Raw genomic sequence first — 51073 nt, 5'->3', positions numbered from 1 at the left:
CTCGCCGCTAAATCACCTGAAAATCGTTCAGTCTCCTCCGAATCGAAGCCGGAAATCAAGCCGAAGAAGAAGAAGAGATTCGGTTTTTTCTTCAATCGCCGTGACTCGGGGATTTCGCCCGACGACTCGGTTCAGCGCGAGGAACTCGAATCGGAATCAGTGAGTTCGGAAGCGGACTCAGTGGAGAAATCGAACTCGTTTGTCGGCACGGAGGAGTACGTGGCGCCGGAGATCATTCTGGGCGACGGCCACGATTTCTCCGTCGACTGGTGGTGCTTGGGCGTCATGCTGTACGAGATGCTCTACGGAACGACGCCGTTCCGGGGAGTCAACCGGAAGGAGACTTTCTACCGGATTATTACGAAAGCCCCGAATCTGACGGGGGGATTGACGCCGTTAAGGGACTTGATTGGAAAGTTACTCGAGAAAGATCCGGTGAAGAGGATTTCCGTTCGTGAAATCAAGGGCCACGACTTTTTTAGCGGCGTTGACTGGGAAAGAATTACGGAAATGCCCAGGCCGCCGTTTATTCCAGAACTGACGGACGTTGAGGGCATGGAGGTAAATAAGGAAATTGACGTGGAGAAATATGTCCAGAAGGTGTTCAATGTTGGGGAAGAAGATGCCAAAGATAATGAAGATAATAGAAATAAAGACGCGTGGGTGAATAATCATCCCACACAAGTAATCCAAAATGACAATTTTTTTATTTTTTAATTTAATCATATACTTGTAACTAAATGATATAATTATTAAAGTAACTGCATAAATAAATAAAATGATAAATTTATTAATTTATTTATCATTTTTTAATTTATTTGTTCAAGTTAAATATATAAGTTAGCTATTTTGTGGCAGCATTTGCATGATTATGTTTGGCATTGACATGTGAACGACCTAAAATTTTGAATGTGATGTATATTAAATAGTGACGTCGACCCACTGAATTATAATAAATACTATATTTCAAAAAAAACTTATTCCCAATTGTAATTTTTGTAATTGAATTAAAAAAAATCAGAAATTTCGTTTCTTTCTTTGAGAAACAAAACAAATTTTATCATATAAATTAAGCATCTATAAATTAATAGAGAATTCTATTAGTTTAACGAAATATTAAATTATCGAACTAGTAAATTTATCGAGATTATATTATACAACTTTTCCTTGTCCCGCATTAAATTAGCAAAAGACAACACCATATGCTTTTCCTACAAATTACAGTTGGAAGATCGTGATCGGTGGGTATATTATATACATATACATATACATACACACACAAACACACACGCATCAAACCTTAAAATCTTCATCTAATTCAATTTTTTTTCTTTTTCCTTTTTGTAATTACTCAATTTAATTTTCTTTTCAATAAACTAAAAATTATACTCCATCATTGAACCTTCACAATCACAGTTACATACAGAAAGGCTCCTGATATATATATAAATATATATATATACATATACACGTATATATATATTGTATGTGTGTGTGTGTCACTGTGTGGAAACCAGCTAATACAATGGAAAAGCTGTGGCCACAGAGTTTCTAAGGTTGTAACAATTCAATGCACTCATAAATACTACAGCAATCAACATCCAACGCACCATATATATATATATATAATATTTAATTTCTTATTTAATTCTAGTATTTACTATTTAGGCTTCTTCCTGTAAATCACTTTTACTTAAATTTGGACGCAGTCACAATATATACATACTTGAGTGGATACATTCTGAATTTACTAAATCAAACTCATTAAATGTGAATATTGGGGGAAATTTGGAGGAGTTTTTAAATAAATTGTGTTCGTTAAAATTGGTGTGCAGGTTGAATAATTCATGTGATATCTTCCGACTAAGTAAATTACAGTCACCTCCGAGGTAATGTTAAATTATGAAAAAAATCATTATGTTTGAGTAATTACGACTATTACTCAATCATGTATTTTATTACGAAAAACCCATCATTAGAAGGTAAATTCAACATTGTAAGAGTGAACGTGCAAGACAATACACATGCTAAAGGGTGGTTGTAAATACTCAAACAAAAAAGTTTTTTGTTAATTTGACATTGCCGTAAGGGGGGACCGTAATTTGCGCATAAGATTAAGACAAAAATAAGAACGTCGTGGAGATTCATAGAATCGTAAGGACGATAAATAAGTCTAAAATCAGTAACGAATTTATTTCGAAGATTATAGATTCATAATATATTGATGAAAAGATCTCTTAAAAGACCGAATAATATTGTTACTTCATTATTGGTCCAAGACTTGTAAATTAAACTTGAACTCAATTAGTTAACACCAATTCAGCCTAAACAAACTCAACTACACTACATTTATTGTTTAATTAGTCGAATTGTTATATATACAATTATCCCATTTTATTCATTTTTTATTATTCAAACCTAGAGAAATTATCCGGTTCTTGATGAATTAAAAAGTTAGAAGAAGTCGTTAAGAAGAAAAGTCAAAATAAAAAATAATTTTAGAACAAATCTTTGACTTATTGTCGACAAATTTCTTGGGGAATGGTGCAAAGTGTAATACTAATACGCACAACTTTTAAGGTCCTAAGTAGACTTTATTATCATTATTTTATTTATTTATAGTGTAATGAAATGTTAGACACTTGTTGTTAGCGCAATTGTTGACCAAAATTGCTGCGTAATTGTTTTGAACTAACATACTTCGTGGGAATAAAAGAGGAATTTGAAAATATATTATATGTATGGTTTGCCTTGATTCAAGGTTATGTTAATCGTTTGATTTGGTCTTTTGTGATTTTGTCAAATGATGTAATCAATAATAGTGTCTCCAAAATATGATGAAAGGTTGAAGAATAATTATTCATGTTTAGAAAAAAATTCAAGAAAGCCTGCATTTTGCCGGCAATAATATTATTTTTTTAATTCTACATTGTTAATAGACTTTATCAAACTAAAAATTGTTCTTTTTTTTTTCAAATGTTTTTCTTAGTATCGACCAATTTTGTTTACTAGCGGAGTTAGACTTTTAAATCAGAGAAAACCTAATTGCATTAAACAAATTATGAGGTAAAAATTGGTAGGGGGGCCATGCCCCCCTCTAATCTATGCTGGCTTTGCCACACATTGTAGCGGTAGGAGAAATAGACTCTACTATTAAATTTGAATTTTATTAACTTTAATTTTGGAATATTATCTACGATAAAATAAATAAAATATATATTGAGTAATATTGTTGTTGTTATGTTTTCTATTATTCTTATTATTACTAGTTACTACTATTGTTGAGTGAGAGAGGGTGAGAAAATAATTTTTGGCGAGATTAGACGGAAATAGGGAGAGGGAGGGGAAACTTCCGAGAAAGACCGTTCCATTCGATTGGAGAAGCTTTTAGGCGATGTTAGTAATTTATTTTGAAAAATTGTGTTAGACATAACAAATCATTTATTTTAAATTACTTGTGCAGTAAATACCTTTTTTTTTTTACCTTACTAAAATTCCACACCAAACTCTAATAGATTGTGAAAATATCGAATTCAAATTTCAACATAATATAAAGTTCAAAGATATTCAATCAGATCACAGTTGAAGATAATTAGGTCAGAAAATTTCATGCATCGTATAGTAGTTCTTTTCAACTAAGTAAATCTATTTGAATTCAATCGAAAAAAAGAAGATTCTGTCTTCGAAAACGGCATTAAAATAAAAAACAGCTATAGCAAAATCGGAACCATAGACCAATTTTTTTATCGCATATCCAAATTAAAATAGTAAATCTAAACCCAAAACATTTTTACGTCCAAAAAATTTGTCTTTTCAGTCTTCTGATTGCTATCTAAATTAACATCTAAAAAGAATAGGTAATAAAGAACTTACTCGTCTTCCTGGCTTCGTAACCTAGCTAATTTGTTAGTTACAGCAACATCCAGCTGTGCAGCCCTCTCGACAATATCCTTCCTTTTCTTGGTAGAAATACTATGTGCTATTTCAGCACAATATTTCCTGATATTTTACGTATAAATAAAAATATTCAACTCCAACTCAGTGTTGTTAATAAAAGAATTGGATTAAAAAATTACGAAGAAATGAAGCAAACCTATTGTGCATCATAAGAACTTCGAGCTCTTCAACATTGTGGACAAGAAACTTCTTAAATCCGTTGGGAAGAAAATGACGCGTTTTCTTGTCTGAACCGTAACCAATGTTGGGCATAAGAGTGCATCCTTTGAACTTTCTCCTTACACGGGAATCAATACCCTTGGGCCTGCGCCAATTAGCCTGCACCAAGACGAACAAAAAGCTACATGCTAAGGCTGTGTTTGGATCAAGGAAAATACTAAAGAACTCTGTTTAGTTAGGAGGTCAAATGATTTGCGGAAAAAAGTGAAAATATATTTTTGTGACTAAAATCAATTTTATCGCCATTCTCCTTAGGAACCAAATACACTAGTGATTTTCAAATTCATTGTCATTTGCTTTGGCATTTTCATTTTCCTTTATTTCAGAATCCATGAACCAAACAGAGCTTAAAAGTCCAAAACAAATGTCTTAATACTAGAATTATAGGCAATTTGCACGTTTCTTAGCGAGTTTGTTAGGTATAAATCTCAAGAAAAGGGTACAAACTCTGTTTAGCGTAACACAAATCGGAAAAATGTAGGAGGTACAAACCTTTACAGAGACGAATCGATCGCTTTGGTGCCTCGTGAACTTTGTCACACGCTTTTTGATAATCTTCTTGTTCAACAAAGGTACAGCCATGGCTTCTACAATTTATTAAAAAAAAATTACTACCGTTATACATTACGTGAGATACTCAACCACAACATCAAGCATTTCCATCACTCTGTCATCGAATTTCTAATCAACAAAATTAAACAAATACATAATTCATTAAAAACACATCAAAATCGCTCAATTTCCAAAATACAACTACTGTAAAGATTCATAGCTTAATATCGTAACAATTTGCCAAAATTCAACGGAAAATAGCTCCTACAGACATACATTTAGCTATTTTTATTATCATCGTCAGATAAAAAATTGACAGCATGAAATCGATTTCACATTCAGACAGTAAATAAACCGAATTAAGTGATAAAAGTGAACTGTAAAATTAACACTAGTATAAAATTGTTAATAAACGTAGAAAACTGCATGCAGACGCAGAAAATTGAAGGAAAATCAGGTGATTTTAACTACTGAGCAGAATCTACAGACTGATGCGAAGCGATTCGATTCCAAACCTGGTGGAGGTACGACGGCGATGCGGCAGCTACGGCTTCTCCTCCTCCTCCTTGTTGGCACAATACTCTGCGAGGAGACGAAAATGAGGGTTTTATTCTTATTTTATATTTGGGTATTAATTTTGGGCCGTTGTGATTTAATCATCCAATTAGGGCTTGTATGTTATTATAAAATAAGAATGATCCAATTTTGGGCGGTTATGATTTTATCATTTATGATTAATTTAATAAGAATATATATATTCATGCAAAAAACGAATATTAGATATATTATTTAGTAATATTATATATGAATCAGCAAAAGATATAAACATAATAAGTTTATACTATGTAATCCTATTAAATACACAATCCAATATGTTTTTTTTTTTGCATTTTCTTTGCTATTCGGTATAATTTAATCATTTTTATTAACTTTATTGCGATCTTTAAAAGAAATTTAAAAAAAAAAGAAAAAAAAAAAAAAGAAAAAGGAATCATAAGATTCACATAGTGAACAACCAAAAGACTGCTTAAATGCCAATTCAAAACACAAGGAAACACACAACATCTCATTGATTTTGCAGCAAGAATTCCAATTCTCAAGATGTGAAATAAAAACTATGTTGTTGTACTTGAGAGATTCCACAAAATGCAGATACATACATTTTTTATTTTCAAGAAAGGTCGAATAAAGTCGACTAAATCCCAGTCCAAAGTTAACGATTCTTTTCCGTTTTCAGTGATGAACATCAACCCCACCTCCCTTAGCCTTCTCTGCAGCTGCTCTCAGTTGACGCTGCTCCTCCTTGTACACTCGATTCCTTCTTTGGAACTGCAACAAATTCAATTACTATCAAATTAAGGAAATTTGATTGCTATATAAAAACTTAATACGTAAAAGAGTTTTTAAAAAACGAACATAAATCATTAACACCTAATCCACACATCGAAAGATATCTATATTCATAAGTATCTAAAAGTTTCGTATGATCTTTGCCAAAGCTAAATGAGTTGTACACATGGATATTTCAGTTTTAAGAATAAAAAAAATCAAGAAGTGTTCGTCTTGAATCACGACATTTATTCCCATATCCCAAAGAACACAGTCTTCGACTCTATATTCAGGACAGAGAATCTAAACAACAATTGAAGAAGAGATAACATTTGGATCTCACATACTCTGTTTATGCCATACTAAATATGCTGAAATGCACCTGAGTTATACTGAATTGAACTCGTCTGTATATATATATATATACACGTGTATAGTGCGATATTATCCAGTTCACACCCGGCGTAGCATCTATATCAAACCGAAATAATAAACTGAAACAACAACACACACATTTCGAAACAACAATAAGCTAGCTTGAAATAGCTTCCAATCAATCTTGAATAATACAGGTTAGAGCAGTAAATCTATACCACAATACTCTTAACAACAAAACTTTCAAACTATATCATTAAACATGGAGTAAAAGAGCAATTTCCATTTTGTCCTCTAACAACCGATCAGCCCATAATACGTGCAATTACAAACGGTGCATTCTCTAACCAATGGCATTGACTTCTCAAAATTTCATCTAAATATGGTTCAAATTTACAATTACTTAGCCAGGATCAAACTTAATCACTAAAGGAACACAAGAAAGTAATCAACTTCACTAATCTCAGAGGTGTAATCCATTTATTACCAATCAACCGGCTAATAATCATCACATTTTAACGCAAAATTCAACAATTGAAAATTACAAAAACAAAAGCTAAATTTTCAACAACTATCAAACACCATCCCACCATTTTTTTGTTTTTCAATTAATGGATCGAAAAAAATAAATATAGAAATTGAATAATGAAAGAGGAAATAATACCTCTTTAGAGTGGTTGAGACACTCGAAATAATCTTCACGGAGGAGACCGCAATCCTTAGGCTGGCGGCACTGTGACATACATTCGCTGAAATCCATCCAGAAATCATAGCATCGCCCCTTGTTTCCCGTTATTCCCCATCCCGACGCCATTTTTACCTCTTTCTCTCTCTCTCTCTCTCTCTCTCTCTCTCTCTCTCTAGGGCTGTAATTGCCGTTGCTCGAACTATAATTTGGGGTTTTTTTTTTCTTTTTGATATATTTTAATGGATTGGTAGGCTAAATAAATTTGGTCCGGGAATTAAAATCCCAAGCCCACTACATCGGTGATGGATATTGGCCCAAATATATATATATATATATATATATATATATATATATATATATATATATATATATATTATATTTTTGTATTATTTTTAAATTGTACATATATAAAATTAATGAAAAGAGATAAAATAGTGATTTTTTAATTTTTTTTAACAGTCGAAAAAATTATTTTGATCATAGTAAAAAAATAGAGTATAACGAAATGCATTTATCACACTTTGATTTATTTTCATATTCCATTTCTTTTTAGTTTTATTTTTTCCACATTGAAATTGGGCCAAAACAATAAATGCTTCGTCCCAACGGCCTAAAAAAAATTATTTTGATATTCGATTACTTTTTTGTTTTTTATTTTCCACATTGAAATTGGGCTAACAACAATAAATGCTTCGTCCCAACGCTCACGAGCCCAATTTCGTTATCCACTTATAACATTATTGATGGCGAGTGTCGGTGATTTTTTAGTAATCTATTTGTCATAAAATGATTGAAACAAATTTTTACGAGCCGAGCTCGAGCTTGAGTCCAATTTAACGTGCTCGAGTTCTTTGTATTTGATATTTTGAACTGAGCTCGAGCCTGAACTCAATTTGCGATATTTTTCTTAAAAAAAAATATTAATATCATTAGGCTTTTATTAATACAAAATTATAATATAAGATTAATTAAAATATAAACAACTAAGAATAAGTTCATCAGAAAGATCGAGTTCGAACTCCAAAAAACTCGAGTCCAAGTTCGAGCTTGTATCGAGCCGGCTCAACTCATTTACACCCCTAGTTTGTGGCATTCATAATTTCAGGACGAAGCCCCCCTAACAAATTCTCAAATTCTTTCACCATAACCTTGGTAATTAGGACACAATGTTGTAGTATAGCATAATAATGGTAATGAAGCATAAGTATAGAATAGGAGTGTTTGGATATGTGAGGTAGGTTGTCAATCAAGTTGCAATTCCTTCAAATGGACCAAAATTAATTGTATTTTTCCGGCTAAGGAGCAAACATCACATGACTCCAAATTCTCATCTTTCACCTTATCACCTTCCATGTGTGACTCACTAAAACTCAAACGCATCTTTTCTTTTCATTACATATTCTTTTTTATAATTTTTTTATTTATTTTAAACCCCCACCAATCCTACTACCCAATCGGAACCCACACAAAAACCAGCCGATCAATCACGTGACTCTAATCCAAAAAAAATAATGAATTTAAATACTTTATTTGTTTCATTACACTATATATATTATCTATGGAGTATATATGGAGGTCTTTTCCTATTTTTGTAGAACGAAACAACACAAAAACTTTAATTAATTTATAAAAAAATTGTCGTCCTTATTAGCAATGAAATTACATAGAAAGGACTTTTTAGCAAATTTTCCCACTATGAAATGTTGTCACGTGTTTTCCACAAGACTTGATATTTGTGACTTGTGAGTGCAAAGTGAAGTCAATAATTAGAAGAGAAGTAGGTCACTTGTCACATAGTAATTAAATTTATTTTTATATTAGTTAGTCATTCCATAAAATCTTTACATATATGGTAACATGATAATTACGTATCGATTTTTTTCACTATATTTATTTCAAAAAATAGACACAATATTTATATTAATTAATTGGTAGGGTAAAAAAAAATAATATATCAAGCCTCATCTTCTTTATACACCACCACATATCTCTATATAAACCCCCTTCATTAACACACACTTTTCTCCCCCACCACTCCGACAACTAACCATGGCCGCCACCACCACCACTCTCCTCCTCCTGATCGCCGCCGTGGCTCTGCTGATCTCGCCGGCCGTTTCTCTCACCTGCACGTCGCAGACATTTTCCCGGAGCGCCGCCAAGTTCGCAAACTGCGTGGATCTTCCAACCCTAAAGGCCTACCTCCACTGGACCTACGACCCGGCTGCGAAACCCGACCCGACTTTATCCGTCGCGTTCGTCGCTCCTCCGGCGAGCCCCGACGGATGGGTGGCGTGGGCCCTCAACCCGACCGCCACCGGCATGGTGGGCTCGCAGGCGCTCATCGCCTTCAAGGACGCCAATGGATCCGCCGTCGTGAAGACGTACAACCTCTCCTCGTACGGTCCGGTAGTCGAGTCGCCGATCTCGTACGGCGTTCTGAGAAAGAGCGCGGAATATTCCAGCGGCGTGATGAGGATATTCGCCACGCTGGCGTTGCCGGCAGGTGGTGCCGACGTGAACCAGGTGTGGCAGGTCGGTGCGACGGTTACCGATGGGGTTCCGGCGAAGCACGCTTTCGCGCCGGACAATTTGGGTTCGGAAAGCACGTTGCAGTTGTTGAGTAAGTCGCCGACGGCAGGTAAGGCTCCGGCGCCGACACATGCGCCGGCACCTACGCCGGCACCTGCGCCGGCGATAGGATCCCCCACCGGAGGAAGCTCGTTGGTGAAGGGCGGTGGATTGGGGTTGTTGCATGGAGTTTTGGTACTACTAGGGGTTTCAATTTTTGGTTTTTAATTTTGTTTGTACTTTTACGTAATTTCCAAATTTTCGTGAAAATAATATAAAATAGGACGGAATATATATATTTGCGAGTTTCATTATTTTAAGATTTTATTTAGAGTAATATAAAGTATTTTTTTGTTGTGTATCTGTATTTTTTTTTAATAATATTTATTATTCTGCCTTTTTTGAGAGGGAATTGAAATCACGCGTCGTCTATTTTAGGTCCCCGGTCAAATTTTGGACTCATTTATATTTTATATTATATTTCACTATTTGAATTTATGAAATAATTTTAATTCGAAATTAAACATGTGGCCATAAAAAAATTGAAACTGAAAAATAAATCGTGGTAGTTGGCCTTATTTCAAAATTCAATGCATAACCTTCAATACCCAACAACTTTCACAGTTTCTTTAGAATTGAAAAATCGTATTTTTATTCCAAATAGCATATATGAAATACAGAAAATGTTTGGATAAGTTCTATCTCACGTCTAATAAGTTGTTTTTAATGTCGATAAATTGTTATATCTTATTCTTATATATAATTTTTAAAGTGTTTATTGGACAATTAGCTTATAAGTTATTTTTACTGATTATAAGATATTTTATCTTAAATAAAAGATTAGTAGATATTAAACACTTTGAATAAACTGTTACATTTTATTCTTATATATAATTTTTAAAGTGTTTATTGGATAATTAGCTTATAAGTTAATTTTAATTATTATAAGATATTTTATCTTAAATAAAAAGATTGGTAGATATTAAACACTTTGAATTTTTAATAACTCCCAGCAGTTTAGTTTTTTGAAATTTTTAGATTTTTGTGAAAAAATATATCAAATACTTTGAAACAACTCTTAAATTTCTTATAAGATCTTTTTAACAATTAATAAGCTTAGCCACACACCATTTAAATGAACACGAAAGAAAAATAATTATTATTACCGTTTATTGATTCTCACAAATGGTAGATTTAGCTAATTTTTTCAAACAAGCTTTTTGAATTATGTAAGTAAACCTAATTAAACACCTAATGGTGTGTGTCTCTTCAACTTTAATTACATGCAAAAGAATAGCCTCTATCATTAATTCATTTTCTTTACTAGCATGGTCTCTTTAATGTAAATCATGTTTGTCATTTTAATTAACTTTTTAACATAGTATGATATGATTAAGATTTATCATGCGAATTTATACCATGTGTTTATCACTTGTCCCTAATGTATATATATTAATTCATATTGTCTGGTGGGTAATCAATCACCAATTGATATTAATGATATATCTAATTGGACCAACTCAATTGACCTACAATTTTTTTACTTATTGAGTCATGAATCTGATTTGGAAGAGCATTACTATAAAACCACAATCACCTTCAAATAAGATTTGAGCCGACAAATTAACATCAGACCAATCGATAAGGTATAAATAATTAAATAGTTAACTCATTTCTTAAGGTTCTATTATTCAAGCAATTCGACTCCTCGTATTATCCCGACAATTATGTACTATCTGCACGTCTGACTTGAGCGTCGGAGGGGTTTCCGCTCGACCCGACCTAGTTTACATGTATTCAGTTCGCAGGACCCTCAAGATCATCAAGAGTCTCAAAATCATCAAACACGTGAGCAATGATTCACTTTGTTCTCACAACTCATCCAACTCCAACGATTTAGGTAACCTAGTTTTAGCATCATCAGATCCCTTTAGTGTTCGATTTAGGTAATCTAGTTTTAGCATCATCAAACTAGAGAATACATTCGTTAATTTTAAATTCACTAGTATTCACCCGTGCGATGCACGGGGCGACATATTTTTGACTGAAAATACATGTCTCAAAAATAAATTTAAGCAGATAAAAATTATTACGGTCACTGAATCTAAGTACATAACGTAATCGACCAACGATAATAAAAATATGTTATAAGTGTCATGTTCTTCATAGTTATAATATAAGAATACTATTAAATATTAGTATATCGTCAAAAATAAATCTTAAAGATAATAAGAATTGCACCGAGCACCATAGGGAAATGACTGAAAATAACATCGCACCGGGGAAAAATATATAGATAAGAAACACTTGCAAAAGAATAAGTTCTTTAAAAATAAAATAAAAAACATGTTACATGAATAATTGGTAAATATGAAAATATTCTCTACCTTCAAATTCGATGAAATACTTCCTTGTACACGACATTTCTAGTAACATTGGTGAGTTCACCCGAATCCGACTTGATGAATATCTTAATGCCACCTCTGCTCTTAACTCTGGACAGTGCAACATATAGTTGATCATGGCTGAAGACATGCTGAGGAAGATACAAACCAACATGCAAAAGAGTTTGACCTTGGCTTTTATTGATCGTCATTGCAAAAGAAACAATCAACGGAAACTGTCTTCTCTGAAATTTAATTGGCAGTCCGGTAGATGGTATTAAAGTCATCCGAGGAATGAACACCATGTCACCGATATTTTTTCCGGAAAGAGTTTTGCAACTCAGAACGTGAATTGCAACCCATATAATAAGCTTTGCCCTTATGAACAACTCCGCCTGTGGACTTTGTTGCGATATGCTACATGTGGAACTCTCGTGTACATTTATGGGTAGTCCGAATCGAGAATGAATTGTTCTTCCACCGGGGAGCAATAACGATGCTATACCACTCGATTCAACGTTAATTACAATCTCTCCCTTGGAACGAACTGCAGCAGAAAGAGTTTACCCATAGAAACGTCTTTCGCGTTTCACCATGGCCATATAGAATGATTCACTTTGTTCTCACAACTCATCCAACTCCAACGATTTAGGTAATCTAGTTTTAGCGTCATCAGATCCCTTTAGTGTTCGATTTAGGTAATCTAGTTTTAGCATCATCAAACTAGAGAATACATTTGTTAATTTTAAATTCATAAGAGCGGAGATATAAGACAATTCATAGTTAAAAGAGTGGCCATAATTTACCATTAATTAAATATATATTATGAAAATCAACTAAGACTGCCAAATAAAATCGAAATTGAACTAATAGTCAAACAAGACGTAAACGCCACGATCGTTTCCACACACTGCCTAAGTTCATCACGCACATGTGAGTCAACGTTGACTTTAATTAATTCTCTTTTGCTAAATTTCTTAGTAAACGATTCGAAGACCATAAAGATAGGTAGAAAATGAAAATCTATTAAAATAAAAATCAGTCCAAATTCAGGTCCGATTCCATATTCGCAAGGAAATAAATAAAATAAATAATAATTCTTTACATTATTTAAAGTTTTATTTTAAAAAATTATTACATGGTCTACTTAGCCGACATTTTCTCCATGATTAGTGGGTTGTGAAAACTTGTCTTAGTCTTACTTTCACTAACAAAAGTAGGAAAATGACCAGTCCACTTTATGCAAGAAACAATTTTCAAATGTGAAACATTATTAAAATGAATAAAATAAAATAAAAACTTACCAAAATTTGTTTACGTTACATATTTGAAGGTTTAATTTGTCACATTTGAAACTATTTTCATTAAAGATATTATATACTTGACAAGTCTTTGTTGTCACACGTAAAGTAGTGTTTCTAGATTGTTTACTTACTTAACGACGACGTTTTGTTTAATGCCTTGGCCAAAATGAGAAATTGCGTTTTATTTCTACAAGGGCTAAAAAAAGATTTAAAAATTGAACAATATTTTTTATTCTAAATTCTAAAATTTCAATCTTCTATTTTTCAAATTCTTTTGGGTCCAAATTTGAATTTGACGAGAGTCTGATTTTTCGATCTCGTTCTAAAAATTTTTCTTCAGGAAGATACATTTATAATATCAATATTAAACGAATTTACAGGCGAAAATCGACAGAAAAATCTAAACATTACAATTTCGATTTGAATTTATGTGCAAAACATAGTATTGATGATTTAATTTGAAAATAAAATACATTTAAAAATTTTGTGTATGAATAAAAAATGGGCAATGATGACACATGGGTGGAAATATGGCATGCGATATGAGACAATCCAACACCATTGCTTTCACAGCTAATCACAATAATTAAGCTCTGCTAATTATGTTTTAAACAAATAATATGTTATTTAATTTTTCAAAAATAAAATGAAAATTTAAAATTTGAATTTTTTTAAAAATAAATTAGAATATTTCTTGGTCTAATAACTGAAAATACAATTACTTTTTTTTTTTTTTAATATATAGCAAATTTTACTTAGTGCATTAGTGCAGCTATATATAATTGTGTATGTATAGTTCCACTAGTAGAGTAAATTCAACCAAGTCTGCGACACTAAAAAAATAAAAAAAGAAAAAAGAAAACCTAAAATAAATAAATATGATGTTAGAGTGATGGGCAAATGATTCCAACGCCCATAATTATTAATAATACAAAATACATTAAAAATTGACATTTAGGCCCATTTTGTTATTTCGTCACGGGTGCGTCATCATTACACTCGAATCATAACAATATTCATGCTGAATAAGTAAATATTCTATTCATATTTGGACAATCGACATAACTATTTTATTATGTCACTATTCCAACGGCAACTTAAATTTGATATAATTTTTTTTTTAAATATTCTCTTTTTAGATAGTAGCTAGGCATTAGATAAATAAATAAAGGCTGCGGCTATATGCAATACTCATTTCACTTGTGCAAGACCAAATTAAAGAAAGATTCCAAAAGATTCTATTTTATTAAGATGGAATGACAAGTATGCCCATAAATTAAATTGGCTTTTTTTTCTCATGTAAGACCAAATACAAATAATGAGAAAAAAACAAAAATCGACACCAAGGTGTCGAAAAACTATGCTACAAATCGACACTTAAGCGTCGAATTTCATAGGTAAAAATCGACATTGACATGTCGAATTTATAGCACAAATTCAAATGTCGAATGTTATACCTCAAAATCGACATCTAAATGTCGAATTTTATACCTCAAAATCGACATCTAAATGTCGATTTTTAGCTGTAAAATTCGACCTGTACATGTCGAATTCGTTTGCGCGGGATTTTTTTTGGAAAATCGATATTCTAGCTAAAGAAAACCAATAAATGCATACATTCTTGGGTTCTTCCATCGTAGAATCTTCTATTTTGATGTCTCCTGACTCCATACTTGCCATCTTTGTAAGATTTGTTGAGTTTTGATGATTTTGAATTTCTAGGTTTTGTGGGTTAATGGAGGAGGAAGGAGAAATGTCTTGTGGGTTTTGGAAGATGGAGAAGATGATAGTTGATCTTGTGGTTTTGTGGTCTTGTGTTAGGGTTTTTTGTGTTTTTGAATTTTTGGTCTTGCATATTTGGAATTTTTTATTTTTTTAATAAATAAGGGTATTATAGTATTTATACATTGAAAATTTTAATTTGGTCTTGCACAAGTGGAATTAGTCTTGCATATAGCCGCAGCCATAAATAAATCTTTTTAAATGCATTAGAGATTAAAAAGGAAAAAGTGGGTGGGCATATCGCATTATTTTTCTTCTTCTTTTTGAAAAGTTTATTAGTTTTTATCCATGTTATTTTTTTCGATTCTTTCAAATATTCGTTTAGGATAATAAAATAAATAAAACTCTACTTGTACTCGAATTTAAATCCATCATTACCTGTTTGGCTAAACTTATAAACTTTTAAAAATATCTTATAAGTTGTTAAAAATTGTTCGGTGAAATAATTTATTGATCTTAATTTAAGAAAAAAAAATTAAAAAAATGTTCAATATAAAAAGGGACAAATTTTGTAACCACTTTTCTTTTAAATGTAGCGATTAATTCTTGAATTTAATAAATATAATTATTTCTATTTTAAACTAATGTCATCTTGTATTTACATGATGATCCAAATTTGAATAATAATTTGAAAGATTTACACTACAATAAATAAATAAATAAACAACTCATAAATCATAAAGCAGTTGAAATAAAACAGAAACATCTCAGCCAAATTATGGACTAACAACAGTTAAGACACTTCTTTTGGACTGTTTTAGTGTGTCTGTGTGTGTGTGTGTGTGAGAGAGAGAGAGAGAGAGAGAGAGAGAGAGAGAGAGAGAGAGAGAGAGAGAGAGAGAGAGAGAGAGAGAGAGAGAGAGAGAGAGAGAGAGAGAGAGAGAGAGAGAGAGAGAGAGAGAGAGACACGTGTCCAACATCGAAAGGACAATCTACCAACTGTATATACACAAAAAGCCAAAAGGCACAGCCAAAATTTCGAAAGATCAACAACTGAAGTGGTCACAAAAGCTATGAGCATGATGAAAGAGAAAGCAATGCTTTGTGTTTGAGCCAAACAAAGAGAGATAACAACAATCATCAATATTAAAGAGGGCCCCACACTTCTAATCACGATATTTCGAGTCTTAACCGAACTAATCATTCAACAATTCTAACGAAAGGGTGGAAATCAAACGGATCAAATAGCAAAAGGTCGAATTAATTACGAGTTTCGATCTGTATCTATACGTGGTACACCACAGCTAACTATAGAAACTATTATACACGACGAGAAAAAAAAAAAAAAAAAAAAAAAAAAAAACCAAGAAATCGAACAACCTCGAATAATGAGTCAAGTAATATAGGAGAAACAAATACTAATAGAATACGCATAAAAAGTCGAATATTCATAATCACGGGGCCAAAGGTTCTTGCCTGCTATGTCCGTTGTTAAACCCTTCGTAAGGCTTGGTTGAATTACCGGACTTCTTTTTCCTCTTAAGAACAATAATCCAAGTAATCGCTTCCAATAATAGTGCGATAACTCCAAGAACAGAAATCAAGACAATGTACGCGTTTTTCCATTTGTTTTGAGGTTGCAATATTTCGAAACCTTTGAACACATTGATAATGCCAAGAATGAGAATTCCGTATCCAAATCCGTGATGGTAGATATTCCAGTAAAACCGATACTTGTGGTCCTTTTTGGGTCGTAACAGCAATGCGAATATCTAAATGCATACAGAGACAAATTAATAACCACCGTTTGTTTTATCGAAAACTCAGTATGCAATTTGGAATTCACTTCAAATAGCGATATATGTATGCGCAACTTGATGAAACAATTCAATAGAAATATCAAGAAACTAAAAGTATAAAATCCAGCGAGGCGAGAAAAGGTTGATTTTGGACGTATTCGACGCAATTCAAATAGAGATATACGCAAGTTGATGAAATAACTCTAAAAAATATCAAGAAATTAAAACGTAAAATCAAGAGAGATCGACTTAAGCAATATCCATTTGTACGTCACAATTTCTTTTTATGAATGAAGTTAAAAACGAATATAATCTAAATATAAAAACTGATTCAAAATTGGACGAAATTTTACCTGAACAGTTGCGAGAGTAAAGAGTGCAATACCGATACTACGATGGGTAGAATAGGTAATACCCTTCGATTCACTTCCGAGTTTAAGGCCAGTTCCCCAACCAGCAACTCCTATTGCGTAGGCAGAAACTTGACAGAAAATGTGCAGATAAAACCACGATGGATCTGCGGACGGAAATACCCTTACGTATCTTGCTATGATTATCCCAATCGGAAACATAATTCCCCAACTCACAACATTCAGTATTCCATGAATCTGAATTAATTATCACACAAGTTAGTGAAAATTTGAGCATCCCAATTAAATTAATTTCAATACTAGCTAAACATCATCAGAAACTAACGAACATTTATGAAGTTATGAACACCCCCAATTCATTAATTGCAAAAAGATTGACAGAATCCCATCATCAGGACAGAAACTAGTGAACATGTGTAATTAATTGTCTAATTGTCCAAAATTGTAATTAATTTTATATACATAAACATAAAAAATAGACTGTTAATTAATTGAATTAATTAATTAAACAAATAAAAAAGGAAACTCACATTCCTTTTGTTGGCTCTAGAGTTGCCGCCGCCGGCGGGTGCGACGGTGCTCTGTCCTCTCAACAAATCAAGGCTGCCCTTCGAATTCAAATTCGCCGGCTGAAACTCGTGCTTGTCAGGCACACCACCGGTGACGGAGGGGCCGACTTGCCAAACCTGGTTCAGGGTAGTCTTCCCCATCTCCGGCAGAACCACGGTGGCGAACAGCCTCATCACCCCGCCGGAGGACTCCGCCGACGAATTCCTCACCTCGTACCACACCTTCGACTCCGTCAGCGGTCCGTACGACGTGATGTTGTAGGTCTTAACCGCCATCCCGCCGTTGGAGTCCTTGAACGCGATGAGCGCCTGAGACCCCACCATGCCGGTGCTGGTAGGGTTGATGGCCCAGGAAATCCAGCCGTCGGGTCGGGCCGGGGCGGCGATAAAGGCGACGGAGAGCTCCGATCGGGTCGGATCGTAGGACCAGTGGAGGTATGAGTTCAGAGATGGGAGATCGTTGCAGAAGGAGTAAAGCTTGTTGGTGGTGGTGAAGGTCTGTGAGGTGCACGTGGCCGACTGTGACGGTGAGATTAGAGAAACCACCGCCAGGAGCAGAAACAGGAGTGAGGCTAGGGTTGGAAGTGAAGCCGCCATTGATGGGGGGAGGAGAGAGAAAGTGTGTCGAACACAGGAGCGAGATTCCGGTTGGTGGTAAATATGTTGGGGAAGAAAAGATATATAGTGTGGACTGAGAAACACACACACTCAGTGTGTGAGTCAAATTGGGGGAAAATTTAATTGGCTATGATTCGATGTTTATTTTAGGGAAAATGATTTAACTTAGCCGTAACTGCATCCTTTTATATTAATGGTTAGCAATTAGTATTATATAAGTTTACGATATGCTACACTGGATGACATACACCCGATAAACTTACGGATTATTGCATAATAGTTACTTTACCGGTGGTTGTTTAATTTTTTTAATCGAGAACAAAACCCAGTAACTTCATACGTGGAGACATTTAATACTAAATTTACATACATATAGATCTGCGTGATTATGTACAAATCTTCAGTTATAATCAGTCACATGGTGGCATCTAATTTCCCTACTCATTATTACAAACAAAATAAATTGAATATTTATTAGTTAAATAATTCTATTTATTTCATGAATATAGATTAATTATTTATCATGAAGGGATTGTTGTTTTACTTTTTCCTATTATTTAGTTGGAGAACATTTAAACACCTAAATTATACAAAAACAAAATATATTATGAAGCTTTTTTTTTTTTTTTGAGTAAGAAATATAATATGAAGCTGCAATATGGAATTTGAAGTCCGAAAAACACCTATTGCCAACAAAATTGGGCCCAAAATTGAAAGGGCCCGGCCCAAACTATCCTCGCCTTATCACTTTTAAAATATTGAGCCCAACATACGCTTTCATTTCAAATTAATCATCATTTAAGAATCAAAACATGCATTAAAAAAGGGGCTATATGCCAAACACCCTCCGTTAGGATTTTAATTCTTGATAAATCCTTTATTTATAAATGATATTTGAGATAAATTCAATGAGCCTGAAAAACCATATATGCCCCCACTAATTAGTATAATTATTAAAATTAAAAATACAGCAAATCAATTCCAAATCACGCTCCCAAATCTCCCTAATCTGCACCGATATCTCCTGTATAAATTTCTGCCCTAAAATCACGCTCCTAAATCCAAAAAATCTCGTATACCCACCGTCTACACCAAATCCATTCAAACAATGGAGATCGGGAAGAAACATGGTGTATAAACAAGTATATACACACAAGTCAATCGTATATTTCTCTGAACATTTTGTGACCAAGTAATTTGGCCGATGATTTGAATATAGTGTTGCCTGCCCTTTTCAATAATTGGAATGAATAAGGAAAATTTGGGTATGGGTACTGTAATTTTATCTATATTAATATATTAAATATATAGTTTCTTGTATATACAATTTTAATAAATTTATCTCAATATTAATTGACACCATAACTACTGTTCTTTTAATTTTGTGTTTCTAAAATTATGGTGTAGAAACATGTGTACAAATAAATATGTAAACTTGAAAACCACTTTGTATAAATAACTATATAAACATGAAAATCACTCTGTATAAATAGTTATATAAACATGAAAACCACTCTGTACATACATCTATATAAACATGAAAACCACTCTGCGTATACAACTATATAAACATGAAAACCACTCTGTGTATACAACTATGTAAAGATGAAAACCACTCTTTATATACAACTATGTAAATTGTTGAAAAACCACTATAAATTTATTTTGGAAATAGAAACAAACATGCCCTTAGTTTTTAGAAAATAGAGCAAATACAATATATATATATATATATATATATATATATATATATATATATATATATATATATATATATATATATATATATATATTATACGTACAGGTGAGAGAGAGAGAGAGAGAGAGAGAGAGAGAGAGAGGTGTTAGGAAAGAGATAAAGAGAGAGAGGTGGAGAAGGTTAAGGAATAGGAAAGAGATAACACGATAATTAATTCAGATAACTAACTTCCTAATTATTAGGATTCTTTAATGAAAATATATTATATATATATTTAATATCAAAAGTAAATATACATTATTTTTTAAGTAGGGGTATAATAGTGATAATTAAGTGTTTTTAATTAATAAAAAATATTTTGGATTTATCTTAAAAATGTAAAATGAAATTGGGCTTACTGTACTGATACTTGTGTAGTGAGGGAGTTTTGTCAAATATCCCCTTAAAAAAATTAATAGATACCATGAATTTAAAGAAATATATAATATAATTAAGAATATAAAATACAATTAATACATTTATTGATTTTTTTTTTCTAAAGCATTAATAGAATTTTATAAAAATGATGAATGCAAAGAATTTGCAGAGGACAAGATCCTACAATTCCTATTCAACAACTGCTACAACAATGCAATTACATCAACTTGCAATAAAACGTCACACTCCCCGATTTTATATAGTTTCGTAAAAACAAGAACTCCCGTACGAAAAAAACAAAAAAAACACGAAAAAATCACCTCGAACAACACGAGAAGACGCCGTTATTTTGCTTAGACAAGTCAACCCCTTTTGCTAGTGTGACTCGATCGACCGATAATTCCGCCTTGTACGAATCCGAATTCAGGATCTTCCGGCTAACTTTATCGTAAATCGCGCGAATGACAATCTCAAATGCCTTCATCACATTTGTAGATTCCAATGCAGAGGTTTCTATGAAGAACAATCCTTCTTCTTCTGCTAGGCTTTTGCCCTCTTCCACACTCACCTCTCTAATTTCTTCCAAATCCGACTTATTCCCGACGAGCATCTTTGCTACCGCAGTATCACAGTGAACTGCACGTCGTTTTAGCAAAATGTTATAGCAATTCAGATACAAGCTATGATAGCTCTATAAATTCCATTTATATCAAAATGTCTCGACAATTTGCACGAATGTAAAGATTGAATTAATTATTTCCGAATCCGAGTTCATCTCTCTCTCGATCGACTTTAAATGAAATTTACGATTGTTAGGTTTCCACCCAACACTAGTTCCATTACTAACAAGGGCAAATTACGGCCACCCCCTGAGTTATGGTCAAACTACGAAACCCCCCTCATGTTTGGATAATTAGAGTCACTCCCTCAACTATGTATTATCTAACGAAAATACCCCTCCATAGGTAAATTTAGGGATGTTAAATTGGTAAAACCGAACCAAAATTTCGGTACGCCAACATTTCATATCATTTACCGAACTGAATATACGATTTGGTTCGGTAAATAACCGAATTACATAAATTTTATGTAAAAATATTTAAAAGGAGGGGTGGCTGTAATTACCCAAACAAAGAGGGATTTTTTTCGTAATTCGGCCATATCTTAGGGGTGGCCGTAATTTGCCCTAATAACAATAACAAACCGAAACGCAGTTCCGATGGTTTATTCGGATCGAAGGATTCGAAATTACTAACTTTGAAAAATCGAGAGCTAATAATTCGAAATCCAAACGAAGTTCAACCGATTCGTTATTACATCCACATTCATAAGGTTATTACATCCACTTTCAGACCACATTTAATTAATTAACACCAAGAAATATCATATACAAAACACACATAAACAAGAAATGCAGATACAAATTAAAAAATAAAAATAAATTAATATTGACTGGTATTAATTAAAGGAAAGGGGGGAACATACTATTGAGTTCCTCAAGCCATCGTTTGGTATTCTCGAAGGTGGCCTTTCTGGTGATATCGTAGACAATTAGGGCTCCGACGGCGCCGCGGTAGTAGGCGGAGGTGACGGCGCGGAACCGCTCCTGGCCGGCGGTGTCCCAGACCTGAGCCTTGACCTCCTTGCCGTCGAGCTCCACCACCTGCGTCTGAAACTCGACGCCGATGGTGGCCTTTGAGTTGTGGTCGAATTCATCCCGAGCAAAGCGGGAGAGTAAATTGGATTTACCCACGGCGGAATCGCCGATTACGACTATCTTGAACAAATACTCCTCCCCTCCTCCGCCTTCTCCCTCCGCCGCCATTGTTGGGTTTTCCGATGTGGGTTGTGTGTGTGACTGTGTGTGAAGATGGGAATGGTGGGGGAAGAAAGAGAGGAAAAAGGTTGGATTTTTATTACACTAGTTTAATGAGTTGAGGTAGAGAAGTGGTGGGGAAGTAAACTCACACACACACACTCATTGCGCAATTCACGGGTAAGACTTTATTTTTTTCTTTTTTCTCTTTCTTTTTTAATTAATCCTAATTTTGACTTTTAATTTGACACTTTTGTGTTAACACTTAGGGGCGATTGGCTAATCGATAAACTAATAAACTATTTTAAGAGCTAATAAGCTGAGATGTTTTATTTTTAACAATCAATTTGTAAAGAGTTTCAATTATGATCTTATAAGTTAATTTTACTCCATAAGATGTTAGATAAAAATGTAGGATAGACTATTGGTTTAAAAGATCTTATTTGTTTTTCAACCGTTTATTTATGAATTTATAAGATTTTGTTTTTTAAATTATCAAATGCGACCTTATAAGCTATTAAATATCTCATAAACTATTAACATCTTATAAGTTTAATCAAATACCGTCTCAATTTATCTTGAATTCACCACTAATTATGGGGCTATGTATAATTTTTCAAACATAAGGAAGCCAGTTGTAATTACCTTAATCTTACAGGAGCTAGGTGCAATTCCACTTTCCTCTAAACACCACTATTTCTCTAAAGAAAATGATTAAGTAACAATGAATACTTCGTGCTACGCACGAATGTAATAAACTAATAATTAGAAATTCTCATCATTCAAAAATTATGAATTTTCCTCTATAAAAAAATCATTAATTTCAGCAAATTTAATCGATACCAAAATCTTTAAAACATTACTAATATTATTATTATAATAATATTATATTTATCATATAAAACAAAGTTACCTACTTAAGTAGCTATCAAATCAATTAGATAATTAATATAGTAATCCCTTTTTCCAGGTAGAAGGCATCTCCTAAAAACCTAATCGATCCGCCGCCATAACCAACTTCACCACTTCCTCTTTCCGCCACCGCCCTCGCTAACTCCTTCCTCCATCGCGCCGCCCACCGCCCACCACAATCATACTCTAACAAGTAGAATGCAGCTTATCTCCGACTCTCGGTTCCGTTGCCGTAGAATTACGTTGATTTAGGTCTGCGCCAATTTGCGTTCGTCTCTCTCTCTCTATCTGTATTTATTTTTTTCTGCGATGGCGGCAGCCGTTGGATGTTGTTCTTTCCAGGCCACGCATCGAGGTACTTAATTCGAAAGCTCTACGCATGAGTAACCTTATTTTGGTTTTATTATGACTGAGATTTTTTACCGGAAGATCTTCGTTTACCGAAAAAATAAGGAAAGGTTTTTATTTAATTTTTATTTTTCTAATATTAACGCAATAATTACAAGTGCGCCATCAAATGAAGAACTATTTACCCCGTGTGTTGATGATTCTTGATTTAGGCATAATTTGACTGCATTTGTTTGAACAGGGACTTAATAGAAAGATTTTTTTGTATGTAACAGTTTCTACTTTTATAATGCAGGAGGGATACGAAAATGGAGGTCACCTAGAGCAGCTGTCATTCCCAATTTTCATCTCCCAATGCGTAGTTACGAAGTTAAAAACAGGTAACTCTCCACCTAAACTTTTTTAGCCGATTCGATACTACTTATTTTCTTTCATCAAGTGTACTCGTTTCCGTATAGTTTATAAGAAAAGATTGTCATCTCAGTGGAAGATAGTCGAAATACGATAATTTAAGGTTATCAAAGGCTAATCTTTTCTGTGAATGTTAGCGTCACAATTTTCGTATTCTGTCAATTTTAGTGCTTTATCTCTCTAGCACAGATTCATACAGCTCTGTTTTGTTGGAAATCTTATTGGAAATCAAACCGGTAATCACATTAATATGTTATTCCATGAATAATGAGGGATCGACTATTAGACTTAGATGATTCTTCTTCGATTATATTTTGGGGCATAGTATGCATTTGTGGGATAAATGAAATATTGTAGACATACAAAATATCGCATAACATTGTTTTATACCTTTTGCAGGACTAATGTTGACGAAATAAAGGCTCTCCGACTGATAACCGCAATCAAAACCCCTTACCTCCCAGACGGCCGATTCGACCTAGAAGCCTACGACTCCCTGATCCACATGCAAATCGAGGGCGGCGCCGAGGCGGTGATTGTGGGCGGCACCACCGGCGAGGGCCAGCTAATGAGCTGGGACGAGCATATCATGCTAATCGGCCACACCGTCAACTGCTTCGGCAACTCCCTCAAGGTCATCGGAAACACCGGCAGCAACTCCACTAGAGAAGCCATACACGCCACCGAGCAAGGCTTTGCCGTCGGAATGCACGCATCGCTCCACATCAATCCTTACTACGGCAAAACATCCTTTGACGGTTTGGTCTCCCACTTCAACACCGTCCTCCACATGGGGCCCACGATAATCTACAATGTCCCATCGAGAACCGGACAGGACATACCGCCAGGTGTCGTCCAGAGATTGGCTCGGAGTCCGAACTTGGCGGGGGTTAAGGAATGCGTTGGGAATGATAGGGTGGAGGAGTATACGAATAACGGGTTGGTTGTTTGGAGTGGTAACGATGACCAGTGTCATGATTCGAGGTGGGATTATGGAGCAAATGGAGTGATTTCGGTGACGAGTAATTTAGTACCTGGTTTGATGAGACAGCTTATGTTTGGTGGAAAGAACGCTTGTCTGAATTCAAAGGTTATGCCTTTAGTGGAGTGGCTTTTTCAAGAACCGAATCCGATTGGTTTGAATACGGCTCTTGCTCAACTAGGTGTTGTTAGGCCGATTTTCCGTTTGCCGTATGTACCCCTACCTTTGGAGAAGAGGGTGGAGTTTGTTAATATCGTTAAAGAAATCGGTAGAGAGAATTTTATCGGAGAGGAAGATGTTCGAGTAATGGACGATGATGACTTCATTTTGATCCGCCGGTATTAGCTATGGGGGCAGATTGGTAATTTCACTTCTCATGAATAATAATTTCAGCATACTTTTGCATGAAGATCTCAAGTCAAAGTCAAATGTGTGTCCCATATGATATTTTTCGAGAGTACCCTTTTGTCATGTGAGTGTGTCACTTAATGCAGCAACTATTGTTGAATCTTGAAATTTTATACATATGGACCATACTATAGTTAGGAAGATAGGTTGATGTATAATGGTATAGAGTCTACTATTTTTTATTGAGGATTTGTTTTTTCTTTTTTTAATTCCAATTTTTGAAATATCGATTTTCGATTTTTCCAATTTTTTTTAGAATAAAATTAGTTATAAATTGTCACTTTCGAATTCGAAAAATGCCGGTGCTATTCAATTCCACTCCTAGTGGCTGGTGAACTGAGTCAAGAAAGTCTGCTACAAAACCCCTTATATATATATAATCAGTATTAAAAAGCTATGTATCTATCCCTTTATGTATGCAACTTTTTCTTACAGCAAAACCATGAATCTACTATCCATTACTCTCTCTCTTCTCTCTCTCCTCCACATATGCACAGCACAGTCTGCAGATCCTGCTGCTTATTCCTGCAATCCAAACAGCAAAACAAACTCTAGCAACAATCAAATCAAAACCCTTTTGGACAACCTAGTATCGGGCACCATCCAACGTGGCTTCATCTCGACTGTCCAAGGTGCGGGCGGTAAAAACCAAATCTACGGTTTAGCTTAATGCAGAGGTGACGTCAGTAAAAGCGACTGCTCGACCTGCATAAACGACGCAGCAAAAAACATCCTCAAATTATGTCCCGGCCAATCAGACGCGAGAATTTGGTACGATTTTTGCTTCTTGAGGTACGGGAGTTCGAATTTCTTCGGACAAGTGGATACTTCCGGATTTTTCCTGATCAACGTCCAGAATGTCACAGATGCCGCCATTTTCAATAAGAAACTGGCGGCACTAATGAACAAGGTCGGCTCGCGGGCCCCAAAGCCCGCTAGCCGAGGGCTGGGGAAGGGGAAGAGCGATGTGTCGCCGTTTGATAGGCTCTACGGCTTGGTGCAGTGCACCAGAGATCTATCTGAGTTGGCATGCGCGCAGTGCGCTTCGATTGCTATTGGCAATCTTCCGATTGTTTGCGGCGATAAGAGAGGGTGTAGAGTGTTGTATGGCAGTTGCTATGTTAGGTATGAATTGTATCCATTTTTCTTTCCACTTGAAGCACAAGAGTCAATTCAGCAGCATACTGTCAACTATAAGTCGGTATTGGCTTTCAATCCTTGATGCTTCTTTTTTCGTATTAGAGGCTCGTTTGGTTGGGGAGATAATAATGTAATTGGACTTTATTTGGTGTTTCGTTTGTCGAATACTTATTTTTGTCAGTTCGAAAGTTTTGCTACTGTCCGTTCTTATCTTGGCCTTTAGTGATTTCGGTTCTGTTTCAAAATGTTTTCTTACCCGGGAAAAAATTAAAATCAAAATTTTTGAAAATCAGAACGGAAAACTATCTTGTTACATAATTGAAAAGTTTCAAATTTGAATCGTCATTATCCGGAATTTCTTTCTTTTTTTTTTTAAACGGGGTTTCTGTAATTATTTTCGGAAATTAAAATTGGAGTGGAAAATTGTATACTCGTATCGTAGATCTAAAAAGACTCGGAAAAATCGTAAATTGGAATTTCTAGCAAAAGAAATCGTTCCAAACTCGAAAAATTCGGATCGAAAACAACCTTAATTCCGTTGTGTCAACCAAACCAAATCCAAGAGTCTTGTATGTTAATCAAATCATCATTTTCATTGTATATTTCAGTACACACACATACACACACACTATATATATGTATACAAGGATATCCCATTGGGATTTATTGTCACAATTTGTTATCTACGTAAGTACAAATAATGGTGAGTTCACCATGTATGTGTGTGTAATGTAATAGAAACTTTATTACAACAACTTTTTTAATACAGCTTAATTAATTAACAGCTTTCCCAAAACTTATGGGAAATGGAACAGCATCTCTAACATCATTAAGACCAGTTGCATAAAGAACCAATGGATCAAACAAAAAGCTGAATCCACTGCATTTTACAGCTCCATGCTTTTTCAGATCTAAATACCACTCATATTCCTCTTTCTTCACACCCAATTCCTTCATTCTGTCATTATTTAAAAAAAAAAATTAAATATAAATATATGTGTGTGTGTGTGTTTCTTGATAAGTGAAGTGGTTTATCACCTTGTGCTTAACATATTAAAGCGTTCTTCATTTTGGCTACCTCTTATCAGAGCTCCAACCTGAATTTACAAATTAAGAAGCTACATTTCAGATTTTATGATATTATTTATTTTATTTTATTTTATTTTAGTTTAGTTTTTAAATACCTTCGGTACAATTACATCGAAAGCTGCAGCTGTTTTTCCGTCGTCGTTGGAACGAACATAGAACGGCTTCGTTTCTTTCGGATGGTTGTATATAATGACAAGTTTCTTGTATATTTCTTCTGTTAAGTAGCTGCAAATTTTAAACAACAATTTAAGGTTAATCTATATATAATTATAATGTGTATATAATATATATATATATATATATATATATATATATATATATATATATATATATATATATATATATATATATATATATATATATATATATATACACATATATATATATACATCCAATCTTATAATGCATATATAATATGGATATACCTTTCATGTTCTTCGTTAAGAGTAACACCCCATTCGACTTTCGTCTCGAATTTTCCCTCCGGCGCCTGTTTTATAAGGACAACCGAAATTTAGAAGATAAAACAAATCTTTGTAAAAAAATAATCTTTTTTTTGTTAGGACAGAGTTTTTACCTGCTTCAAAACTTCAACTGCTTCTGTGTAAGAAATCTTTTCAATTGGTCCTAATGCGATCGATTGAAGTCGATCCACCACAAGCTTATCGACACGTTTAGAGACGAATTTCAGATCTTCGGTGCAATTTTCCAATATCCATTTGCAAATAAACTTCAAGAAGTCAATTGCACACTCCATAGAATCCTGAAAAAAAAAAATTGCACCAATATTTATAAGTAACATGCATGCAATAATATAATGTACAAATAGAAAATAAAAAATAAATAAATAAATAAACCTCAATTTCGGAGAAAGCCATTTCGATCTCAACCGACCACATCTCGGCCAACAATTTCCTCGAATCGGATCTCTCCGCACGAAACCTCGGCCCGAAAGAGTAAACATTCCCAAGGGCAGAAGCGTAGCTTTCCAAATGCATTCTTCCCGAGCCCGTTAAATACATCTTGCTAGAAAAGAAATCATCACTTTTTTGGACAATTTTGCCCCCATGTTTTTGCCTTTGTTCGTTAGCTTCCAACTGCGAAACTAACTCATTTGTTTTCTTTAGGTCATGAATAGCAACAGCAAGAGCTTCTTTATTGCTCTCTGTTCTTCCGAGTTCTTCGATTTTCTTCGTTTTTTCTTTAATGGAAGCCTTTATAGTTTCGAGTTTTACACCTTCGGTTTTGTACTCGTCCTTTTCTTGATCATCTAACAAAAGGGTCGTCACTTGGAAATTTTTATTACCTAATCCCTCACAATTGTTTATGCTAGTGATTATCGGCACTTGCACGTATACGAATCCGTTTTCTTGAAAGAATGTATATATTCCTTGTGTTAGCCCATCTCTTATTCTCATCACGGATGCCACCTTAAAAACAAAAGTTTTAAAAAAAATATATGAATTATTGGAAATATATATTAGCATTGAAATAGTGTTAATTAGTTACCGTTGTTGTGCGTGGTCGAAAATGGGTGGAATCGCGCAGTGATTCGAGGGGCAAGCGTTTCTTGGATAAAGGGTATTTATCTTGATCGACTGTGCCGATGTGAAGAACTTTTTCGGTTTTGAGCTCGATTACTTCTTTATTATCTAGAGATGGTTTTTGCAATATTCCTTCGACTAATATACAACTTCCGGTCGGCATTACGTGACTCGGATGAGCCATCGATGAATCCACCAAGATCTGATATTCATATAATCCATCAACACAAATACAATTTCATACCAAAAGTTCTAACTTTTCTAGTAATTTTGATTAAAAAAAAAAGGCGGGTTTATTGCATTTAGCTCCCATGAATTATGCCGAATTGCAAAATATAACACCTTGTGTTATAAATATTGGCAAACAACACCATTATGAAGCATTTTTTTTAGTACACTGTTTCTAAAATGGTGCATTTTTCGGGGTTGGTTTGCTAATATTTATAACGCAAGGTGTTTTTTAGCAATTCAATTATGCAATAAACCCCGAAAAAGTTCTAAAGAATCAACACAAACACGAAAACCATAGCAAAAGTTCTACTTTCGAGTAATTTTGATCAAGAAAGGCTTAGATTGAAAAAAGACCTAAAGAAGATGAAATATATATAACATACCCGAAGACTAGAAACGCAAGATCCATCGCTAACTTGCAAGATCGAAATCGAGGGTTGTGGTGGCGGCTTAGGGATAATAGCGTCCAATTTGTCGCGTAAATTACGGGTTTCCCCACCAAAAACTTTAATGATGGATCGAAAAAACGGGAGCTTACTTTGAAGAACTTCAACACACGTGAAATCTCTAGTCCCTCCAATATTATGAGCTGGCTGCACCGTCGGCAAAGGCTCTTTTCTAAACTCGCGAGAGGACTTAACCCATCCTCCGACCACTACTCTCTGCCCGACCAATCCTAAGCCGCCATCCGACCGACTTACGATGGATTTCAAGATGACCCTTTTCGAGTACTTTGAAAGGCGTAATGGGGATTCAAGAGGGGCTTGTTCCGAAGCCATTTTTCGAGATGAGAAAATTGGAAAAAGATTGATTTTTTTTTTTCTTTTAGCAAGATATTGTGTTTGAGTTGGAGAAGTTAATGGGATTGTGGGTAGGATTAAGATTGGGATTAGGGTTATATATATGTATAATTGGAAGAGAAAATTGATGCTTTGCTTGGGAAGATTGTTGGAAGGATTAATGGTGATGGGATTGAGAAGATTGAGGGAGAAGGGGAAGGGATTGTTTGGGATGGAGGGAAATTTGGTCTTCTTCTTAACTTGGAAATTCGCGGGAGTTTTCATATTCCTTTTATAACCGTTTTTATTAATGTTTTATTCAATTTGTTTATCTTTTCTTTTGAATATCTAAATAATGATGGGTCAATGTAGAAATTAGGCTCATCTGATTGAAACTAGTACTTTCAGTGAAATTTTTCCGAACTGAAAAACTAGTTCCGAATTTTTTTGAAAAAAATCCGAATTTTCGAAAATATTATGAAAAATTCGAATATGAATAATTTCAAAAAAAAAAAAAGTCGATTTTTCAAAATTTCCGAAAAAATTAGAATCGAAATCAATTCTTGAATTCCGAAAAACATTGAATTTTTTTCCGAAAGGGTCAAATCCAATCCGTCTGATTTTCACAAAAAAGAAAATGATGAAGTAGAATCACTTTTTTTAGGAGGCGTTTGGATTTATTTATTTATTTAACATGAATCGATAATGTGGGCTCATTACAGTTAAACCTCTATAAATTAATACAGGCGGGAGTAGGGAAATTCTATTAATTTAAGGAATTATTAAATTATCGAGTTAATAATTTAACACGTTTTCACCGAATCGGGATCGAGAGAAACTATTATTTAATTGTGGTTATTAATTTATCGAGTTTCTACTGTAATTTTTTCTTTTGAATAACGTGGGCTCATTATTAATTTTCTTTTAATATGTCAAAGTATATTTAGGATTCTCATATTATAGAGATTTGTTTAGATGGGGAGATCTAGTTAGATATTGTAACTAGCCTTATATTTCTTGTTATAAATAGGCGACAACATAAGATACAAATAAAAAAAACAAAAAGTTCAATCAAATATCAAAAAGGGAAAAGAAAAAACCCTAACTCTCGATCTCATACATACCAATTGCAGGTAAACATAAATTTTCGATGAATCCATTAACATTGGTAAAGCGAATTCAGAACATAAACAAACAAGAATCGAGTTTCGGAATCTCCGAAGATGCGTCATGGCATGCTAACTACAAAGATTCGGCTTATATCTACGTCGGCCGCATCCCGTCCGAGTTCACCGAAGGCGATCTGGCTGCGATCTTTGCTCAATTCGGGGAAATCGTCGACGTCAACTTAGTCAGATACAAACGTACCGGAAAATCCAAATGCTTTGCGTTTGTCGCGTACGAGGATCAAAGGAGCACTATTCTCGCCGTAGACAATCTAAACGGAGCTCAAATTTCCGGCCGTACGATTAGGGTCGATCACGTTACCGATTACAAGAAACTAGAGGAAGAGAAAGACTAGCTAGATCTATGTTTTTTTTTTTTTTTTGTTATTTATTAATATTTATGATATTGTAAGAATGATATTTTTTTCCAAGTATTTTTAATAAAAAAAATATATTTAAAATTCTTTTTTTTTTTGGGGATTTTTCTATTGGAGCCATATCATTGGTGTTCAGCTTTATTGGTAGGCCCCAAGGCATCTCTAGTATGTATACAAAGGAATCAAAGAATAATGAACTGAAATGATTTAATTTAGTATGCTGACATTATTTATAACATCATCTTGTCACTTTCTATTTATTTTTTCTTTCTTTTGACAAAAATTATATCTTCAGACAAAAATATTCTTTAAATATAGATATAATTTAAAAATATTTTGATTTATATAATTTCCATCATTTAACAATTCATGTGTTGGAGTGGTCAAAAAAATTGAAAAGATTCTGTACAAGATTTTGTATGTCTATGGAATTTTCTAGCATTTGCATGTATATATATTTTGAAATTATATTATTATTTTTTTTTAATTTTAGTTTTTGTCAGTTGGGGACCTCTTTTTTTTTTTTTTTTTTTTAAATAAATAAATTAATTTAATTGCAGGAGTGCTGCATATTTAGCCATTCTATCTGCATATGGTCAGTATTCAACCACAGCCCTATTCTCCTTCCATTTATTTCCACTCTCTTCCTATCTTTATATTCTCTTTCCCCCATATCCTTTCTCCTTTCGGCTAACATTCTTTTTTCACTTACAAATTAGGCAAACAAATATATAAATAAATAAACAAACAAAAAAAAGATGGCAAATGTGAAGCATCTCAAGTTTCAATTCCTCTTACTCGCATTCTTTTTCGCAGCAGCACTCGTACAAGGTTCCGTTTATCGGCTCTTTTTTTTCTGTTAAAACCCTTTTATTTATTCTTGCTACTAATCGTTTTTTTTATCTTTTCGTTTTTTTATTAGTATATGCTGGTTTTTTTTCTATGTTTAGTGCATTAGTTTTGGACCTCACATGCAGACATTATAGCTTAGAAAAGAGATTCTATGTAACAATATATATAATTTTTTTTTTAATTTAAATGCATATATGTATATGACAAACTAGCTCAAATCTTGTGTAATTCACTTTATAAATTTATCTACATGTTAACCAACTCTAAAATATTCTTACAGAAGCCAGGGGGTCCAGAATTCATGCCACACTTCATAATTATCCGACAGGTTATCGACTTTCATCAGCCGAAACAGAAACACACCTCAAGGTCAGAAAAAAAAAAATTGATATTGTTTTAAGTTTTTCTATCAATGTGGGATAAATTGAAAAAAAAAAACTCGTCCTTCGATTTTTATTTTATTTTGGTAATGAAAATTGGCAGGATAAGTCGAAAAGATTACTGATTGGATCGGTAGCACCGACATGTACTTACAACGAATGCAGAGGTTGTAAGTATAAGTGCAGAGCAGAGCAAGTTCCAGTTGAAGGCAATGATCCTATTAACAGTGCTTATCACTACAAATGTGTATGCCATAGGTAATAATTTTTTTCACTGCAAAAAGTATTAAATTTTTGGTCCTAAGTTGTAGAAATATGATGGAGAGACAGACCCTTGTTCCCTTCAATTTTCAATACGAAGATAGATTATTATTTTATTTTTTTGTCGAGAGTACCGATTTTTTGTCACAATTCATATGCAACAGTTTCGAAATTTTCTCTTATGCATACTTAGAAATTGGAAGACAAAAGAAAAAAAAAATAAAAAATAAAAAATCAATAAATTCATGAGATTACCACTTTATTTACAGATAGAGAAGCAAATGACAGCCTCATATGGAAGAAAATAAATAAATAAATAATATTATTATTTGCATTTCACGACAAAGCAAAGTTTGCGAAAAAAAAATGTTTTTACCGGTAAGAGGAAAAAAATGAAGTATGAGCACTATTACTGCAGTTAGTCACATGTAATGTAAGTGGTCCCAAAAAAATGGTGAATTAGGCAACAAAGGAGCACATGGCCGAATCCTGTTTGAACCCACGTATGATGCACAAAATGGTATACAAGATATCGATAAGCATTTTGGTCCCATTGTACAACAAATTTGTAACAATCTCACCTATTCAGAATCTTCTTGCATTTCAAAAAAAAAAAAATGAACGATACAAAACGGAAACTAATATGCCATTAAAGGTGGAAAATGTGTGCAACTAGACATCATTCACAATAATACGATCTCGTGTTTTTACATGAATTAAAGAACTACATGTGTCGTCCCAGCATTTGGGAGTACGTTTTTTCTCAAACATTAAACAGTTAATTACAGAACTTACAATTGGGCGACCGCAAGCCAAGTAGTTGTTTGCAATTCTTCTCCAAAAACGAAAAAAAAACTGTTCATTTTTGTCACTTCGTTAAGTGAGAAGTTCGGAATTCGACAAAAGTTTAGATTCTATGAGGATGAAGGTGGAGATGGTGAAGAAGACACTACAGCGTGATAAGACGAAGATGCAAGTTGAGCTAGTGCTGGAATGGACCCACCTACACAGAATTAGCACTAGTGAGCCAATCGAGTTACACAAACCAAGTTAAGCAATGAACTAGAAACGAAGCTTGTAACCAAGTTTATAATTAATTTATTCCAATTAAGCAGAAAAAAGTAACTAATGATCAATTGGGGAAAAATAAACTCGTACCTATTTATCCTATTTTACTATAATATTTTAAATTTATTTTTTGTTTCAAGTCTAATCTTCTGATAACTTACTAGTAGACCAAATATTTTATAAGCCGGAATATGTATATCAGTACCAAGTGTCAGTTCAGTGGAGAGAATGTATAATTACCTGCTAACCCAGCACACCCTGATGAGAAAATCATAACAGGTGGGGCCTGCATCAATAAAAGATAATTCAGAAAATCGAACAACTCACTAATACAAACCAAGGGACTCCAAACAACAGATAGGGATGCCGATTGCACTTTTCATATGAAAAATAACCCAGTTACCGAGGGGAATCTAACTCGTATATTCCTGTTCTTCGAGCGCTGGTTAGAAGAAAAAATTGATTAACTGAAAATGCAACCTCTCAGGAAATGTCTGAGGCTTTCGTTAGAAGAAAAATTGTAAATTTTGTTTGTCATGCCTATAACCGATTGTAGAAGATTGACGTTATGGAATAAGCCATTGTGAAACATAAAAGAATTGTACTTAAGTTATAATCAATTCCCTACTTGAAATAACGAAACAAAGAAAATATCACTACTAAATCTGAAATGTTGATGGAGATCATAATCCAATCGGCTGCCATAATACAAAAGGGGAGCAAAAGGGAGAAACAAACTCCGACAACAGATGGCAATATTGAAACACTTACACCAATCAGGAAATGCACCCACATAGGTCCTTTAATCCACCTCTTAACAACTGGCATAGCTGCAGAAGTATTCAGACATGAGATATTACATGAGTTTATTCTTCATCATGTAAATCGTGCCACTCAGCAGGGAAAAGAAAAAAGATTCTTAAATGCAAATACAAAGATTCCAATAGTGAAGTGTAATCAACATCGAGGAATTGATAGCAGAATACCATTAGATGTCTTGTAGTCTGCATAATGATATATAAAGAACAGTATCTACTAGGTTCTCGTAGCTCTTTCTTTCAAACATTATTACGATATGGTAATGATTGTACGTACATACTTAAACAATGAAAAGTCGCAAAATAGCAAATTCAAACAAGTGTTGAGGAAAGTATAAGTAACAACGGTCAAAGAGGTTAAACATTTCATGAGACGACCTGAATTTTCTCTGTTACAATCAATTCAGTTTAAGCTAATTTCCGATCTCAGTAAAAAAAATCAAAATCTTTATATAAAAAACTAAACTAAATAGATACATATCTCTTCAAGATATAGAATTCAAAAGGAACTCTGAAGCTAAACAGAGCAAAATGAACTGCTCGATTTCCGATCTGAGTTTTGTACTACAAATTTCTTCGAATTTTCTAGGATCAATTAATCACAGAGATAAACAGATTAAAGAAAACCAAAAACATTTCACCTGACAAGCGAAGCTCGTGAGATGACGAATCCATTACATGAAGTATAACACTATAACTCAATTGGAGGTGAATTCAATTCTATAATACCAAATCATCATCAGAAGAAAAAAACGAAATGAAAAACAAAGCATACCATGGTTGAATCCATAGAAAGCGCCTGCCGTACCTCCAACAGCCGATCCTATCTAAAATTCAACGAGTTCAAAAAAAAAACAGAACACAGCTCCAAATCAAAGGCATAAAAAAAACAGTACAAAAAAACAAAATTGCAATTAAAATTAAAATTCGCACCATAGAAAAGCTATCTCTAATGAGCGGCGGAAGGGTCCACTCGCTGGTCTCCTGCAATTTTGATGAAAAGGAAAAAATCAGAACGCCGGAGAATTAATTAGAAGCCAACAAATCAAAATTAAGCAATTTTTCGGCCGTACCATCTCCTTGGTGAGTGGGCCGGCGCAGTGCGGGCACCGGATATCGAATTTTCCACCTCTTGACCTAGAAATTGGCTCCGCCATTGCTGCGATACAGTATTGAATTGGTTTGCAGATTGATTGATTGCAAATGGGGTTCAGATATACGTATACACAGTTTTGCATGTATACGCCCCCTTCATAGGGTTTTGCTGGTGGGGGTGGGGGTGGGGGGGGGGGGGGGGGGGGGGAGAGATGCTCGATCGTTCGTTGCAGTAATGAGCAGAAGTGGAGGAAATTGGAAATGGCTGAAACAGCCCAATAAGAGTGGGCTTCTATTTTTTCCGGGCCCGATATAGCGGGCTTCCGTTTTTCGGGCCCGATAAGAGTGGGCTTCTTCTGTTTTTTTATTTCGGGCCGAATTAAAGAAAAGGATTGAACAAAACTCGGCCCGGTATAAAAGGTACTCCAAATGATTTTACTTTTTATCATATAAATATTTGTTTTTTATTTATAATATATTTTTAGTGCAGTTTGGAATAAAAATGATTCGTTAAACAATTAGATTATATTATAAATAGATATATTTTTATATTTATATTATATCCAAATGATTCGTTAACAATTAAATTATCCCTCACAAAATATATAATGGGAGTTTAGAATTAAAAAAATAAATAAAAATTAAAGTGCAGGGAATAACATTATTTAACAGCCCAAAAAGCCCACTATCCTTTAATTTATTAATTTTCTATACACACGTTTAAAGCACAATCGTGGGGCCCACCATGTAGTGAAGCACACGAGGCCCACTTTACCTGTTTGTTTGGTCGGCCGGTGAGCCATCTTTTCTATGCATGGTCTTTATTTATTCATTTTATAATAAATAAATAAAAAAGTAATTTTAGACTACATTTTTGTTATTATATTTATATGTATTAAATAATATATAACAGTTAAAATTAATTAAACAACAAAAAGGTACTAAAATTGTGTCAAAGTTGCATCGGATTTACAAAATTTGGACCAGTAAAATATTTTAATTTGTATTGATTTGTTTATTTTAATCGACTATGGCTATTTTTTTAGAGATGAAATCTGCATTCAACTATATAGGTGTACTGAATAATTATCCACTGTCGTATAATAGTTTGGAAATTATACAAGAAAAGTAAATCACATTAAACTAACCATATGTGATAAGTTCGACCTAGCGAAGTCTCGAACTTGTCTTTAGGTACTTATCTATTAAAATATTAAAAGAATTACATGTTCATTAATTACTTCCATAATAGTGAGTCCATAATAGTGAGTAGAGGTGGTAAACGAGCTGAGCCGCTCGTGAGCTCACGAGCCGGCTAGCGAACATTATTTTTTATTTATTTTTTGTTTTTATTTATTATTTTTTATTATAATGTATAATAATATAAAATAATATAAAATATTATATAATAACTTAAAAAGAACATATAAATATTAAAATTATATATAATCACAGTTTATTGTTTATTTTGAATATGTTTTATTATAATCTAAATATTTTTTAATAATTAAAATTAATGAAAAACAAAAAAAAAACCAAAATTAGCTTGGGCTCGAGCTCGACGAAATGAATTCGAGCTTGAACTCGAGCCTGCTAAGACATGCGAACTCGGTTCGTTCACGCACTTAATAGTAAGTAACGTGGAGATATTATTGAATATTTATTTTATATTTCACATAATTTTTATACTTAATTTTGTAACTATATAACTAAAAATTAATTATGAAAGTTCTCTGAAATTTCAAAGAAATTAGTTGGATTCCAATTTTCATTTCTTAAAGATGAAAGACCAACCAGGTTTCGCCGGTAGCCCATAACACTAAGTGGGCCCCCAATCTTTTTAAAATAGCAAAATAAGCCCCTTTTTCCACCTACTCAAGAATACATATTACATACATATATTCTACTTAATAATTAACCCTATAGTCTTCTCAGGTCTTCTGGTTTGCTTTGCAAAAAATATTATAGGAAAGGAGCAGCCAAACAAGGCGCAATGGAAGAAGAGAGAGTGACACTTGATCTTCTCAAGAAGAAAATGGACAATTTTGCAAAGGAGAGAGACTGGGAAAAATTCCACAGCCCCAGAAATCTTCTTCTCGCTCTGGTATAATTTCATCTATAAACCCTTTCCCTTTATTTTATTTTTTTTTATAATTTTCTGTTGATCAATCTGTTTATATATTTTTATCAGTTTATTTAAATATTTGGGAATATTAGTTCTTGGGTAAAAAAAAGGAAAAGTAGCTTGTGGGCTGTTTGGCCTTTTGTCTTAAATCCCAAGAAAAGATTTGAACTTTAAAGGGTTGTTTGTCTTGATCTTTTGTTTTGTACAAATTCTTTATCCTTTTTTTGTACCTTCGACTTGCATAGAAAGAATTTGTACATAGATAGGAGAAGTTGGTGAATTTTCTGAGATGTTTCAATGGCAAACAGAGCCCTGCCACAACTCCCTATTCAAAAAAGACTGCATTTTTAGAGTATTTCCCAATAAAAGATTTGAAGGGCTCGTTTGGTTTGAAGTTGGTGAATTTTCTGAAATGTTTCAATGGCAAACAGAGCCCTGCCACGACACTATACAAAAAAGATTGCATTTTTATAATATCTCCCAATAAAAGGGCTTGTTTGGTTTGCATGATGATGATATTATGTGAAGTGTTACTGTTTCACAAGAATTCGTCTAATCAAAGTATGCATATGTTTGGTTAATTTGATTTGCATGTACTCAAATTGACTAGCTGGATCAATTCAAATCACATCTTCTTGGAAAATATTTTCTTTCAGATATAAAAAAAAAAAAGAAAAAAAAAACAATTATTTTCTTTGTCCATATTCTGCCTTATCCATTGACCCCAAAACAAAACTCTTTAACTTTCTTTTAATAAATAAAAAAAAGCATAGATTCATTTTGGGGAAAAGTTATAATCTTTATAAAAAAAAAGGAACCAAACATTCCCTAAATGTTCTAACTTAATACAGTCTAATTGAGTGTGGGTAATAGTTTACTTCAATCTTCAACCATAAGCAATTTAAGCATATAAAAAGTTCCTTATCCATTAAAAAAAAAGTATTTTTTTGCATCTTTTTTGCAACTTTTACTTACATTAAGAGAGAGAAAAATAACACAAATTTTTTTTTTTTTTTGAAAAAAGGTAGGAGAAGTAGGTGAGCTGTCTGAAATATTTCAATGGAGAGGAGAAGTTCCAAAAGGGCTGCCAGATTGGAAAGAAGAAGACAAGACTCATCTTGGAGAAGAGCTTTCTGATGTTCTGCTCTACCTTATTAGGCTGTCTGATATATGTGGTGTTGATCTTGGTAAAGCTGCTCTTCGTAAAATTGAGCTCAATGCTCTTAAATATCCAGTCAATCTCTCCAAAGGCTCATCCAATAAGTACAGTGATACAAACACTAGTAGTAATAGCAGCTCCATTAATGGTGGTGATTAGATCTGGTTATGTATTGGGGCTTTCTTGTTTTTGCCATGTCTTTAACTTTTCTTCTTTGTCCGAAAAATTGAAAGTTTAGGTCTTTTGGGGTGGGGTGGGGTAAGTGTAATGTATGGCAGAAGATTTTCTTGAATGGGGTTTGATTTGCTGTGGTTTTTGGCATTTATGTATCTCTTGAGAGTTTTTGTGGCTGTTTGGCAGATGAAATGAATCCATCACCTTTAGTAGATATACACTCATGTGTGTGTGTGTGTGTGTGTGTGTGTGTGTGTGTGTGTGTGTGTGTTTTCATCTTTTGTTATCTGTCTGTTTTTTTCTTCACTTTGACAAACCTTATTTACTGCTCTTTGTCCTGTTTCTGTATTGGACCCAAATAATTGGATCAACAAGTTTGCCTCAATTCTTTCGTGGGCTTGTAAAATTTTAAACAAAGGGAAAAAGACAGTTTTTGTCTCTTAAGTTTGCACCGGTTTCATATCTAGTTATTTGGCTCCCTTATGTTTCAAAAATTCGACACTTTTAGTCCTTCTAGTCAATTTTCCGTTAGTACATGTAGAGTCACTCATATTGTGTGTGGTGTTTTCACCTTTTGTTATATGTCTGCATTTTTCTTGACTTTCACAAAACCTTATTTACCACAAAGTCTAAACAGAAAGGTATCACCTCCACTGTGATCCTGTTATAAATAGAACTCAAGTCAGTGGTAGAGGGTCAAGTCAGCCGTGTACGGCGACATTTGACCCACGATTGGTAGTGATTATGATAATAGCCCAACCCAAAAATTTAGAAGCTCAATGGGCCACGACAGTTTTACAGTCAGGTGCAATTATCTCAAGCCCATGACTAAATTGAATTAGCCCTCGTTTGCTTGCCAAAATATGATTAGTCAATATAAAATTAAATAATCTAATGAAACCCAATTGTATTATTGGACCTTAGAAGATCCAATAAGAAAACATGCTTCCAAGGCAAGATAAATCATGATAATATAATATTTGCCGGTCGACTCAGTAAATTGTAAATGATACCAAACATCAAATAAAGTCAAATTATTTAGTTAATCGTGACTAATCTCCCTAACCGAACGAGGCCTAAGAGTATAATTCAAAAGTTTTATTATATAGTCACATTACATGATTTATAGATGTTTTATGTTGTTATTACATGTAGTTGGAAAAAAAAAATTGTACAGTTCATTGATTCGAAATTTAATTATATAGCCACATTGCATTGTGAATAGAAAAATAAATGCTAGAGGCCAATTGGCAACTTGCATACGGTAGTAACACCACTAACCAGAAAGCCACATGCGTATTAAATTTGGGCACATTAATTTCATTATTTTAATTCTATGCCTTTTCATATTTTATTGGCTGCAAGAACTTTATACGAACCAATAAGGAAGTAGATATATAAATAGTTGAATCCAAATACTAATACTTATTTTGGTTTTGTGGATGATTTTATATATAATATATCATGGATAATCCTAGAGTGACAATAAAATCAATCAAATTGTAAAATTAATCATAAATATGAAGGGATTTTTCAGATGTTATACCCGATGAAATACATCAGTAATTCTACACCACTGATCTACACATAGTAACACATACTCATGTGTATGTGTGGTTAATGGATAATTATATGCATAGATATGTGGTGCAAAACTTGATGTATTTTCATCGGATGCAGCATATCGTAAGCGAATGAAGATGAATCAATCGTGAACGCAATTACTTCTTACCATTCATTGTCACGTTTCCCTTCAAAGAAAAATTGAGACATGAAATTTAAAATTAGAAAACGTATCAATTTAGGAATTTCATATTAAAATTGGGATTTGAGATAATGCAAACACGTCAACTTGAATCATGGTATACTAACCAAATGGATAGGATTAAATGTCATTTTTTATTGGCCCAAGTTGTATCAATTTGACAAATTAAATTATTATATAAATAGTTAAAAAAAATCGTATATTACACAACACAGCCAATAAATTATAAATGCCAGCGCCAAAATTCCCATTACCAAATAATTTGAAACTATAGGTGAAATTTTCTAAGTTTCAGGTCCGGATCACCGATGATCGGAATGGGGAGGCAAACGGCGGCGGCGCTGGTGGTGCTGTGCCTGTATACGGCGGCGGCGGCGGCGGAAGGGGATTACATGAAATACAAAGATCCAAAACAGCCACTGAAAGTGAGAGTCAAAGACTTGATGAAAAGAATGACTCTCGAAGAAAAAATTGGGCAGATGACTCAGATTGAGCGTGAGGTTGCTTCTCCAGATATCATGAATAAATACTTCATCGGTATGCGTGCCCTAATTTCAATTTCAATTTCAATTTCCTCCGATTGATATGGGTTTAATTTATTTAAGAAAATGTTGAAGATTAATTAAAATAGGATAAACTCGATCAAGGCCTAATTTACTTTCATATGTTGAGCAACGAAAATTAGGCGAAATTGCTTTGTGATGATCAAAAATAAAAAAAATAAAAAAAAATTATGTAGGTAGCATTGTGAGTGGTGGAGGGAGTGTTCCAGCTCCGAGAGCTTCACCAGAGGAATGGGTCAATATGGTAAACGGGTTCCAAAACGGGTCACTTTCGACCCGTTTAGGAATACCCATGATTTACGGTATCGACGCCATTCATGGTCATAATAACGTTTACAACGCCACCATTTTCCCTCACAATGTTGGCCTTGGAGTTACAAGGCAAGTCCACTAATTAATTTTATTTTATTTGGTTACATATGTAATTAAACTACAAATATGGATTTATGAACATTGAATATATGTTAAAACTCGATTAGGGATCCAGAACTTGTGAAGAAGATAGGTTCTGCAACAGCTCTTGAAGTAAGAGCAACCGGAATTTCTTACACTTTTGCTCCGTGTGTAGCGGTAAATTAATTAAACTTGTACTCCACTATTTTTTTTTTAATCTCTAATTATTTGGAATAATTTTATTAATAATTTATTGTTTCGCAGGTTTGCAGAGATCCTAGATGGGGCCGGTGTTTCGAAAGCTACAGCGAAGATCACACAATAGTTCAATCATTGACCGAGATAATTCCTGGTCTACAAGGCGATATTCCGTCCGATTATCCGAAAAAATTCCCGTTTGTGAATCCAGGGTATAATATAATAAATACACGATCAAGATTTTTTTTATTTTTTTTTTCTATAATTTCGTCTTTTTTATATAATTTTTTTTGGGTGAAAGGGAGAAAAAGGTTGCGGCTTGTGCGAAGCATTTTGTGGGAGATGGAGGCACAACTAACGGGATTAACGAAAATAACACCGTTATAGATTGGAATGGAATGCTAAGTATTCATATGCCTGCGTATCTCGACTCGATTAGTAAAGGTGTTTCGACTGTTATGATTTCGTATTCGAGCTGGAACGGAGTGAAGATGCATGCCAATTATGATCTCATTACCGGATATTTAAAGAACACACTCAAATTCAAAGTACAATTTTTTTATTTTTTTTTTTGCTTATTTTCTTCTCATTCTTTATCAAATTTCTTGCATGTAAAAGTTATTTCTCAAATTTCGTTTTTTTTCTTCAGGGCTTTGTTATATCGGATATGAGGGGGATCGATCGACTAAGCACCCCCGAACGTGCAAACTATACTTACTGTGTTCAAGTTGGTATTCATGCTGGGATTGATATGGTAATTAAACGAGAAAAAAAACGCTTATAGAAATTAAATTAGTTTTTAAATATACTTGAAAAATTCCCTTTTTTTCGGGTTATTTATTTATTTATTTATTTATTGTAATTAGGTAATGGTTCCAGATGAGTATGTGGAGTTCATAGATGACCTGACATTGTTAGTGAAGAAGAAAGTGATTCCAATGAGCAGAATAAATGATGCTGTGAGGAGGATTTTGAGGGTCAAATTTATCATGGGACTTTTTGAAAATCCAACGGCTGATATTAGTTTGGCTCATCATCTAGGAAGCCACGTAAGAGATTGTTGTAGCGCATTTCTAACCGTTGATCTTAGATTTACTCTGTTTTTTGATTGACGGTTATTGAAAACAGGAACACAGAGAGTTAGCTAGGGAAGCGGTTAGGAGATCGCTCGTGCTACTAAAGAACGGTAAAGATGGGGATGCGCCGTTGCTTCCTCTGGAAACGAAGTCGTCCGGGAAGGTACTTGTCGCTGGGACCCACGCCGATGACATAGGCAATCAGTGCGGTGGATGGACTATTGAATGGCTTGGATTATCTGGCAATATTACAGTTGGTAAGCCCAAATTCTTTTTCCCTTGCTATTAGGCAACCAAAAACTATTGTTTTTTCAAGCCCCAAATTATTAAAAAAATTTGAATATCTTTTTTTTTTCGTTTCTCTTTTAAGTATTTTTTTTTATAAAAGGCCTAAAATTAATTCCAATTATAAAAAAATTTAAATATTTTGTGAAACTGTTATTTTATAAAAATACTTATATATAAGCGTCAATTTCGATTATTGCCTTAGGTCTCTCGATTTCAGATGTATTTTTCGCTTTATGTAACGTGTATAATAAACAATTCGAGACAAAAATTAAAATAAGACCAATTTTTTTTTAAGGTACCACGATTCTGACAGCTGTGAGAAACACGGTCGATCCCGCCACTGAAGTCGTCCACAACGAGAATCCCGACCGGGAGTTTCTCAAGGCCAACAACTTCTCGTACGCAATAGTAGTAGTCGGGGAGCTACCCTATGCGGAAACGTCGGGCGATAGCGAGACACTAACGATAGCGGACCCCGGGTACGAAACGATCTCCACCGTATGTGAATACGTGAGATGTGTGGTGGTGATTGTTTCTGGACGGCCCGTCGTCATCGAACCTTACGTCGATAAGATCGATGCATTGGTGGCCGCTTGGCTTCCTGGAACAGAAGGCCAAGGGGTAACCGATGTGCTTTTCGGGGAGTACGGTTTTACGGGGAAACTTGCGAGAACATGGTTTCGGACCGTTGATCAGCTCCCAATGAATGTTGGGGATTTACATTATGATCCTCTGTTTGCCTTTGGTTATGGACTTACTACTAGTCCTAGGTTGCTAAAAGCATCATTGTGAAATGATTTCATTTATTTATTTATTTATTTATTTTTCTCTTAATTTTTTGGTGGTTTTGGCCTTTCCCAATATAAAAATATATTGGGAAAAGAAAAATAAAAAATAAACTAAAAATTCTTCTTATGTGTGTGTGGATCTTTCAGCCCTCATTCAATAAACCGGCCCAATCTTATGTGGGCCTATGCGAAATAAGAAAATTAGGCCTTTATGTTATTTTGTGTAATACAAATTAAATATTTTTTGTAATATGTTTATTTATATTACAATATTAATTTTCTAGAGTAGTTGTCTCTATATATTTTTTTCCTTTGTATTGTATAAAATATTAAAGATGATTTTTATATTTGGGTGCTTCGAAAAAGCTATATATATAATAAAATTTATTTAAATACTTTAAAATTTTCTAATGATTTTGGAAATGTATCCCTCTAAGAACAAATAGTTATTATGAATTTTTAAATTCGTAAAATTTGCCATAAATTAGATATTCTTGGAATAACCTATTAAATATTTCATAAAATAATTAATACTAATACTAATACTAACAGTACGTGAGCATAGTAATAGACTGTCACATATATCTGTTGAATGCCGATTTCTTAAAGTCTCGTTTTATATATTACATACATGTCATTAACTTTCGAAACCCGAATCTATCATTAATTCTAGATTAATACCACTTAAGGTAAACCTAAATGATTACTAAATCTTTAACACATTATTATTATACATTAAATCCACATTAATAGTACTAAAAAAGCTATGTATATATCTTATGTTAGATTTGGTGGACCATGTAATAACAACTAAAAATATATTTTCCATCAACCATCACCCAACGGTCTCTAATTTTGAATTTGTAAACAAGAAAAAGTAGAGATTAGTGTTAATTAATCACCTCATTAAAAATGTACTAATCACAAAAAGATCCGTTGCAAACACAAATAAAAGAATAAAAGGTGGGTCCCATTACCTCAATCAGTTGTTTCTCTCTCGTACCCAATTGTCAGTAAAGTAAAGCTGTTGTCTAGAAAAGCTCAAAAAAAATCACTCCCCCAAATCTCATCCCTTCCATAATATTATACCCTCAGCTCACCCACCCCCCACCCACCCCACCATCTGCTTTTGCACTTTATATATACACACATATACATACACACTTATAACACACACACACACACTCATATCACATTGTGAAGCTCTCTCTTCCATTTTGAGAGAGCTGTATTGTATCTTCGGTATGTTTTTTTACGTGTTCAAAGTTTTTCTTGTCAACTTTTTGTTCATGTGCTGATTTTTTGTTGTTTTGTTTTTTTTGGATAATGGAAATTTTACAGAGTTTTTTTTAATGGGTTCGGGGAAAATGAGGATGTTTCCGATGTTCATGGTGGTGGTACTATGTTTGTGGGGTGTCTCAACAGAAGCAGAGTACTTGAAATACAAAGACCCAAAGCAGCCATTGAATTCAAGAATCAAAGATTTAATGGGGAGAATGACTCTTGAAGAAAAAATCGGACAAATGACTCAGATCGAGAGGAAAATCGCCACCCCTGATGTAATGAAGAACTATTTCATCGGTAATAATAATAATAATATTATATTAAATATTAATTAACAAACCCCTTTTTTTTTTGGTTGATTATTGGGGGCAAAAGTGGAAAAAGATTGGATTTTTATTTATTTTTGTTGTTGTTTGGGTGTAGGGAGTGTGTTGAGTGGGGGAGGAAGTGTACCGGGTCCGAAAGCTTCTGCTGAAGAGTGGGTGAATATGGTAAACGGTATCCAAACGGGTTCTCTTTCGACCCGTTTAGGTATTCCTATGATTTATGGGATTGATGCTGTTCATGGTCACAACAATGTCTATAAAGCTACAATCTTTCCTCACAACGTTGGCCTTGGTGTCACAAGGCAAGTGTGTGTATATATATATATATATATAATATAATAATAATGTGCTTGTTGACCACAATGTGTGAATTAAAGTTGCTTTCTTTTTTTATTTAGCATGTGAAAATTGCTCTGTTTTCTTGATTTTTAGTCCTTTGGGTGGGTGGGTGGTTGTGGGGGTGATGTTTTTCATTAAATGCATTCTTGTAATAGCATCACAACTAAGTGGAAACATTAAAACATGATTGTGTGTGTGTGTTGTGTTTTTTTTTTAATTAGATGGATTCTTGTAATAATATGACAAGTAAAGAAGAAACTGATTTATGTTGTCTAATAATCACTTTTAAACTCCATGGATTATGTGGGCTTTCAATCTTGTTCGTAAAATCTGCTTACTAACTTAGATCTAATTTAATATTAATTATAAAACAGAGATCCGGAACTTTTGAAGAGAATCGGAGCAGCTACAGCACTCGAAGTTAGAGCCACCGGAATTCCATACGCTTTCGCACCTTGTATCGCTGTAAGACATAAAAAAAATCTTGAATAACTTGCTCATTGTCCTCTATTATTAATTTAACTCTTCGTGCAATCTTGATCGTCGGATCGTTTTTATTTCTTACAGGTATGCCGTGATCCGAGATGGGGCAGATGTTACGAAAGCTACAGCGAAGATCACAGAATTGTTCAATTAATGACCGAAATAATTCCTGGTTTACAGGGTGATCTCCCAACTAACTCCCGAAAGGGTGTCCCTTTCGTTTCCGGAAAGTATGAACCTTTTTTCCCCTTTAAAAATATCACTTTTTTTTTTTGTTTTTACTTTAATTTATTTCCCAAGAGTTTGTTGAGATACAGGTTTCATTTAAATTAATCACATGGGGTTGTGTCCTGTGTCACATGGCATGAGTTTTTATTGTTCAATATTCTTACATGATGGTTACATGCTAACAACTTTGTTACACATTAATTAGGCATTTCATTAATTAGCTCAAATTGATTTTCATTCGGATAATAAGATAACCGTGTCACTATCCTAATAAGCAATAATTCGGTTGCATTATTTTCTTGATGTTAATTTTTCTTAAGTTTTCGTTTATCAAGGACAAAAGTGGCAGCTTGCGCGAAACATTTTGTGGGAGATGGAGGCACAGTCGGTGGTGTAGACGAAAGCAATACCGTGATAGATTACGATAAGTTGCTTAAAATTCACATGCCGGCATATTTCGACTCGATTAAAAAGGGTGTCGCCACGGTTATGGTATCTTACTCGAGCTGGAATGGCAAGAAGATGCACGCTAACCATGATCTAGTCACCGGTTTCTTGAAAAACAAACTTAAATTCAGGGTAGATAAATATTCACTAAATTAATTTACGTATATTTTTCTCTAACTAGTAATGATTTGGCTGATATTAAAATACCCGACTATTTCAGGGCTTCGTCATTTCGGATTGGCAGGGTATCGATAGGATCACAAATCCACCCCATTTGAATTACTCTTATTCGGTTCAAGCAGGAATTCTTGCAGGGATTGACATGGTTAGTTTTTATTATTTACGATTAAAAAATAAATAAATTTACGGCTGAACTAAAAATTGGAATTCGATTTTATTGCAGATTATGGTTCCCGAGAATTTCGGAGAGTTTATCGACGAACTTAAGCTCCAAGTGAACAATAATGTGATACCTATGAGTCGAATTGATGATGCCGTTAGAAGGATTTTAAGGGTCAAATTTGTTATGGGACTATTCGAAAATCCTATAGCTGATCTTAGCCTATCCGACAAACTCGGCAGCCAGGTTCGTTTTTTTTTTTTTTTTTTTTTTTTTTTTTTTAATTCGTGTTTATGTTTCTAGAGGTTTTGGAATCACACTTATTTGTTCTTGCAGGAACATAGGGAGTTGGCAAGAGAAGCTGCAAGAAAATCGCTTGTACTATTGAAAAACGGGAAACATGGTAGTAAGCCGTTGCTTCCACTTCCGAAGAAAACGTCGAAGATATTAGTTGCGGGAAGCCACGCGGATAATTTGGGGTACCAATGTGGCGGATGGACAATCGAGTGGCAAGGTGTTCAAGGCAATGATCTTACTGCCGGTAAGTGTTGGTTTAATTTTCGAATTCCGAATATTTTTTATATTTTTGGAACGATATTGTACAAAATCGACTAGAAAGTTTTGATTTTTTTTTTTTTTTTTTTTTTGTTTTGGAATGGAACTGCAATACGTATTGAATCGAGTTTTAATTGTGTGTTTGTTTTTTTCCTTTCTAGGAACTACAATCCTAGGGGCAATAAAAAAGACAGTGGACCCCACAACACAAGTCGTGTACATGGAAAATCCGGACGCAAACTTCGTCAAGACAAACAAATTCTCGTACGCCATCGTCGTCGTTGGCGAGGTCCCGTACGCGGAAATGTTCGGCGACAGCTCAAACCTAACAATATCCGAACCGGGCCCCACCGTAATCAACAACGTCTGTGGGTCCATCAAGTGTGTGGTGGTGGTGGTTTCGGGCCGGCCCGTAGTGATAGAGCCGTACCTGTCTCAGATAGACGCCCTCGTTGCCGCATGGCTTCCGGGGAGTGAAGGTGGGCCCGGCGTGGCAGATGCTCTGTTTGGGGATCACGGATTCACCGGGAAGCTTGCGAGGACTTGGTTTAAATCGGTGGATCAGTTACCGATGAACGTTGGGGATTCGCACTACGATCCGCTTTTTCCTTTCGGATTTGGTCTTGTGACTGAACCTAGGAAAGAGAATTGATATGAGATAATTATTAAGTAGTGTGAATTTATGTAATTTTGGACTGTTTTCATGAAAAGAAAGTTCAGTTGAGAGCAAGTGTTATGCTCTTCTACTACACTGATAATTTTGGACCAGTATTTATGGAAAACTTAATTTACCATATTTTCCTTGTGAATTTTGATTTTTTTTATCAAATTTTAATTTTGAAAAATATTTCCATAACTAAAAAAAATAAAAAAAAAAATAGGGAATTACACTTATAATACCAACATACTAGGGGGTGTCTAGGGTCCGAGAGGCATTGTACTTCTCGAACCTAAACGATTGAAGATCAACCAATAAAAATATAACACGTAGGATAAGTACGAACCCCATAAAAAAAAAGTACGACATAAGAGTTATAAGTAAAATTACATAAATACCCTTAAAACTAAACATTAATTAAAAACTAATAATTATAATTAACAACTAGTAACTAAGATTTGATTAGATATATAAATAATAATTATAATAAAACTATAACCTAATTGTCTATTAAAAAAAAGTAGAGTAAATTGGCAATGTCATGTCACCTTCAACAAATGAATTATTGGAATATCTGGCAATGGAGTTATCCACAAGTGTTGTTTAAAGCAAGTGTTGTTTTTAGTGAGTTATCCATAATATTTTTAACGCACCAGATTCAACCGTTTAGATCCGAGAAGTACAATACCTCTCGGACCATAGACAACCTCTACTACGATGAACTATATATTGTACATTTGTACGGCAAAAAAATGTTAAACAAATATTTGAACTTTCGAGCTATTTTTAGCTAAAAATATGTGCTATAGTATACAATGGTTTTGTGGTTTTGCTTGATTATTCAATAAAATGAAACAATATTCAGATGAACTATATCTTCATTTGACAACTTATGAGTGTAATTCTATCTTCTATATTTGAGTAAATTGCTTTAGAAAATATTTGAACTATCGATCTGATTTTAGCAAAACATGTATGCTATAGTATTTGAATTTTTTGTTGATTTTGCTTGATTATTTAAAAAATAGTTAATTAATGTTCAAGATTATATACTTGAGGGCAAAAAATACTAAAAATAGTTTGGAACGTTCAACCAAAAAATGGTTTTTGTTATTTTGCTTGATTGTTCAAAAATTAGTGAACACCGAAAACACACACTGATAAAGGACACGAACTACAGCAGAAACACACATTAAAAAATAACACACTACTGAAAACATACACTACAAAAAATATACACTACATTGAAAACACAAACTAAAGAAACACACTACCCCGAAAACATTCATTGAAAAAAAAAATTGTAAAAAAAAAGCACACACACTACACTAAAAACACTCACTAAAAACAAAATAATGCATTACATAAAAACAAACTACACCGAAAACGCACATTGAATAAAAAACACACTATGACGAAAATTCACATTAAAAAAACTACACACTCCCTCGAAAAAACACGCTAAAAAATAGACTCACCGAAAACACACCCTTAAAAAACAAGCTAGATTGAAAACTCACACTAAAAAACACATACACACTACATCGAAGACACACACTGAAAAAAAAATGCACTACACCAAAAACACACTCTAAAGAAACACGCACTGCATTGATTAGACATACTGGAAAAC

At 33.9% G+C, this 51073-nt stretch overlaps 15 protein-coding genes across 16 annotated transcripts in view; 9 read left to right on the top strand and 6 right to left on the bottom strand.

Annotated features, from left to right (window-relative positions):
- LOC105955909 (serine/threonine-protein kinase OXI1) overlaps nucleotides 1-794 on the top strand; it is a 1742-nt gene extending 948 nt beyond the window's left edge. The window contains exon 2 of the mRNA XM_012979715.2: nucleotides 1-794. This exon is cut by the window's left edge and continues 139 nt beyond it. Coding sequence (XP_012835169.2) covers nucleotides 1-717 — 717 coding nt within the window. The 3' untranslated portion in view covers nucleotides 718-794.
- Nucleotides 795-3148: 2354 nt separating this feature from the next.
- Nucleotides 3149-5377, bottom strand: LOC105955958 (large ribosomal subunit protein eL32z). Its single transcript, XM_012979765.2, has 4 exons — nucleotides 5244-5377; nucleotides 4669-4763; nucleotides 4094-4275; nucleotides 3149-3999 (listed from the first exon to the last, which is right to left on the bottom strand). Exons 2-4 carry the CDS (start codon nucleotides 4756-4758, stop codon nucleotides 3870-3872), a joined length of 402 nt encoding a protein of 133 aa, XP_012835219.1. The 5' UTR covers nucleotides 4759-4763; nucleotides 5244-5377; the 3' UTR covers nucleotides 3149-3869.
- Nucleotides 5378-5736: 359 nt separating this feature from the next.
- Nucleotides 5737-7348, bottom strand: LOC105955957 (NADH dehydrogenase [ubiquinone] iron-sulfur protein 5-B). Its single transcript, XM_012979764.2, has 2 exons — nucleotides 7097-7348; nucleotides 5737-6057 (listed from the first exon to the last, which is right to left on the bottom strand). The coding sequence occupies exons 1-2, from the start codon at nucleotides 7244-7246 to the stop codon at nucleotides 5962-5964; spliced, it is 246 nt and encodes an 81-aa protein (XP_012835218.1). The 5' UTR covers nucleotides 7247-7348; the 3' UTR covers nucleotides 5737-5961.
- A 1570-nt stretch (nucleotides 7349-8918) lies between these two features.
- On the top strand, nucleotides 8919-10052 carry LOC105955956 (auxin-induced in root cultures protein 12). The gene has a single exon (XM_012979763.2). It carries the CDS (start codon nucleotides 9170-9172, stop codon nucleotides 9917-9919), a length of 750 nt encoding a protein of 249 aa, XP_012835217.1. The 5' UTR covers nucleotides 8919-9169; the 3' UTR covers nucleotides 9920-10052.
- Nucleotides 10053-16326: 6274 nt separating this feature from the next.
- LOC105955955 (cytochrome b561 and DOMON domain-containing protein At3g25290) lies at nucleotides 16327-18643 on the bottom strand. The gene is made up of 3 exons (XM_012979762.2): nucleotides 17802-18643; nucleotides 17254-17508; nucleotides 16327-16873 (listed from the first exon to the last, which is right to left on the bottom strand). The coding sequence occupies exons 1-3, from the start codon at nucleotides 18435-18437 to the stop codon at nucleotides 16556-16558; spliced, it is 1209 nt and encodes a 402-aa protein (XP_012835216.2). The 5' UTR covers nucleotides 18438-18643; the 3' UTR covers nucleotides 16327-16555.
- A 1973-nt stretch (nucleotides 18644-20616) lies between these two features.
- LOC105955954 (ras-related protein RABA5b) lies at nucleotides 20617-22554 on the bottom strand. The gene is made up of 2 exons (XM_012979761.2): nucleotides 22060-22554; nucleotides 20617-21210 (listed from the first exon to the last, which is right to left on the bottom strand). The coding sequence occupies exons 1-2, from the start codon at nucleotides 22397-22399 to the stop codon at nucleotides 20891-20893; spliced, it is 660 nt and encodes a 219-aa protein (XP_012835215.1). The 5' UTR covers nucleotides 22400-22554; the 3' UTR covers nucleotides 20617-20890.
- Nucleotides 22555-23313: 759 nt separating this feature from the next.
- On the top strand, nucleotides 23314-25675 carry LOC105955952 (4-hydroxy-tetrahydrodipicolinate synthase, chloroplastic). The gene is made up of 3 exons (XM_012979758.2): nucleotides 23314-23657; nucleotides 23946-24030; nucleotides 24461-25675. The coding sequence occupies exons 1-3, from the start codon at nucleotides 23612-23614 to the stop codon at nucleotides 25386-25388; spliced, it is 1059 nt and encodes a 352-aa protein (XP_012835212.2). The 5' UTR covers nucleotides 23314-23611; the 3' UTR covers nucleotides 25389-25675.
- Nucleotides 25676-25774: 99 nt separating this feature from the next.
- LOC105955953 (cysteine-rich repeat secretory protein 55) lies at nucleotides 25775-26813 on the top strand. Its single transcript, XM_012979760.2, is given in 1 exon segment — nucleotides 25775-26813. A coding segment is annotated over 1 exon segment (810 nt). The 5' UTR covers nucleotides 25775-25863; the 3' UTR covers nucleotides 26674-26813.
- A 345-nt stretch (nucleotides 26814-27158) lies between these two features.
- On the bottom strand, nucleotides 27159-30354 carry NS2 (asparaginyl-tRNA synthetase 2). Its single transcript, XM_012979756.2, has 8 exons — nucleotides 29839-30354; nucleotides 29190-29426; nucleotides 28538-29110; nucleotides 28258-28443; nucleotides 28106-28170; nucleotides 27776-27905; nucleotides 27630-27688; nucleotides 27159-27549 (listed from the first exon to the last, which is right to left on the bottom strand). The coding sequence occupies exons 1-8, from the start codon at nucleotides 30232-30234 to the stop codon at nucleotides 27366-27368; spliced, it is 1830 nt and encodes a 609-aa protein (XP_012835210.2). The 5' UTR covers nucleotides 30235-30354; the 3' UTR covers nucleotides 27159-27365.
- Nucleotides 30355-31384: 1030 nt separating this feature from the next.
- LOC105955907 (zinc finger CCCH domain-containing protein 42) lies at nucleotides 31385-31756 on the top strand. Its single transcript, XM_012979714.1, has one exon. The coding sequence runs from the start codon at nucleotides 31385-31387 to the stop codon at nucleotides 31754-31756; it is 372 nt and encodes a 123-aa protein (XP_012835168.1).
- Nucleotides 31757-32346: 590 nt separating this feature from the next.
- On the top strand, nucleotides 32347-33386 carry STOMAGEN (stomagen). The gene is made up of 3 exons (XM_012979755.2): nucleotides 32347-32608; nucleotides 32910-32998; nucleotides 33113-33386. Exons 1-3 carry the CDS (start codon nucleotides 32536-32538, stop codon nucleotides 33269-33271), a joined length of 321 nt encoding a protein of 106 aa, XP_012835209.1. The 5' UTR covers nucleotides 32347-32535; the 3' UTR covers nucleotides 33272-33386.
- A 513-nt stretch (nucleotides 33387-33899) lies between these two features.
- On the bottom strand, nucleotides 33900-36512 carry LOC148771370 (uncharacterized). The gene is made up of 6 exons (XM_088817337.1): nucleotides 36230-36512; nucleotides 36090-36140; nucleotides 35932-35983; nucleotides 35110-35168; nucleotides 34579-34624; nucleotides 33900-34273 (listed from the first exon to the last, which is right to left on the bottom strand). The coding sequence occupies exons 1-6, from the start codon at nucleotides 36392-36394 to the stop codon at nucleotides 34185-34187; spliced, it is 462 nt and encodes a 153-aa protein (XP_088673463.1). The 5' UTR covers nucleotides 36395-36512; the 3' UTR covers nucleotides 33900-34184.
- A 1633-nt stretch (nucleotides 36513-38145) lies between these two features.
- LOC105955948 (uncharacterized) lies at nucleotides 38146-39925 on the top strand. Its single transcript, XM_012979754.2, has 2 exons — nucleotides 38146-38355; nucleotides 39401-39925. Exons 1-2 carry the CDS (start codon nucleotides 38245-38247, stop codon nucleotides 39692-39694), a joined length of 405 nt encoding a protein of 134 aa, XP_012835208.1. The 5' UTR covers nucleotides 38146-38244; the 3' UTR covers nucleotides 39695-39925.
- A 1698-nt stretch (nucleotides 39926-41623) lies between these two features.
- On the top strand, nucleotides 41624-45065 carry LOC148771369 (uncharacterized). Of its 2 annotated transcripts, none has more exons than XM_088817335.1 (9): nucleotides 41624-42011; nucleotides 42214-42418; nucleotides 42517-42607; nucleotides 42695-42840; nucleotides 42930-43176; nucleotides 43278-43382; nucleotides 43495-43677; nucleotides 43757-43961; nucleotides 44288-45065. In XM_088817335.1, the coding sequence occupies exons 1-9, from the start codon at nucleotides 41783-41785 to the stop codon at nucleotides 44782-44784; spliced, it is 1908 nt and encodes a 635-aa protein (XP_088673461.1). In that variant the 5' UTR covers nucleotides 41624-41782; the 3' UTR covers nucleotides 44785-45065. The 2 variants fall into 2 exon arrangements, with proteins under 2 accessions (XP_088673461.1, XP_088673462.1); XM_088817336.1 differs by having other exon boundaries at nucleotides 41730-42011; nucleotides 42525-42607.
- A 638-nt stretch (nucleotides 45066-45703) lies between these two features.
- On the top strand, nucleotides 45704-49576 carry LOC105955906 (uncharacterized). Its single transcript, XM_088817334.1, has 10 exons — nucleotides 45704-46022; nucleotides 46122-46361; nucleotides 46488-46692; nucleotides 47104-47194; nucleotides 47297-47442; nucleotides 47776-48019; nucleotides 48108-48212; nucleotides 48291-48473; nucleotides 48564-48768; nucleotides 48944-49576. The coding sequence occupies exons 2-10, from the start codon at nucleotides 46133-46135 to the stop codon at nucleotides 49432-49434; spliced, it is 1899 nt and encodes a 632-aa protein (XP_088673460.1). The 5' UTR covers nucleotides 45704-46022; nucleotides 46122-46132; the 3' UTR covers nucleotides 49435-49576.
- Nucleotides 49577-51073: the final 1497 nt, after the last annotated feature.

Source organism: Erythranthe guttata, chromosome 4 (genome assembly GCF_056151865.1).
Source record: "Erythranthe guttata isolate IM_541 chromosome 4, IM_541, whole genome shotgun sequence".
Lineage (NCBI taxonomy): Eukaryota > Viridiplantae > Streptophyta > Magnoliopsida > Lamiales > Phrymaceae > Erythranthe > Erythranthe guttata.
Note: the sequence above shows the minus strand (reverse complement) of the source record. Positions and strands in the feature narration are given on the sequence as shown.

Bases quoted from the DNA above. Each gene is read 5' to 3' on its own strand.
- LOC105955957 (XM_012979764.2), bottom strand. From the start codon at position 7,246: ATGGCGTCGGGATGGGGAATAACGGGAAACAAGGGGCGATGCTATGAT. The intron at 6,058-7,096 runs GTATTATTTCCT...AATTTGTTGCAG, and splicing joins GTCTCAACCACTCTAAAGAG to TTCCAAAGAAGGAATCGAGT.
- LOC105955956 (XM_012979763.2), top strand. From the start codon at position 9,170: ATGGCCGCCACCACCACCACTCTCCTCCTCCTGATCGCCGCCGTGGCT.
- LOC105955954 (XM_012979761.2), bottom strand. From the start codon at position 22,399: ATGGCGGCGGAGGGAGAAGGCGGAGGAGGGGAGGAGTATTTGTTCAAG. The intron at 21,211-22,059 runs GTATGTTCCCCC...AACGACGTGCAG, and splicing joins ATGGCTTGAGGAACTCAATA to TTCACTGTGATACTGCGGTA.
- LOC105955958 (XM_012979765.2), bottom strand. From the start codon at position 4,758: ATGGCTGTACCTTTGTTGAACAAGAAGATTATCAAAAAGCGTGTGACA. The intron at 4,276-4,668 runs GTTTGTACCTCC...GTCTTGGTGCAG, and splicing joins ATCGATTCGTCTCTGTAAAG to GCTAATTGGCGCAGGCCCAA. The intron at 4,000-4,093 runs GTTTGCTTCATT...GTAAAATATCAG, and splicing joins GTTCTTATGATGCACAATAG to GAAATATTGTGCTGAAATAG.
- LOC148771369 (XM_088817335.1), top strand. From the start codon at position 41,783: ATGATCGGAATGGGGAGGCAAACGGCGGCGGCGCTGGTGGTGCTGTGC. The intron at 42,012-42,213 runs GTATGCGTGCCC...AAAATTATGTAG, and splicing joins CATGAATAAATACTTCATCG to GTAGCATTGTGAGTGGTGGA. The intron at 42,419-42,516 runs GCAAGTCCACTA...AAACTCGATTAG, and splicing joins GTTGGCCTTGGAGTTACAAG to GGATCCAGAACTTGTGAAGA.
- LOC105955952 (XM_012979758.2), top strand. From the start codon at position 23,612: ATGGCGGCAGCCGTTGGATGTTGTTCTTTCCAGGCCACGCATCGAG. The intron at 23,658-23,945 runs GTACTTAATTCG...TTTATAATGCAG, and splicing joins TTTCCAGGCCACGCATCGAG to GAGGGATACGAAAATGGAGG. The intron at 24,031-24,460 runs GTAACTCTCCAC...TACCTTTTGCAG, and splicing joins AGTTACGAAGTTAAAAACAG to GACTAATGTTGACGAAATAA.
- STOMAGEN (XM_012979755.2), top strand. From the start codon at position 32,536: ATGGCAAATGTGAAGCATCTCAAGTTTCAATTCCTCTTACTCGCATTC. The intron at 32,609-32,909 runs GTTCCGTTTATC...ATATTCTTACAG, and splicing joins CGCAGCAGCACTCGTACAAG to AAGCCAGGGGGTCCAGAATT. The intron at 32,999-33,112 runs GTCAGAAAAAAA...GAAAATTGGCAG, and splicing joins AAACAGAAACACACCTCAAG to GATAAGTCGAAAAGATTACT.
- LOC105955906 (XM_088817334.1), top strand. From the start codon at position 46,133: ATGGGTTCGGGGAAAATGAGGATGTTTCCGATGTTCATGGTGGTGGTA. The intron at 47,443-47,775 runs GTATGAACCTTT...TCGTTTATCAAG, and splicing joins GTCCCTTTCGTTTCCGGAAA to GACAAAAGTGGCAGCTTGCG. The intron at 48,020-48,107 runs GTAGATAAATAT...CGACTATTTCAG, and splicing joins AAAACAAACTTAAATTCAGG to GGCTTCGTCATTTCGGATTG.
- LOC105955907 (XM_012979714.1), top strand. From the start codon at position 31,385: ATGAATCCATTAACATTGGTAAAGCGAATTCAGAACATAAACAAACAA.
- LOC148771370 (XM_088817337.1), bottom strand. From the start codon at position 36,394: ATGCAAAACTGTGTATACGTATATCTGAACCCCATTTGCAATCAATCA. The intron at 36,141-36,229 runs GTACGGCCGAAA...TCAAAATTGCAG, and splicing joins GCCCACTCACCAAGGAGATG to GAGACCAGCGAGTGGACCCT. The intron at 34,625-35,109 runs GTAAGTGTTTCA...TTATTGATGCAG, and splicing joins GGGTGCATTTCCTGATTGGT to GCCCCACCTGTTATGATTTT.
- NS2 (XM_012979756.2), bottom strand. From the start codon at position 30,234: ATGGCTTCGGAACAAGCCCCTCTTGAATCCCCATTACGCCTTTCAAAG. The intron at 29,111-29,189 runs GTAACTAATTAA...TTTGTTTTTAAG, and splicing joins TTCGACCACGCACAACAACG to GTGGCATCCGTGATGAGAAT. The intron at 27,550-27,629 runs GTGATAAACCAC...AAATAATGACAG, and splicing joins TTTAATATGTTAAGCACAAG to AATGAAGGAATTGGGTGTGA.
- LOC105955948 (XM_012979754.2), top strand. From the start codon at position 38,245: ATGGAAGAAGAGAGAGTGACACTTGATCTTCTCAAGAAGAAAATGGAC. The intron at 38,356-39,400 runs GTATAATTTCAT...TTTTGAAAAAAG, and splicing joins GAAATCTTCTTCTCGCTCTG to GTAGGAGAAGTAGGTGAGCT.
- LOC105955955 (XM_012979762.2), bottom strand. From the start codon at position 18,437: ATGGCGGCTTCACTTCCAACCCTAGCCTCACTCCTGTTTCTGCTCCTG. The intron at 17,509-17,801 runs GTGAGTTTCCTT...TAATTAATTCAG, and splicing joins CTAGAGCCAACAAAAGGAAT to ATTCATGGAATACTGAATGT. The intron at 16,874-17,253 runs GTAAAATTTCGT...GTATGCATTTAG, and splicing joins TTACTCTCGCAACTGTTCAG to ATATTCGCATTGCTGTTACG.